General features: G+C 51.0%; 4 protein-coding genes across 7 annotated transcripts in view; all 4 read right to left on the bottom strand.

Moving 5' to 3' along the window:
* Positions 1–15,477: 15,477 nt before the first annotated feature.
* On the bottom strand, positions 15,478–25,677 carry SPP2 (secreted phosphoprotein 2). Of its 4 annotated transcripts, none has more exons than XM_053983072.1 (8): positions 25,568–25,677; positions 25,347–25,471; positions 24,379–24,501; positions 23,129–23,239; positions 21,367–21,421; positions 20,740–20,850; positions 18,682–18,718; positions 15,478–15,767 (listed from the first exon to the last, which is right to left on the bottom strand). In XM_053983072.1, the coding sequence occupies exons 1-6, from the start codon at positions 25,614–25,616 to the stop codon at positions 20,750–20,752; spliced, it is 564 nt and encodes a 187-aa protein (XP_053839047.1). In that variant the 5' UTR covers positions 25,617–25,677; the 3' UTR covers positions 15,478–15,767; positions 18,682–18,718; positions 20,740–20,749. The 4 variants fall into 4 exon arrangements, with proteins under 4 accessions (XP_053839047.1, XP_053839048.1, XP_053839046.1 ...); XM_053983073.1 differs by having other exon boundaries at positions 15,478–15,770; XM_053983071.1 differs by lacking the exon at positions 18,682–18,718.
* A 6,662-nt stretch (positions 25,678–32,339) lies between these two features.
* On the bottom strand, positions 32,340–58,197 carry LOC128809957 (maestro heat-like repeat family member 5). The gene is made up of 15 exons (XM_053982388.1): positions 58,070–58,197; positions 57,668–57,796; positions 57,260–57,324; positions 56,669–57,150; positions 56,284–56,431; positions 55,866–56,053; positions 55,639–55,776; positions 34,964–35,078; positions 34,656–34,793; positions 34,299–34,475; positions 34,013–34,165; positions 33,752–33,853; positions 33,288–33,390; positions 32,958–33,014; positions 32,340–32,667 (listed from the first exon to the last, which is right to left on the bottom strand). Exons 2-15 carry the CDS (start codon positions 57,786–57,788, stop codon positions 32,468–32,470), a joined length of 2,187 nt encoding a protein of 728 aa, XP_053838363.1. The 5' UTR covers positions 57,789–57,796; positions 58,070–58,197; the 3' UTR covers positions 32,340–32,467.
* A 5,983-nt stretch (positions 58,198–64,180) lies between these two features.
* On the bottom strand, positions 64,181–66,051 carry LOC128809838 (maestro heat-like repeat family member 5). The gene is made up of 6 exons (XM_053982201.1): positions 65,968–66,051; positions 65,611–65,787; positions 65,325–65,477; positions 65,064–65,165; positions 64,599–64,701; positions 64,181–64,325 (listed from the first exon to the last, which is right to left on the bottom strand). Exons 1-6 carry the CDS (start codon positions 65,968–65,970, stop codon positions 64,261–64,263), a joined length of 603 nt encoding a protein of 200 aa, XP_053838176.1. The 5' UTR covers positions 65,971–66,051; the 3' UTR covers positions 64,181–64,260.
* A 28-nt stretch (positions 66,052–66,079) lies between these two features.
* The window catches only part of LOC128809958 (uncharacterized), a 5,264-nt gene continuing 2,515 nt past the window's right edge, over positions 66,080–68,828 (bottom strand). Inside the window, exons 2-9 of the mRNA XM_053982389.1 lie at positions 68,693–68,821; positions 68,286–68,350; positions 68,027–68,176; positions 67,695–67,843; positions 67,310–67,457; positions 66,877–67,064; positions 66,650–66,787; positions 66,080–66,392 (exon numbers count right to left, since the gene is read on the bottom strand). Of these exons, the coding sequence (XP_053838364.1) occupies positions 66,080–66,392; positions 66,650–66,787; positions 66,877–67,064; positions 67,310–67,457; positions 67,695–67,843; positions 68,027–68,176; positions 68,286–68,350; positions 68,693–68,813 (1,272 nt within the window). The 5' untranslated portion in view covers positions 68,814–68,821. The remainder of the gene's footprint in view (positions 66,393–66,649; positions 66,788–66,876; positions 67,065–67,309; positions 67,458–67,694; positions 67,844–68,026; positions 68,177–68,285; positions 68,351–68,692; positions 68,822–68,828) is intronic.

Below are 68,828 nucleotides of genomic sequence, written 5' to 3' on the forward strand. Positions count from 1 at the left end.
GGCTTTGCATGCTTTTCTAAGGACACAGCTGATTCATACTACAAAATAAAAATTAATCTTGGGGGGAAAAAGATAATCCTGAAGGTTGCTGAAGGCAGACAACCTGACTACTTGATAGCCCCAGTGGAATTCTGGCATCCAGCCCTACTCTGTCCCAGCTTTTGCTGCAGTCACACCATTTGTGGTTGGATTTCATGATGTCAAGGGTCTTTTCCAACTGAATGATTCCATGATCTACAGCAGCATCACCATCCACCTCCAAAAATCTGAGACACAAACACCCTTTAAACAGACTGTGAATGCTGTGAAGGATCAGCTACTGCAGGAACCTTCTTGGGGGTGCAGGAGGCCAGCCCCAAGATCACCCATTGCTGCCCACATTTGCTGTGAGAGGGCCAGGAATAGGAAAAGCTGTCACTGTGAGGCTGGAGACCAGCACCTGATGCTCTGTGCCATCTGCCACCCTCACCAAGTGGCACTTTCCCAACTACAGGGCTTCAGAACTTCTCCAGAGCCACATCCCACCCCCTCGTGTGACCAAGGTCAGCTGCTCCTGCTGAAAGGTGGAGACCCCCTCCCTCTGCAGGGCCCAGCTCCTGCTGCCAGCACAGCAAAGCCTTTCTCCTCTCACATGTCACACAAGAACTAAATGCTGGAAAATGCGGCTCCCCAGCAGCCCTGGTGGAAGATGCCAACACTCACACTGTGACACTTACAGTCTGTCATCGACGGCTACAGAAGGATGAGGGGGAGAGAGGTTCTTCTTCTCCACTCCTGACTCTGGCAATCAACAAAATTCCCACTTCCATGCAGAGAACATTCAGCTTTTCACCCCGATGAGCACAGGGAAGGTTAAAATACACACGTTTAAGCTCATTCACTTCTCAAGTTTCTGAGCCATGGGGTGAATTTTAGTGTCTGCTGAAGTCATTCTCAGGGTAAGGAAACAGGAGCCCTTTCTGGACGTGCAGGAGTGCCAGCACTGCAGCAGGGTTGTTCCAAATGGGAAAAAGCCGGGCCAAGGATGTGGCCACACTTGGACTTCCACTTTTCCACCCCGTCTTCATATCAAGGTTAGGAACAAAGCTAATTTAAGGAGCCCCCACAGCTCCAGCAGCCCCTCTGCCTCTTCCACGCACAGATCCCACTCTCTAACAGGTTCCTGGTTCAACGAGCTGCAATCTCGTTCTGCCTGAATAATTTAAAATCAGGGAACATAAGCAGCAGTGAACAGGCACAGGCAGGATAGGGCACACACTCCAAGCCCCTCGAATGCAGCAATAGGTTTGTGACTGTGCTCAAAAGCTCAGGGAAGAGGAGCTCCTGAAATACCAGCTCACTTCAATTCCCAGCCCTGCCCCGTGAGCTGCCTGGGATCCACGGCATTCCTGCACGCCCCATTAATTCCAGCATATCATCAGCTCGCTCATTTCCGCTTTTTATCTGGATGCCAGTGATATGGAGTGCTCACATTTACATTTGGCACAACTCTAGGCTGTGACTAAAGGGTATTCTGAGCTTGTTCTTGTTCTCCACAGCTGCTGGCTTCACCTTTCCTTGTCTCGCTCTGCCCTCGCTCTCTGAACTCCGGGAGCCTCCAGGGGCACTGCCAACTCACAGCAGCTGTTCCCATCCTCCTCAACCATTAGCAGGGAGCATTTTCCTACAGAAATCCTAAGAAATCTCCTTCCTCAAAGCTCCTGCCAAGTGGAAGCGCCAATTTCGCACATGACAAAAAGCAAATCCTCCACCCGAAACTTGTAGAGAATTTAATCTGGTATTGGCTCAACAGTGAGATATTCTGAGGTCCAGTATTCAACCAGAGAGTCTCCAAAAATAAAAGCAGCAGTTTAAAAAGAGCTCTCAGAAAGGTTTTACAAAGGTGGGGGAATTATCAGAGAACAAGACTGCAAATGGGCTCTATCAAAGGTGTTTGGCTGCTTCCTAGAAATAAGCCAGGAACTGGAAGAGTTGAAGGAATGTCCCTCATAGAAGAAAAATACCTATATATTAACATTGATAGACCAAATAAAAATGTTTAATGTGGATTTTAGAACAATCTAGATGAGGCCTGATACATCATTAGCAGTGCAGGGTAGGAAGAGATGACAGGGACAAGGGGAAACAGAGCATGATTTACAATTGTAAAGATCCTGGCCAGTTACTCAGGGGCCTGGGGAAGAAGTTCTCCTCTAAGATTCAGAAGCTGGATTACACAGCCCATTTCAGGGCAGCTACAGGTGATAAAATCTATATAACCAGGAGCTCAACATCCATTTCATAATCTTTCAGCAGGCAGAAGCATCTGGAGCTCTGTGAGCTGCTCCTGCCTCATCATTTGGAGTTCAGCTTCTTCTGGAGCCCACCTACTCAGCCCTGGTTACCCCTACTTATGTACGAGTCTCTTGGAAAAGGAACCTCAGCCAGTTCTGGCTGGCATAGCCAAAAAAAACTCCTTATAAACAAAAAGCTGGGTCCACATCCAACACATCGCAGGCTGGGCACTCAAAAGACATTTTCCTGGGAAAAAAGTGATGGCTCACAGGGGAAAACAAAACCAGGAGAAGGGTAGAAAGGTTCTTTCATCCAGATATCCAGCTGAAGTCCTGGCAGCTTCCAGGGATCTGGGGGTTTTGCTCAATGAGGCAACCAGCTCAGCTCTCCATGACGTGACATGGGGACATTTAACAGAGATGATGAGTTGGGCCCAGGTTTCTCTGTTCTGGAAGAAGAGCTCAGCTGCCTGGGCTGAAGAAGCAGCTGTTGCTGCTGGAGTAGCTCCCAGAGAAAAAGAGAAGTGGGAGGACCACAGACTTCAGATGCTCTAGGCTGGCTCAACTGGAAGCTGCCTACTTTTGCCAGAACATTCCTGCCCACCCCACAGGAAAATCAACCCTTGTGATCTTCCCCCAGCCCCGCTTCCCCTTGCTGGGAGAGCCAAGGAGCTTGAATGTCTGTGGTGGCTTGGAGTGAAGTGCCAAAATCATGAATGCACTTATGCAAATGCTGAAATAACACAAACCTGAAGTGACAAGCTATTAAGCAGCCTTTAATGCTCAGCATTGTAAAGGATTTATTAAACACTACACTTGCAAGGCCAGGACAAACAGGGAAGTGGGAATTTGAAATAACTTGGCAATCTCAAGTAGCACAGGCATTAACTGAACCCCAAATATTTCACAAGACAAGGTCAGTGCTGTTTCCTGCACTGGACTTAGAAAGGAAAGCCCAGAGGATAAATCCATTTGCCCACAGGCCAGATTTTGGATGTCTCGGCCCATATCCTCCACTGCTGTAGCTGCTCTCTTGCCTCTGCCCAGTACTTCCCAGGGAAAAGTGGGAAGAAGCAAGAATGGCAGAGGAGAGAAGTTATAGGCTGACTGCAACCATTCCCAGTCCCTCAGGGGTCAGGGACAGAAGAGTTGGGAATGAAGGAGCAAAGCCCACCTTGGGCAAAGAGGGCTGGAGAGAAAGTATTATTTTAATTTTTTTCTTTGTTTTTCACTGTCGAAATCTGTTTTAATCATAGAATCATGTGACTTGGAAGGAACCCACAAGGATCATGGAGTCCAAGCCCTGGCCCTGCACAGACACCCCAACAATCCCAGCCTGTGCATCCCTGAGAGCATTGTTCAAATGTTCCTTGGGCTCTGTCAGCCTGGGGCTGTGCCCATTCCCTGGGGGAGTCTGCTCAGTGCCCCAGCACCATCTGGGAGAAGAACCTTTTCCTAAAATCCCACCTGACCCTGCCCTGACACAGCTCCAGCCACTCCCTCAGGTGCTGTCCCTGTCACAGAGAGCAGAGATTGGAGATGTCGCTCAGGAGGAAGCTGAATTCTGCTCTCAGGTCTCCCTTCAGTCTCCTCCTCTCCAGGCTGCACAAATCTTAGCAATAAATTAAATTAATTTCTCCCAAGGCAAGTCTGTTTTGCTCATGACAGTAACTGATGAATGATGTCCCTGCCTTTGTCTTGATCCAGGAGATTTTCCACGTTATTTTCTCCCTCTGTCCTGCCAAGGAGGAGCAGTGAGAGAGCATCCAGGAGGGCATCTGGCAGCTGCCCAAGGCCAGCCCACCTCATGTGGAGAGAAAGAGACCTCTGGAACAGAAAACTGCTTTCAGAGGCAGACCTAATTTGGCTTGGAGTTCAGTTTTTGGCTGTCCTATCCTCTCCCCACCCCTTGGATCTCATTTCATTAAGGTGAAAGCAATGACAGCTGATTTTTCAAGTCTGGAGACACTCCTCTGACATTTGCACAATGCCTTTACCTGGGAATCTGCCTGCAGCAAACTGGCTGCCACTTGCAGAGGACCATCAAGCACTGCCTTCCACTCACACCAAGAGCAGACAAGGTGCAGCATGAAGACACTTAGAAAAGTGGGCGGTTTTGTGGGGTTTTTGTTTTGTTTTGGGTTTTTTTTTTTTTTTTGCTTGTTTTTGGGGTTCTTGGGGGGGTTGTTTTGTTTTGTTTTTTGGTTTTTTTTTTTTAATAAAAAAGTATGTGGTTACTGTGAGAGCAAGCAGCTGATGAAACCATCCTGTCATTCTCTTTCAACCTTCCATCTTGTTCTGCACCATTTTCTTCTTTTGGCCCATCTTTTTTTTTTTTTTTTTTTTTTTTTTTTTTTTTTTTTTTTTTAAATGATTTGTTTCTTCTCCTCCACTTTACTCAAAGGAACCTCAAATCACAAGAACAGCCTGGCTTCTGAAACAGACTTCAGCAACTGCCAGGATTCCCAACACCCCGAGAGTTGTGTGTCACATCCAGCAGAAGGGAAGGAGGACAGGTGGGAGAAGAGCATGACAAGCAGCTGAGAGTTACCCTCTGTATTCCCAGCATCCCAGGGAGTCTGCAAGATGTGCCCTTGCAGAAGCCAGGGGATGGTTGCAGAGCAGTGTGAGAGCAAAGAATGGGGCTGTGGCATTTCTCCTGAGGCTTTTCAGCTCCCAAGGCTTTACAGGAAAGCAGTGAGACCTCACCTCGAGTGCTGCCTCCAGCTCTGGGGTTCCCAGCACAGGAAGGACATGGAGCTGTTGGAGAGAGTCCACAGGGATGATCTGAGGGATGGAGCCCTCTGCTCTGGAGAGAGACTGGGAGAGCTGGGGCTGTTCATCTGGAGAAGAAAAGTCTCTGGGATGATGAAATTGCAGCCTTCCAGTGCCTGAATGGAACCTGCAAGAAAGACAAAGAGAGACTTTTTATAAGGGCCTGGAGTACCAGGACAAGGAAGAATGGCTTTACACTTACATAAAGGTTTAGATTTGATATTGGGAAGGAATTCTTCCCTGTGAGGGTGGGCAGGCCCTGGCACAGGGTGCCCAGAGAAGCTGTGGCTGCCCCTGGATCCCTGGAAGTGTCCCAGGCCAGGCTGGATAGGGTTTGGAGCCACTCAGAATAGTGGAAGGTGTTCCTGAACTGGATGCTCCTCAAGGTCCTTTTCAACACAAGCCATTTTATGGTTTTATGAAAACAAGAAAACTTAATTCCTTGCACCACAAAGTCTCAACCAGTCCCATCCCAGAAGAGACCAGAGCACCTGGCTCTTATACAGCTCTTTTTTTCTGCATCTCATGAGGATGACACATTTTAGAGATCTTTGGTCTCAAAGGCTTCCCATCCATCCCAGCAGCAATCCAATATTAGGGGCTGCTTTTGCCAGCATGACCCTTGGTAGTGTTCCATGCCCTGGAGGCTTCAGCTGGATGCAAATCTTTGGTTATTTCAGCAGGAGACACCTTTGCAGCCAAGGAAAGTCTGCAAAGTCTGGTTTTCTGGGGTCACACAACTCTGCAGCCTCAAGGAGAGCACGCAGCGATCACACAGAGATCTCATTTACGCTTTCTTGTTTTAATCCCTTCATTTAAAAATTATTTAGATGGCATAGAAAGGAAGAGAAAAAAACACCCCAAAAACCTGAAATTTGGATGCCTGCCTCTTGATGTTCAGCCAAAAAGAGTCACAGCTGCTGTGCCACGCTGGCATTTAACCATCTCAGAGCCCAAGCACGTGGCAAAGCCAAATTATGATGGGTGATGGTTCACAGGAGTCCCAGGAGGAGCCACCCAACAGCCTTGTTGTCAGCAGGAGTGAGGCAAAGGATGGCTCCTGTGATTTCCTGAGATCTCCTTATCTCCTGATGTCAAGGCCTTGCAGAAGGTCAGCCAAACCCACTGCCTCATGACCCTGTGCTCACAGAACTGCCAAGCACCTGAAAGCCACCTCAGCATTTTCAGGGTGGGGGCACCCAGCCCAAGGGCTCCACCCCAGCCTTTGAGAGAGCACACACTCCCCAAAACACGGTTTTAATGTTGCTAAAGAGCAAAGAATGACCAAAGGACAGACACATGGAAATACGTTGGATTTTTTTCCCTCTTAAACCTTTCTCCAAGTCATTCCAGAGCTTGCATCCAGCCTAGCGAGTAACCAACATAGTTACAGGGCTAAATTCAGGACTGCTAAAAAATCCAGCTTTTAGTCCTCTGACAATTAGTTTCATGGCATTTTATTGCCCTTGGGGAAATGAACGACCTTGACACAGAGCTGGTTTTCCCTGCACAGCTCCCTGACTCTATTTAGCAGCAGGGAAAGCAGGAACAGAGCCCAGACTGGTGTTACTCAGAATATCAGCTCAGCTTCCAGGATTCTTGAAGCAGTCACTCAGGGAAAGGGAGAGGTGAAGAAATATGGCATTCCTCTTCTATACATCAACATCCTCCTAATCAACAACAGCTGAAGAACTGCAGAGTGCAGGGGGAGAAGAAAATCCTGTAGATATTGAAGAAACCTTTATATCTATAAATATATATATATATATATCTAAATATATAGATATATACATCCATATTTAGTCTCCAGCCACCCCAGCCAGCTGGCATCAAATAATCAGGAGATGCTGTAAATTTTGGGACAAACAGCATCTCCTGGGTGCAGCTTTTGCTCTAATTGTGTTGGCGTGGTTATTTTTTCCTCACGAACGGGACGGGATTGCTGGGGTACGTTCTTTGAGCTTTATTTGCAGCATCAGCCTCATTGCATGGTTGAGACAATGGCAAGATGGCAAAGCTCAGGTACAGCCAGCAGCAGCCAAAGATTTCTCTGTTACAGAGCATCTTAAAAACTTTTGAGCCACTAGCATATTGCCAAAGCTTACAGATAGTTGTTTTAGCTAATTACTAAAAGTATACATACACCTGCTTCACAGAATGCTTGCTTGTCTTCTTCCTATTAACAATACACAATGCATCATTATTAAGCTTAAAACCTTCTAATATGTTGCTAAGCATATTTTCCTGCAGTTTTAAGGTCTATCTTGAGTAAGCCTAAAATTCAAGCTATTGTTTAATGCCTTTGCTTGCTATACCATTGCAACTTTTTCTGCTTTCAGACTTTGCAGCTGCAGCCAGTTCTCTGTTTCTCTGCTCTTTCTATTTCTAAGGCCTGCTTTTACAGCTTTCTGAAAATCTTCTTACCTTTACTATTTCCCACATTAATCTTGGTGATTTATTTTGCAGGGCATAGCCACTTGTTAGACCACGCCAGCCATGGAAAGCCAACACCTGTGTCTGCATTCTGGAAAGAAAAAGGTTCATCTGATGGGTCCAAAGCGGAAGGTTCTTCAAGCCACCTCCTAATGGACAGGTTGTGTGGCACTGTTGTGTGCTGTAAACATTGGGGTCTGAGCAACAGGGATCACACGGAATCACAAAATGATGCATTTGTCTTCTAAGCTGGCAAAGAGCCCCAAACCCTCGAGGGCATGGTTATGTCATTCCAAAGGCTGACTCTATTAATCTAACAGCAGATGCAATGAGTCCCCACAAGCACTCCCCTGGTTCCAAAATCTTCCAAGGAGTTGGTGGGGGGTGTAAACACAGATCGATCTCTTATTTAGACTCCACTGACACAACTATCAGCATGACAGATTAGCTGCTATTTGAACATCCTGCTTTCCTGAAAGAAATTTCTGCCAGGAAAAAGCAGAATGAGACCTGAACATATACCTCCCACCCCAAGGTTACTACTATCTCCATATAAACAGCCCCTGGAAGCCCAGGAGACCCAAAATTCCTGATACACCAAAAAAACAAAACCAAAAAAACAAACCTGTTCTGCCCAGGTGTTCAGTGTATGGCAGTGAATGTAAGAGAAAAACCAATGTGTAAAATGAGATTCAAATGAAATTCTTTCTATTTGAGCTGCCTAAACAGAGAGAATGAGGGCTGTGCAGATGGCAAATCCTGTACCAAATTATGAATCAACCCTCCAAACAGGGGGGGCATATTTTAGACCCCAGGGGGTGCAATAAAGCCAACATGAGGTTGACCTGAGTGATCTCCTTGTCTTCTGGGAGATGCTGCCCTTGCACTTGTTCCTCTGCATCCCTCACACCCACGCAGCTCCTCTTGGTTTGTGTCTTTGGGACCCAAACAGAAACGCAACCCCGCGCTGGGCTAATCCCACTATTTCATTAATCATTTATCTCATCAATCATTTTCAGCCATTTCCCTTGGGCCACCCAGCCTAGCCTTGCAGCTGCCAAATTTCAGGCTCGTTTCATCTCTAACCTAGTTTCAGAGCTGCCTTGTCTCCCTGCCTTTCATGTTCCCAGCTCGTGTTCCCCTCGCACACTTGAACTGGCTGTCCCTGATCAGCAAAGAGCAGGATGAGGCGGGAGGAACGAGGGGAACACAGACTGTTTGGGATTGCTGTTTGCTAAAATCAGTGTCTTGGAGCCAGATGGTGGCTGACTTGTTTAATTCTCCTCTAAAAGTGGACTCAAAAGAGGAAGTAACCTCAAAGTGGGCAGCATTCCTTGCTAGCAAGTGCCTACAGGTCTGTGATCACATTTGTGTGAACATTTGTGCTCTGTGCCCCCACACAGCAGCATGTCCTGTGGTTACCTTAATTGGGATTAGTGCAAGGGAATCTGGCGTGGAGTTCTGGCCCACGCTGGGCTCAGCCATTCAGAACATCATTTACCAGCTCTGGAACGAAGCTGCTGCCACAATTTTTAACACTTTAGGGGCTGGGGAGGTGTGTTTTCAGGACAGCAGTCACATCACTCTCTGGTCTCCCAGCGGGGAAGAGATGAGACATCCGAGGAAGGACAAGGCAAAGGGCTCACAAGACTTTCAGCTGAGCCTTTCCTGAGCTCTGCCATATATCATGGGCTGGTAAGGAGTGAATTTCCCACTCTTGGCAAATCACACATATGGGCACAAATGCCTCCCCTTAGCTGAGAGCTGAAAAGCATCTCTTCCATGTAAACACGGATCTCTTCTGTTTCTCCTTCTCTCTAGGAGCACAGGGGAGGCACAAGCATGAGAAACTTTTGGCAAACTGGCCCTTGTCTCTGGGAGCTTCGAGGTGAAACCAGCCCAGTTCCTTCCACCAGGGCTGTGCAAAGGGTGGCAGGTCTGGGAATGCTCGGGGATGGAAGGAAAACCATTCACACCAGGTCCCACAGAAGCCTCACCCCTAAATGAACAGCCCTGGCATCAAGTATAGAAAAAGAGAGAGTTTTAAACCCCAGACTTAAGCCTTGCAGTTTCTCTGGTTGCTCAGAGAGGCGGAATCCAAAGATCTCACTCAGCTCCTACAAACCGGGTTCCTGGGTTTTGGAAGGCCAAGAGCCCTATCAGAGTATCAGAGCGTGGCTGTGAATACAAAACACAGGCAGTCTCCTGCACCAGCAGCATTCACATTCAAACCGTGGCAGGCTTCAGCCTCCCAGCACATCCCTGTGGAATTCCAGCCCTCTGCTCCGAGCTGCTCTTCTCCAGCAGAGCCAACACTGCAAATGTCAGTCGATGGCAGGCACGAGCACCATGCTGAGAATCTCTGCTCTTGCTCACCGTGTAATGCTTCCAATAAACAGCAAGTTCTCTTTAAAAGTAGGAATTTTTAGGGGAACTGAATTGCTGGCAGCTTTATGCAGAGTTGTTTCAGCCAGAGAGAAATGCAGAAGTGTCAGGACATGGCCTGTTGCCCAACAGCAGAGAGCAACTACAGAGTCATTTCATGATGAAATAGTCATAATGAACAGTCATTTTAAAGAAAGATACAGTCATACAATTGTGGCAGAAAACCAGGGACTATTATTTCAGCTCGAGGCTTTGGTTCCATCCTCTTTCAGTGAACTGAAATCTTTGACACTCTCCAAAGAGCACCCAACCCCTCCCTTTTGGTCTTTCCTCAGACACCTCCACTTCAATGGGTGTATTTTCAAACTTTGGCACGTAAGCTTTTAGGACAAAAAGCTGTGTTTTGGTTCACTGAACACATTGCAGATGCACAGATCCGCTGCTCCAACCCTTTAAAAGGAGGTGTGTGTCTTTCTTGTTGCATAAGCCTCATGTATTTGAGTCCCTTTCTCTCTGCTAGGAAAGGTGGTGTGGGGCCTGTTCCAGAAAATTCACCAGCAGGACCTGTGAATGCTTTAAAAGAGATCAAGAAGCTGGAAAAAATTGCATGGACAAGTGGTGTTTTTTTCTGTTCTCTCCAAGAGGATAAAAAGCTGGCAATTAATAAAACACCAGCTTAGAAAACCAAACAACTCAAAGGCTTTTGCAATCAGTTCTAGCATTACCTGTAGTCAGAGCTTCTTCCCTTCAAAATACCCTGGAAGACCATTCCACTAAGCAGGAAAGGTATAAAAATATTCCTTAGCAGCCCCTGCATCAGCGACCACCCCAGGGTTTTCTGTTTTGTCTTTTTTATCTGATCTATCAGCTCCCAAAGCCCCTGGCAAGCCTGCTTAATGGAGATTTCTCACCCTTGAACAAGACTGCCTCCAGTATTCAAACACAAAAGGAAATTAAAGACCTTTGAAACTTGCACAGAAAATGTTATTGGGGGTTTGCTGCCCCATCTTTAGGTTGACAATTGAACTTGATGATTTTAAAGGTCTTTTCCAATCTAAAAGTTTCAACAAGTCTATCCCAGTAACCCACACATGTCATGTAGCCCTAGGCTGAAATGTTTCTGGCCCCCATTCTTCTGCATAGGACCTCTTCTTGATGTGATTATGGGGTTTCCTTTACTCTTTAAATCCACAGTCTTCCATTTGGGATGCTGGGGTTTCTTTTCCTCTCCATTATTCATTCTAGATCAGGAGGCTCAGCCAGCAGCATCACCTTCTCACTGCTCAGAAAGAATATTCCACAAGCACATAAGATTCTTTTTAAACTCTCATTAATCAAGGCCTGTAATCCCTGGGATCCTGCCAGGCTTTGTGGCTTTCCTGGTGGTCTCCTCCTTCAAGTCTCACAGATAAATAATGCCCTAAACCAGTTTGGTCTCTGGAGGCCAACACAAAATCCCAATTTCCTTCTTGGGCTACGTTTCTCCCAGCTTAATCTCCCCCTGATTTAATCTACAATGAACATCTAGATAACTTCCAGGAGCTTTATTTCCTTGGAAGAGTTAAGGCCCATGTTTTAAGCTCCCCTTTCCAGGTCTAACACTGGTTTTCCAGCCCAGACTCCTTGTTTGTCACAGGGGACAAGCAGTGCCCACAGACACATCACCACCACCCTCTCAGAAGCCTCCACCTCGTGATGGTTGCCAAGTGTTGGCACACCATTTCCTTCAAAGAATTCCCACTGTGCCATGAAACAGAGGCAACAATTTGTCCTGGGAAAAAAACAGGGGGGAAAACCAGGATTTTAAAGCCAGCAGGAGGTTTGAAGGGAGCAAACACTGTGGCAGCTGTGAATGTCAGAGAGCAGCAGATTTCTTCCTGGTTGTGGAAGTATTAATTAGTTCACCTAATCTTTGAGAGGCATTAGGATGCTCTTGCTAAAGTTAAGCAGCTGCAGTGAATGAGCTGAGCTCCTGAGTAAGAGCTGAGATGGGAGATGGGAACAGGTAGAAGACTTCAACGCTGAAATCAAACCCTCTCCACAAGCAGCATTTATTTCTCTAGCTTTCCTCTTACCAAAGACACTGCACAGCCAAGGCTGGGAAATCTGATTTAAAGTCATTTTATCAAAAAGGATAAGTCTGTCATGCAGGAGAAAGAAAATTCCACTGTCCACGGAGTAAAAAGCAAAACCATCTTCATGCCTGGGGCAGAATTTAAGCTCTGGGCTGCCACAGGCAAAAGAAGCACTCCAGCCTAGCCAGGATTTTTTGTCATTTCTCCTCTGCATCCCCTGTTATCTTCACCATTTAAACACACCGACCCTCCTTGCACAAAGGTCATTTTATCACAGAGCTGGCCAGAAATCAGAACGGGGTAAAAAAGAGGAATAACTTGAGAACGGAGATGCTGCCTCCCCTTGCATTTATTCAATCCTGACATCTAGTGGGCATCAGCACCAGCGGGAAGCAGGAGCAGGAGTGGCCAGGCAGGCTCACTGACAGCCCTGGAATCAGCCACTGATTCTTTGTGCCACAGAGGATGTTTGCCACCCTCAGCACAGCTGTGGCTCCTGAGCACCCTCCCAAGTGTCCGTGCTGAACTCGCACTTGCAGACCTGCTCCAACCCCATGCTCCACGGCAGAGCCCATGGGAAAATGCTCAGGTCCTGCTCCCAACAGTTCCTCAACAACTCTGAATCAGGACACGGGTTTGGCAATTAATGCCTCTCCTTCGTTTCAGAGAGATCATCCAGGGGTCAGGCTGGACGAGCAGCCTGAGCTGAGGTTGCTGACAGCCGAGCGTGCGCCCGGAAATCTCCACATTCCTCCAGGATGAGCAACAGCCTTCTCTCTAACATGGGCTAGGCTCCATCCAGCTGATCATCTCTGCTCTTTGGGAACTTTTTTAGGCTAGTTCCATGTAGGACTGGACCCCTCTTTATTGCTGGTAGCTCTACCCGTTCCCAGCTAGCCCATGTGAGCAGGATTTGACATAGGGCTACCAACTCACCAGTGCCAGTCCCGTCCCGTGGTGGCACAAATCACACCAGCGCCTGGCAGTGATCACAGAATCACAGACTGGCCTGGAAGGGACCTTAAAGACCATCTCAGGGCACCTTCCACTAGACCAGGCTACTCCAAGCACTGTCCAACCTGGCCTTGAACACTTCCAGGGGTGGGGTGTCCATCACGGAGCATCTGTGCCATGATGTGCCAAAAAGAGGGTCTGGCAAATTAGATGCTGTGGCACCCTGGAGCCCAAATTCCACAAGTGCTGACTGAAGGGAGAGAAGGGAACTGAGCCCAGTTTTTCTGCAGTATCACTGCATGGTGTTGTCCTTCATCCATCCCACACCATGGGAATTCCTGCCCAGACACTGTCAGCATAAAAAGTGTCGGGGTGTACAAAAAACCAAACAGAGAAAATGAATATGAAAGGAGTGATTCTGCCATGGATGCAGGTTTTACTGCTTTTCTCAGAGAGCAGGAAGTCAGCAGTTTCCACCCTTCCCTGGGGACAGACTGCAGTGCTGGAGGTCTGGGCAGGGGCCGGGTGTCCTGTCCCATGTGGGCAGCTGCAGTTGCTCCTGTTCATTCCCCAAATCACTACACAGATCCAAACTCTCACTTCTTTCCTCATCATACAACTGCTTTGCATCGGAAGGGTGACAACATTTCACCTTCTGGTAAGGCAGCAAAGATCAAACAGCCACAAAGTCCCTGCATGCAGCGAGGCCCAGTCTCATCCCCCATGGTTTTGCTGTCTCCCTTCCCTTTTTTGCTGCCTCAGAGTTTCTGAACAGCCTCAAAGTCTGCAAGAGGAGAGAATTTCTACTCTGCACATTCCTTCCAGGGCAAGTAGTGCCTCTAAGGGTTTGGGGAAAGCTCCCTCCCTGTCCCTGCTGCTGCATAAATCTCCACTCCCCAAGCAAAATCCAACAACAAAACTCATGGTCTGCTTACACAGACCAAACCCTCAGCCAGGGGAGTTGGAAGGGAGCATCCCTAGCAAGGGTCATTGGTATGTTGGAGCACCGAGTGCTTGAGTCAGCAATTTGGGACCAGGAAAGTAATGTGGACAAAGGAAATATTGCTCCCTGCTGCCAGATAAACATCTGCACAGCAGATGCCACATCAGCTGCTCCTAGGTGTGAAGGCATTTGCATGCGTGCGGCCAGGAGCTTAAAGTACACTGCAATCATTTTGGCTAGTGGGCAAAAAAAAAAAAAAGAAAAAAAGGAAAAAAAGGTGGGGATTTTTTTTTGAGGGGGGAGGGAATGTGTGTGTGTAGAGAAGTGCATGTTTAATTATCACATATTAGCAAAATATAGAGTCAGAGAATATCCTGAGTCGGAGGGGCCCACAAGGACTGTTGAGTCCAGCTCCTGGCCCTGAGAACTGCCTGCTGGGGAACTGAGAAAAGCAAGAGTGAAACAGGGAAGTGTAGAAGCCCAGATGAAGCTGTTTCCTGTGTCAATCCACCTCATCCCTTCCAGGAAACAAAGCCAGGTCTTGGAGAAACAGGCCAGGAAGGTCTTCTGCTCACCTGGGCCAGAAAGACACGTATATATATAAAAAGACCTATGCCACAATCTCTTGAGCTCAGGAGTTTCAGAAAGCACCTAGGCTGTTCCTGTCCAATGAAGAATAATGGTTCTACCTAAAATCAGCACAGATGGGTGAAATCAGCTCTATTGGGAAAGAAGATGCTCAGCAAAAATTTGGAAGAGAGACAGATTGTGGAGGACTCCAGCACTGTGCATTCAGAGCAAAGGAATAATGGAATCTCAGGCTGATTTGGGTTGGAAGGGACCTTAAAGCTCATCTCATCCCACCCCCCTGCCACGGGCACGGACACCTCCCACTATCCCAGGCTGCCCCAAGCCCCATCCAGCCTGGCCTTGAAGGTTCCCAGTCCTGTTCATCCAAGCTAAAGCAAAACAATTGTGGAAAAGGAAAACATCACTTCCTCTGTTAGACCTCTGCACCTTATCAGCACCCTCTGCTTCCTGCTACCGTGGTGGTCATCGAGGGCTCTGACTACATCTTCTCAAGCTTTTGAGGTGGAAATTCCTACAAATCAGGTTACGTCGCTGCAGTCAGGAGGGAAAAATAGGCGAGAGTCAAACTGGGTGGGACAGAGGCTTTAGAGAGAAAAATAAGATGATTTTGACTGATAAATCCTTAAAAAAACCCCAACAAGAACCCCCAAGCTGCACAGCAACCTTCCATTTCCCGAAGAGCCGCAGGGTGGGCTCTGTGCAGGGAATGGAGAGAAGGGGACAAGACTGCTGAGACCCTTCTCAGGTGAGGAACACAGCAGAGGTCTGCCCTAACCTGGCCTTCTTCCAAAAGCCATTAGTACCTGACAATCACCGTCATTAGCAGCCCTCAGCTCTCCACATTAGCGACCAAGTACCCATTAAAGCCAAATTCCTGGTGGGCTACAACTCCAGCCTCTGGATTTGGAGTGAGGCTTCTCTGTCCGCAGCTGCTGCAGCCCGGAGAGAAAGGAATTAAGTGTGGGTGTATGCGTTTGAATAATCAATAATTAGCCGGGAGCATCACAGAAAATTACAAGAAAGCAGAGAGAAACGCAGAACAAACAAATGGAATAATGAGGTTTTAATAGCATCATTATGGGATGGTGGAAATGTCCTGGACACAGTTAAATTGGAGTTCTCCCCGGGAGACCTAACACATCAGAAGGGCTATCGATGGATCAGGGTGTATTTTGCATCTCATGAGCTCCTCTGTTGTTGTCAGAGCAGAAAGTCAGTTTGGGGAAAGACTCTCACTAGACGGAAGAACAGTTTGTTCTCCAAAAAGGAAAGGCCAAGGCATCAGGTTCTTTCTTCCCACGCTGGATCTTTGAATCTTGACTCTTCTCATTGTCCAATCTGCTTTAAAAACAGAGAGCAAGGAGAAATGTCTGAGAATTTGTCTCAGAACCAACCAAACATCCTTGGGAAAAGTGTATTCAGCTTCAACAAGTTACTTATTAATTTGCATCCCACCCTGTGGAATCTGCAAAAAGAAACCTGCATATGCAAAACATTTCATATGTGCACAAATGTCGTGGCAATGGCTAATTAGGGTAAAAAAAAAAAAAAAAGAAAAGGAATAAAAATAAGCAGACTGTTAGAAAAATTAACAATAGTGAAATAAAACCCACGGGACACAAATAAACACGTATTGTCAAGTCTCAAAATCAGAGATGGTTGAGGCTAGAAGCTGATGTGTGGTCTGCTCTGAGATGGATCTGAATTGAGAGTACAATATTCAGAAGAAATGGGAGATGTGCTTTTCCAAGGGAACATGTGACAACTTCCCCAGCACCCTGTAGCCTACACTGTGTCTTCAGCAAGTTGGTCACCATGGCAACTTGAAATTTTTCTGTAAGACAATTTTGTTAGTAAAATTTTAGAGATAGATTCGGGCAAGAAAGGAGAGTCCACACGTGTGGAAGGCATTAAATATAGTGACTCTCTAAGAACAGCTTGTCCAGGAGCCACTGAATCCTGCCTGGAGCCAGGCCCAGGCCCAGGCCTCCAGCCCTGGAGATGGGGGATGCCAGGACCAGCCACTGCAATCAGCCACTTGCTGGGGACCAAGGGACAACAGCAGAAACAGAAATTCCAGCTCAGTTTAAGGACCAAGTCTTCCCCCAAGAGGGTTCCTGTCTGGAGCCCAAAGGGGATGAGTGATCTCTATCCCATGGAATTCCAACCTCAGCTACACAGCCCTGCTTTGAGAGGGCCTTCCCAACTGCATGTTTCTTTGACGAGCTCATTTCTAAAACCCAGCACTGAACAACAGGCAGTTGAGAGTTTCTGTTCTTCCAGGGAAGGAAGTCCTGTTCGTGTTCTCCTGGAATTAGATGAAGGGGCTTGTGAAGTTTAAGGGATCATCCAAACTCCACGTCTTCCCTTAGTAGGAACAATTTCTTCCATGCAGCTGTGGGTCTACTCCTTCAAAACAGATCGAGAAGAGGGGGGACAAAGGGCAAGACAAAAATTGCTGCTGCTCACAGCACCAGGAGGATGTCACAGCGATTCTCCTCTCTGCTCTAACACCTCTGCCCCAGCCCTGCCACGCTCTGACCCCAGCAGCAGCAAAGGTCCTGCCGGGCTTTGTTTCCCTCCGAGTCCTTTGCCTCTGAACAGATGAAAGCATGCTGTCCCCTGCCACAGCGTGTCACAGCTGCCAGGTGACACCGAGGACTCATCACAGCCAGGCTCCGTGGCAGGAGCAATAAAACAGCAGCCTGACATTTCCCCAAGCGCCAAACTGCTCCAGCTCTGGCTCCCAAAGCTCATCCGACACGGAGCTCACGCACCCTGCAACAGATCCCACCCTGCAGGGACTGTCCTTCCCTCTGGTGCTTCGCTTTTCTTTTTTTTCTTTTTTTTTTTTTTCCCACAGAAAGCAATAAGCTGCTCTATGACAACCCGTAGAAAGTGGGTGGGTGAACGGGAGAGGCAAAAACAAAGACATGAGGATATAAAACCGCAACTAAAATCAAGCAGCTTCTTAATGAGGGCACTGGGGATTAAAGCTCAGTTTTCCATACCCCAGGAGAGCTGTGAACCCTGCTCTGCTATTATAGTCATAGGAGACAGATAAACAAGCATCCATTTCACTCTGAAGGTCAGATTCTGGATTTCTTAGGTATGAGAAGAGGCCCAGTGCTGCCTGTTACTCTTCCATTGAAAAAAACCCCACCCTAATATTCAAGGATGCCAGTCTATCCCAGTGCTGCTAATCAGCTCCTCACTGCCACCACCCTCCTGCTGCCAGCAGCAAGCTGTGCCAAGTGGCAGAGTCCTCAGTCAGAGAGCAATCGTAAGGAAAATACAGAAAACTCGAGGACGAAATCACAGCCCCTTGGCATGATGCTGAAGGAAGTTGATTTCCTGTTAAAAAAACACTTTCCTTGTGTGATTAATGAGTAAGACACAATCAGCATTCATCATCTACTTGTATTTTGTAAAGGAGTGCATTTTGCAAAGGAACTTGCTTCTTGATTTTCCTGTTCGAGGGCATTAAGCATTGCTGGGGAGACTCCAGATATAATTCACGGGTCTCCACAAGAAAAAACTACCTTAGGCAGGTGATTTTGGGACAGCAAAGCATCAGGGCCCTTTTGCTCCCTGGAGATTAAGGTGGTCGGCAAGTTTGAGCAATTTTTAGGCTTCTCTTTGCAATTCCATCTCGTTGCAGGCTCAGGTTGTTAACAGGTGATCAGCCCTTGTACAGCAGCTTTTTCCCCCCTCCTGTCACTCCCGGTGTGCCTGAGCTATTTATGGGAAAGACTGGCCCCAGAGCATGCCACGGGAATTTCACAATCTCTCCATTCTGGAGATGGACGAGGAAATAAATCCAGAAAATCTGATTAGGACTTGTCACTGAAGTAAGCTCATTAATCATTGATGGGGTTTTTCATATTCAATTTCTAATTCCTGCAGGCACCAGCAGACTGGTGGGTCTGAAGTCTGCAGACTTGAAAATGTTCTTTATATAACAATGGCACTGATTTCTTTTTTTTTTCCTCCTGAATATTTTAGCACATTCTAATAAATAAAAAGAGCTACAAAGCACCAGTGAGTTCATTTAGACTAGCTTCTTGCACAAAGTCAGGCACAGAATTCTCCTGAAATAATTCCTGAAGCCAAAAAGATAAGAAGGCCTAGCTCAGAAATGTAAAATCCAGCATGAAAAACTGTCAGCCACTTGCCTGAGCAATTTTTGCAGCAGTCAGTTACCCATTCTGGTGTGTAAAAGAAAAAAAAAAAATCACATTTAATTTCTTACCTGGACTTGTCTAGCTTTGCCTGTCAGCACCAGGTTCCTTCAGTAAGAGATGAAAGTCTTCTATTATTAAATTGCTATTTCCCCAGCCTCCCCTAAAATCTTCTCAGCAAAGCTAAGCCAGTCGAGCCTAATGCCATTTCAAAACTCAGCACTCATTTCCCATGCCCCCACCAAACCCTGCACGGCTTGTAATAATGCCAGCCAGGATCACATATATGCCAAAACCCAGGAAAAACAGCAGGGAATAACTTTTCCTGGCCTCAGACACATAAAATCTGTTTAATTTTTGGCTTCAAATGAAATCCTCTAATTCTGGATACCAGCAAAATCAGGAAGATTCCTCTCCAGACTTTGCAACTAATAAGTCAAATTGATAAAAGCAAGAGAAACAAGGGGCTTTGGGGGTAGAGTTGATATTCTCTTTAAATCTCCTGATATATCTGCCTCTGACACGTCCAAAACCCAGGAAACTCATTGGAAAAAGCAGCTCCATAGGTGACACTTGCATGAAATACAGCTCCATAAATGACACTTGCAACCTGCAAGAGCAGGCAGAAAGTATTACATTTCGAACTGCTCTGGCTTTTAAGAACCATAAACTTCTCCCCGCTTGCTTCACCTTCGTTCTATTTTCAGGAAGATTTTACATTTTGCTTTTGGTTTGGAGATTTGTTAGAAGTTAGACACGAGAGCACAAAGCATTTCTGAGTGCTGCTTAAAGGGGATAGGTCTTCTCGAGAGCAAGAGAATTAAAGATACCTAACACTTCCCAAAGGCAAAGAAAAGTTAGAGGTTCCTATAAGAAGGCAGGCAGTGATTAAAAAGGCCTATTGGCTTTAGTGGCTCAGGGATAAACTAAAATAGCATATGGATTTAATGAAATAATTCTTACAAACACAGCAGAGTGCCTGGGTTTTCCTTTGATATCTTGTTTCCAGGAGAGCAGGAGGCTTGTCTCCTTCAGCACATCGAGGTTTACCACGGATATGCTTATGAGTAACATGTGTTGGCTTTTGGTGAGTCACCGGTGCTAAATTCCATCTAAAACTGTCTCGTTTCCAACGCAGCAGGCTGGAGCTGAGCTCCACACACAGGGAGCACTCAGTTCTGGCACTCCACAGGGACAGAGACCTGCTAATGATATGTACCCGAGCGCTCGGAGCCTTTTTAATCACGAAGACAGAGCACTAAGTCATTTCCTCTTCCCAACTACTTTAAACCTGTTTAGCATGCCAAAGAATGAGCTCATTCCGTGTTGCTAAAACTCCTTCAAGCCACTTCCCTTAGATTAACGCCTTAAGACGGCAGGTAAAGCATCGGCAGCAATTAGAGCTGCTCCCACACAGAGCCGCAGAGGCAGGTCAGCAAAGGTGCTTTGTGCGGGATAGGCTCTGCCAGCTCCAATAAATCACGGGTGCCTTTCATTAGCATTCCCATTAACTGGCTTCCAAACATCTCCTTCACAATTTCTCCGAGACAAGTGCTTCTCCCCACCGTGGTTCTCCCAGATCCCTTCAGTTTTTGTTTGAGGAGCTGTGTGGCCCTGGGGCACTTGATTTGGCACAAAGACACGGCCATTCCTCCATATCCCTTCTCTGGATATGCTCCAGCCCCTCACTGTCCTTGTCACGAGGAAAATGGGGGTAAAAAGGCTAGAAGCCTACACTAAACTCAAACTCTGAGTTTACAGAAGGATTTTCCTGCACTTTTTGCACACTACCTGTACCCCCGGACACTGGTGTATGTTGGAGGATACAGGATGGACAACTGAAAAGTGAGGGACAGCCACAAGCTCTGGAGCTGGGATGTCTTCCAAGCAGCTAAAAGTCCTTCATCCTGAGCAGTCACTTCCCCACCTTGCCACAAAACCTGCAGACCCAGGGTGTAAAAAAGCTAACCCTAAGCCTAACCCTAAGTCTACCCTAACCTGAGCCCCATCCAGCACTGGTGGTGCAGATCAGAAAGATGGAGGAGCAGCAAAGTTGGGATGGCAGCCCCAGTGCTCCTGGAGCTGTAGGTTCTTTGACTCTCCCAACTGTAACCCTAACCCACACTCACCCAACCCAGGTTATTCCATCTTGCCAGGGCTGAAGTAGCTGGGTTTGTTCCAGTCTCTGCGGCTGCTGCCTCTTCCCCTTGAAGGGAAGGCTTCAGGAGCAAAAGCATCATCTAAAAAAAAGAACATGGAGACATCTGTAAGCATGAGATGCTTTCAGACTTGTGTTGATTGTTGCCCAGAGAAGCCATGGCTGACCCATCCTTGCAGGTGTCCAGGGCCAGGTTGGATGAGGCTTGGAGCAACCTGGGATAGTGGAAGGTGTCTCTGCCCACAGCGGGGGTGGAACGAGATGATCTTTCAGATCTCTTCCAACCCAAACCACTCTATGACTCTAGAATATAAAATATTCAGCACTGCATTCTGCACACAAGTGCTGGTTATGAGAGCACAAATCTGGCAATCCAAAAAATGTATGAATCTCAGCATGGCCTGGCTTGGCAGGACAGTGCCCTCCATGCACCCTAAACTAGACACCCCTCTTCAAGGGAAAAACCAGTTGCCCATGACCAGGAGCAAACAGCTGATCTTTCACATTGTCTTCTCCCTCAGACAGATGACCTGGAGATGTTCCAAGAGGAAAACACCTCTTGGAACAGGGTATTCCACCATGGCAGAAGCTGGCTTACCTTCCCTGCGAGCGCTGCCTCGCCTGTCAGGGGTCGTTATGGGCACGTGCATCATCTGGAAATGAAAGACATTTCTTTAAAAACCTCACCTGGCAAGAAGTCCCACCTCTCCGTTGCCTCAGGCACGAGGTGGTCACTAAAGTAATTCCAAACCTCATTCTTAATTTGGCTGATAACCAGATTATTGCTGGTGCTCCTGCAATCCAGGGGTTGGACTCCATGATCCCGTCAAACTCAGGATGTTCTGTGATGCCAGCCTCAGTCAGTCACAATTCCTTCTCCCATCCAAATACCACCGCAGGCACACCAACACCACCTCAGCCAAACTGAGATCCCCTGAGCAGAGTTACAGCTCCACAGCAAGAGCTACAGTGCACTTGCTGCAGCCCTCTGCAGAGGGAAACACTTTACTTTTCAAGTGCAGTAATTCCCTTTGGCATTTATTCCTTATTAACATTGCAGGAAATATATTCCCCAGCAGGAATATGGCAACAGCACTGAATTTTAAGTGATGGTTAAGGAAGACTAGGGGGAAGATGTCTGCTTGTAAAAGCAAGTGTTTGTGCTGAGTGCCCTGTTAAACAATGGTTATGTCAACCCACAGGGGACTGACTGAACATCCCAGACTGTTACACATTGCAGTGCTCCACATGCAGTCTTTCTGCTCTGCAGAGCCGGGCTTCCTGGGGTGCACTCACTAGCCAGCTCTGAATGGAGATTTTGAGAAAAAAAGAATAAATGAAGAGCTAATTTGGCAATTCAAGCCAAGGAAAAGTAACAAAGAATCCTATTTGCTTACACGGCGGCTGGAGAGGGACTTTTCACAAGGGCTTGTTGTGACTGGACAAGGAAGACTGGCCTTAAGCTGAAAGAGAGCAGGGTGAGATGGGATAGTGGGGATAAATCCATCCCTGTAAGGGTGGGCAGGCCCTGGTACAGGGTGCCCAGAGTAGCTGTGGCTGCCCCTGGATGCCGGGAGGTGTTCCAGGGCAGGCTGAACAGGGCTTGGAGCAACCTGCGCTAGTGGAAGGTGTCCCTGCCCACAGTAGGGGTGCAACTGGATGGACTTTAAGATCCCTTCCAACCCAAACCATTCTGTGATTCTACAATTCAAATTCTTAATTTAGCTCTCTGAATTCTCAAAAAAAAAATAAAAGCTGTCCATAGCCTTGCTTGTTAAATTGTGTTCCCTCAAGCACAGCACCCACTGTAGAGCTGTAGTCTAAGTGCAGACACACAAGTTCAAGAGTTGCTTCACGGATAAAGTGGACACTGACACAGTTTGGAAATGGTCCGTAGGAATTCCCAGGTTAGGTCAGCATTGAATAACACCTGTAAAACCAAAAAAAGAGCCCAAAAAGGGAACAAAGATCTTAGCAGACCAGATGTCCTTGGGCTGTGCTGTGATGATCTGCTCAGCTGGGAGCTGGGATTGGTAAGAGACCAGAGCCGTAGGGATCTGTGTGTGTCCAAGAAGTGCCAGCCACTGTTCTCCAGGCCCATACTCAATGAAAGAAGTGCTGGAGTTGACAGATCTGCCAGACTGCCACAGAGTCACACTCTCCCAGGCAAGGCCAGAGCCCTCAGATGATGGAAAGGGAAGAGTTACGGCTGACAGATGGATTTCAAAGTATAGCCACTTTCCTGACCCAAACCTTCTCCTGCAACAGGAGCACACACAGACACCTGACTTCTCTTTAAAAGATGGTAAGCAGAATTTTCACTCTTCCAGGCAGCAAAAATGGGTTTTCCCCTTCCTTACCTCCTCGCTGCTCATGGATTCCGAGCTGAATGTGCTGCGATGGCACCGCACGGTGATGTTGGCAATCAGCCCCCCAGAGACTTCCACAACGCTCCTGCAGGAAGCAGTGGGCTGTAACAGAACAAAATAGAGCCAATCTCACAAAGCAAACATCCAATACAAACCCTCAGTGGTGGTGGGAACCTGCAGAAGGATTTAAAAAACAAATTCCAAGAGAAAGAAACCCGAAAACAATTATACAATGATATGTTATTGCTCCCCAGCCATGTGTTTGTTGTACAAACCTCTGAGCCTGCTCGGGGTAGAGAAAACCTCCACATCCTTTTCACAGCTCAGCACAAAGAGAAGGACAGTGCAGGGCTATGCCAACAGCAGCTCCAGCTCTGGAAATTAAACTACCTTTAAAGATTGGGGTTAACCCTTAAAGAAGGGTTAAACTACGCTTAAAAATTTTGTCTCTCCAATTGGACAAAAAACTGCAGCAAAACCTGCACTCAAGTTTGGAAAACACATCCTCACATTACCATATTGCCCTGGGAAGAAAAGGAGGATGGTGTCAATTTAGGATACAGGGATAACACTGTAGCAGCCAACTTTTGTGTTTTTAAAGAAAAATAGCAAAGCAATAACCAACAATTCTGTGTGGTGCCATCTACACACACGCATAAGCTGCTTAGCTCCAGAGCAGAGGTGACTTGGCCTGAGTAACTGTGCACAGAGAAGTCCCAAGTCTGTGCACAGACTCAAAGACAATACATTTCCACCAAAGCTGGTGATTTAAGACTCAGAGGAGAGCAAGAGCTGTATCAAGAGGCTTTTTATTTCAGGCTGAGAGTGAAAAATCCAAAAGAGATCAGCACTGTCAGCACAAAGAGAGGATCTGCATGACATAGGAAGGTAACACTTCACGTGGTGCCCAGACAGATAAAAGCAAGTGAAATATCATATTTTCTACCCTCTTATCTTAGAGAACAAGCCATTCCTTCCAGGATTTGGCCCCAAAAGCACACATACCTTCACTACACACTGCTCCCAGACACAAATCCTCTTTTCAGCTCCCTGCCCTCCCCACTGAGCAGGCAGAAGAGTTTCCCACCACTGACCCTTCCCACCCAACACCCACTCCATGCTGCAGGTTGTATCAAAAGCAGCCAGCCACCCCTCACTTCGCAGCACCAGCAGCACTACAACCCTTCCTGAGAAGATCCTGCATGGAGGGGAGGGTTCCCATTCCCACCAGGGGCACCTACCACGAAAGGGCCAGTTTTGAAGTCACAGGTAAAGGGGTCTCTCCCCGAAGCTTTGGTGCACACGGTCTCGCGGATGCTGAAGTGCAGATCTAACCCGTAAGTATCGCTGTCCCACGTGTCCACCTGGTGAAAGCAGGGTCAGCACAACACAGCATTAGTCCTTTTTGATTATTCTTTTCCCTTTCTCATAGTCCAATCAATGCTTTAGCTCAAGATGGGAGACTTAAAAAAAAAAATTAAAAAGCAATGTCCCCCAAAACCCCCCAACAAATAACAAATTCCCACTACTTTCAAATACTTGGGGGTTTTAATCAAAATTATATAAATCCATATGTCATCTTGACATTCATTCTTGCAGGGACTTGATACAGGACACCTATAGAAACAGAAAGGTTCTGAGGGTGCTCAGGAGCATGAACTTTATAACTTTGAATTAAGAAGTTTTAACTCCTTAACATGGGGAGTATCCAGTATAATTCTGAGCACCACAAATTAAAACAGATAGGGGTTTCTTGCTTGCACCTAGACTGTAGTAGATTTAAACCAGAATTGGTGCATAGAGACAGATTACATTAATAAAGATCAGAGAAAGAATCCTGACTTGTGGAGGCATTAAATCAGCAAGGAGCTTCAGATGAACCAGGCTGCTTGATGCCCAAAGCAAAGCCGTTTGCTGGAGGTATTTAAAAACATCACTTTTGAACAAAATCCTACAAGACAACCCTCAAGGACTTCTACTCTAGGCATGAAAAATCTGAATGCCTAAAGTATTTTAATTACAAACTTACATAAAAAAGATACTTAGGTTACTGAAGTTGTAACTTCAGATAATGGCCCAAACCCACCCTCTTTCAAGCAGCATCAGCCAACTCCAACTAAACCTGGGTTTCTAGGACTGGGTGGAAAAGAGTTTTCCATCCCAGGAAAGCACATTTCAGGTAAAGGATCTGCATTGTCTTTGTACTTACTCCCATGACTCGGCTCCTGACAACACCATACAGGTTTCTGCTCCATGACTGGGAATTGATCCGTGCAAGGGAAGCATTGAGAGCCTCTTCTGTGACAGGGAGGTCATAGTCATATGCTGGAAACCCTGAGAGGGAGGCACAGTTCCATCAGAAGTCCATTGTAGGATTATACTTTTCACCCCCAAAACCACCCTAAAAAGGAGGACAAGGCTCCAACTTACCTGAACATGAGAAAACGCTCAATGTGAGGAGAAAAATTAGGATCCTCATAGTGTGTCTTCCAAAATCCTCTAGTCTTTTTCCTTTCCAAGCAAGGATTCCCAGTGCGTGTCCCTCTGTCTTTATATAAATGCAGCCTTGATCCTACGCCTGACCTCCCCACGTCCAAGCTCTGCTCCAAACATTGCACTTTAAACAAATTGATCCGGGAGTAAATATTTGTTGTCAGCTTTTCTCCATTTAGCAGTAATTCTCTGATAATTGATGGCCTGCAGTGCTTTTTTCCCAGGACTGAATTCCCCTCTGGGGAGCACTGAATTCCTGATATGTTTGTAGCCAAAGGCTACTAAAATCTAGTTATTTTGTTCTCTTTTAGCCATTAGTTTTCCATGGGATGAGTCAGCTCTGTCCTTAGCACTGGACCCAGGACGTTCATGTCTTGGCAGTCCCTGGAACCACTTCCAAGCTGGCATTCCCTGAGGATTCCCCAGCACCAGAGGAGAATTCACCCATGAGGAAGTGCCACCATCACCCTGCACCTATGAGGAGCGTCCTAGACACCAGGCACATGGCAGATCACTGAGACACAAAGTTTCACCCCAGAAGTTAATGGGATTTTTGGAAAATGTTGGAAACTGCTGCCTTCAAGCAAACTCACCTGTTGCTGCCTGTTCACAAGGCAGAGGTGGGTGTAACCATGTCCATTGTGAAGTGAAAATGAGTGAAAATATGAAATATTTTAATAAAACATTGATAAAAATATAGATATAAATTCAAAAAAAAATTTAAATTTAAAAAAATTTAAAATAGAAATAATTTTTAAAATATACATAAATTTTAAAATATATTTATAAAATAGTGAAAATATGAAAATATTCTTCCATATGAGTGAAATTCCTCCATTAACCTTGAAATTGCAGTTCTTGAATTCTGTGGCATGGGTTTATTTTAAGAACTTCCCAAACAGAAGAACTTGCAGGAGGCTCAAATTTGATAAGCATAAAGTTCCTCCCGCTTGTAAGCAAAAAGGAAAAGAGGTGGGCACTTTTTACCAGCCAGCTTGGATTTCAGCATTGGGAATGGGGTCAAATACACTGATTGAAACTTTTCCCAGCGAAAAGCCAGAGCCTCTCTCTACATCCATTCTCCTTATTCTGTGCAGCTAAAGATGTTCTCCCCTAGCTCTTGGACTGTGGGAAATGGATTTGTAGAGAGTTCTCAGGGCCTGACAGGAGCCCCACACAGTCTGCATCCGTATGCAAACTTTGAGATAAGAAATGCTGACTTAGAAATGCCATGGCATAGGACAGACATTGTTGAGAGAGAAATAGAGACTAGAAAAAAGTTTCAAAGGACGGCCTTGCAAATAAGACTGGGTACTTTGGAGAAATAGAACTATGAAAGATGCGTTGTAGTGGGTCGTTTTAGATGATTGGCTTTAAGGCATCTACAGCGTGGTGTGGCTAAAGCTGGTAGGCCAAGAAACGCTTATAGTGTATTGTAATTAAAAAATAGCTTCTGATTGTGATGGGGTGAATTATAACATCTGTATTGTCTCACCCTTCTCATGAGGCTGAAAATGGAATAAAAGTTTTTAAAATGCCTCTCAGTTGCCCCATCTTTGGGTCAGAAAAGGGAATTGTCTGACATTGGACACCCTCACCCATAGCCAGGAATGTTCTGCTATGGCTGTGACCATGTCAGAGCACAATGCAAAGGATTTAAAGTGAGCTGGAGACTCTCAGGAACAGCCTTTTGTGCCGTGCCCAGCTTTCATGCTGCTAGAGCCAAGACCAGACTGCCTCAGATCAAGGGAAAGCCTTCAGGTGAGCTCTTTGACCCGCTTCTGCCATGGTTTCTCTACAATCAGTCCGAGGCAATGTTGAATAAAGTACATACTGTTATAAAGGATACAAAAATGTTGATAAATGGTAATAATTTTCATTCACCAGCCTGCATTTGAGCTGATCCAATGTTCTAATATTTTTCTGTGTTGCAAAGTTTTCTGTGGCTCAAATGTCATTTGGAAGAGGGAGTGGTTGCTATTGAAGATGGGTCATAGAGTTGATTAAAGTATTTTGGTTCCTGAATGTTAATCAAAGAAATGTGTTTTGATTTTAAAAACTCATCCTTCTCTTTTAAAGCAATATCTCAAGTTCTTTTCTTATGAAAGGTTGGGAATTAGAGACAGAGAGCTCCAAACTCAATGCACCTTTTGTCAGAAATAAGTGTGTGCTGAGATTGTAACAGATGAGGGAGAACAGTGTTTTCCTTTCTCCCCACATTCCTTGCCAAAGAGGTGCCTGGGTGGTAGTAGCATTATTTGTTCTGCCTCCCATCTTAGTTCTGGGATGGATGTTTGCACTCCTTTGTGCCCTGCTGTTTCAGAAACGGAGGAAGGCAAGTCTGCCCAGTGGAATGAGACCACTCAAACCATTCAAACAGAAAGCCCTTGGCATTCAGAGTCCCAAGATCCTTGCTGTTTTTCATCTTGCTGCAGTGGTCTGGACAACATTTAGCTTTCCACTTCATCCCTAAAAAGGCAACCATTTGCCTTTTGTATGCTGGGACCAGTTAATACTCCACTAGAAGCTGAATATGTAAAATTCCTTCCCAACCATTGAGGCACAGTGTTGTAGCCAGTGCAAGAGTAATTTTAAATATTGAGCCAACTGCAGAGTTTAAAGATTGTCCTCTTAGAGCAGGTCTTAAGAAATGCTGCCAGAAGGATTGTAGTAATGCTGAGTGGGACTTGGAAATTGTCTAATGAAATCAGAGTTCCTCTGCAGAGCCCTGGCTTTACAGCATCTGGACAACAGAGATGTTTGCTATTCCAGCTTCCTGAATCTCTATTTCAGTATATTTAAGCAGTGGAACCAATTTTACATTTTCAGACTCAAGTTCTGGGTTTCTGGGGAGGTCTGAGGTTTTCTCCACGTTCTCTTCATGCCCAGCTTCCAGCATTGGCCAAAAAGGACTCTGCTAGGAAGCACCAGGTGGAGAGTGGTGCCATGGCACACAGAGAAGTGATGAAAGGTGAGATGGAGAATTGGCAGTTTCAGGACTAAACTTGGACTCTACCACCAGCAATTTCCAGATGACAAGGCAGCTTGGGGCAGAGGGAGGCAGTTGTATCCGATTTAATCTACACACCAAACAGGCGTTAGTTAAGAAATGAGGAAATTAAAGCGCCTGTCTTAGATGACTATTTTCAGACTCCTTTCACTCCCAGCAATCAAGTCAGTTCTGTTTCTAGACAACTGGAACAGCAATTTCTCTTTGTGAGTGAAATTTTGGTAATTACAAGATGTATTTTCCTTTAAAATGTAAATCATCCAGCATCATCACATGCCTGTATGTTGAAAACAGTCTAAACAGCATTCCAGGCACTGAGGAGCTATTCCTGATCTCTTGTTTCCTGAACATTCAGATGACACATGAAAGTTGATGGTGTCCCTTCTGATAAAAGAAAAACCAAGTAAATTCACAGCAGTACATTCCTCTGTTTTTCCATAGCTTTTATGGTGTGCCATTAGCAAAACCAAAAGGTCCCTGAGAAGTTCTTCACCATGGGCATGGCACAACATAACAAGGTGGGGATGGCTTCCCACTGCCAGAGAGCAGGATTAGATGGGATATTGGGAAGAAATTTTTCCCTGTGAGGATGGTGAGGCCCTGGCACACATTGTCCAGAGAAGCTGTGGCTGCTCCATCCTGGGAAGTGTTCCAGGGCAGGTTGGATGGGGCTTAGAGCAACCTGGGAGAGTGGAAGGTGTCTCTGCTCATGGCAGGGGGAATCAGAATGAGATGGGCCTTCAGATCCCTTTCAACCCAAAGTGTTTTATGATTCTCTGAGTAACTTCACCATATCTGCAGAAGACATACATTGACATCAGATGCTATAGGTAGGAGAAAGGCTTCTAAATTTTGCTCAGACTAACAGAAGATTTGAGACCTGATTCATAATTCACAGACATTACAGTCTCAGCCTCGTTTCTCTTCCTAAGTCATCTGTGTGTCCCTTGAGATATTGGCAGAAAATCAGACAGCCCATGCAGGCACTGCCTGTGGGTTGCTGAATATTCTCCAGCCCTTGACCTCCTGGGAGGGAGAAGAAGTCTTTGAGATTCCAATTTCTCTAACTGCTCACACACTGTCCTAAGCAAGTACCCTCTGCCACACATTTAAGTCACATGAGGAGAGGCTGAGGGAGCTGGAAGGGCTCAGCCTGGATAAAAGGAGGCTCAAAGGAACCCTTCTCACTTCTACAACTCCCTGAGAGGAGGGGGCAGCCAGGGGGAGGTCGGGCTCTGCTCCCAGGGAACAGGGACAGGAGGAGAGGAAATGGCCTCAGGCTGGGCCATGGGAAGCTCAGGTTGGACATCAGCAGGAATTTCTCCATGGAAAGTGTGCTCAGGCCTTGGAATGAGCTGCCCAGGGCGGTGTGGAGTCCCCATTCCTGGAGATGCCCAAGGAAAACTTGGACATGGCATGCAGTGCTCCGGGCTGGTGACAAGGTGGGCATCAGGCACAGGTTGGACACAAAGGTCTCGGAGACCTTTCCCAAGAAGAACTAAAATGATTCTATCATTCTATGCAGTGTCTGATCCCTTTGGCACTGCAGGTCCAATGGACACAACCTCACCGTCCACAACTCCTATTGGTGTTGCAGGAGATGGACTTTCAGAGTGAAGCAACAAAAAACACAGGTTAAAGCAAACAAAACCACATTAACACATCCCAGAGAGGTGTTCTGAAACATCACAGCCTGCAACACAATCTCAGAGGCCTCACTTCACTACTTTCAGCCTTTGAAACTTCAAATATTTGAAGTTCCAGAGGCCTTCCTGTGACTGTCAGAAAAAAAAGACCTTACAGGGTCATTGCCACAACATTGTACCTGATACAAGGCAAATATTTCCTCCAGACCCAAAGAGTTGTGCCTGAAAAGTCACAAGGCTATATCTCTTTTTGATTTTTTTTAAAGTTTTCCAGAGCCTGCTGATAATTTTCAAGGTTTTCTCCCACTCTGTAGGTCCGTAGGGCACAGTTTCCATAAGTTCTGCTGTTACCTCCTTTTGCATTTAGTGAAAGTTACCTGCAGTGACCAGTTGATCAAAGTCCTGGGAGAACTTGAACTCCTGGGTGAAGCCGAGCAAAACATGTATCTCCCAGATCTGAAGCCATTAAGTGCCAAGTACTGTCCCAGTGTCATACTCTGTCCCCTGTAAGTGTGCTGATGCCATTTAAAAGGGGTTGCCAATGAAAACAACTTTTAACATTTTTGTAATTTCTGCATTAGCATTCAAATCCTTGACCAGAAAAATCACATGTCAAAATCACATGGGATTCTTAAATACCAAAGCTGTCATTTTCACCCTGCATTTTAGAGTCTCTGAAGAGTCACACAAGGGTTTTGTTTTAAACACTACCGAAAAGGTCCCTGGTGTTTAGCTATAGCTTTACATCAGCATATACTCCTGATTATTCCTTTAGGCAGGAGCAGCAAAGCCAAGAATGAGCCAAGCAGGCGATTCCTGTGTTCTCATGTCCTGCACAGCACTAACTGGGAATTCAAGAGTGGATGCCGGAGCCTCAGGGTGCACAGGAAGCCACAAAGACTTTGGGATGCTGAAATGGACCAGCAGCCTGGTGCCTGTGCCTGGGCTGCACAGGGCTGAGCTCCATCGGGATGATCTAACAAAGGCTGAATGGACATCCCATGGCCACTGGAGACTCCTATTCCAAGTTCTGAGAGCTACAAAATTCAACTGTAACCAGCCGATTTTTTCATGTTAGCTTGAAATCCAGGAGAGGAATGGTAAACATGGAGAAGTGTTCTTCCAACCCTAGTGACAGCTGTGCCTGCACAGCACCTGTGGCCGTGGCAGGGTGGTAGGAACTGGATGATCTTTATGATACTTTGCAAGATAAAGTGCTCTGGCATTCTGTGATCCCCAAGTGGAGAGCAAAACCGAGCCATAGAAGTCCCAGCTTTTCTCCGGCACCTCCTTTGTTCTTTGTTGCAAGCAAGTCCAGGATTCAGTTTCAGAGCTGACGCATGTGTCTTTAAGGTGCCTGCATGGAGGAGAGGGCGGGCAGCTGCAGCGCAGGGCTCGTGCCCCATCAGAGTCTCTCTCTCACCATGGCACCAATGCCTCTGCCTTGGGATGCCCGCCTGTGGAAGGCGAGTCTGCCCTCAAGCATGGCCATGGAAGTCAGTCAGGGGCACAGGCTGCAGCTGAAGCTGTAAGGCTTTGCTGTGAGGCTGGCAAGTCAAGAGAAAGCCATTGTGGTGAAAACTGCTGAAGCCTTTTGCCAAAGCATGGCAATTGTGCCCACGGTCTCCCCGCGTCTGGCATCCTGGCTGGTGCGGGAGCCTCGTTGAGCAGGTGCCGTTGTTCAGGGTGCTGCTGTGCCTGAGAACCTCAGAGCCCTCAGCAATCCAGCCAGCAACACACGGGCAGGAGGACACGGATGGCGCTTCCTGCCTGGGACAGGCTTTGTGGCCATCTCCAGGCACCGCTCTCGCAGGGATCCCCGCGGCTCCGGCCCTGCCCACCCGCTCTGTGGGCAGCACAAAGGCTTCAGCACAACCCCCAAAGGCCAGGGGGCTTCTGGCCATTTTCCCTGTAACACTGCACAACTGGGAAACTTGCTGAGCACAAGCACCATTTTCCCACGCCTCCCCCTATGTCCTGGGCACCCTGGGCAGCAAAAGAAAGATCCTAGGAGTCTGTCTATTATAATACATTCTATATTTACATACTAAAGGAAAAGAAAACAAGATGTTTATTTACATTCAATATTTACATGATAAAGGAAAACAAAATGAAGAAAAGAGCTATTTTGAATAAAATCCCTGCTGGCTCAGGAGGCCCCAGCAAAGACAGCCTGCTGCATCAGCCCTCCACAGAGCCCCAGCAGCCCAGCCAGCCGAGCCGCGACAGACGAGGCCGTGTCTTCCATGCCCTGCGCAGCTGATCTCGCAGCCTCTGGAACTTTGGCATGGGAGCCTGCTCTGCTGCCTTCAGGATGCACAATGATTGAATTGCCAGGCTTCCCACGCTGAGGCTGATGTCATTTACCATTCCTTCAAGGGCTGAAAGAGAGAGGATCAGAGCCACGGTCAGATCCCGACTCAGCGGGGAGCCGAGGAGAGCCCCCTGCCAGGGCCATCCCAGCCAGTTCTTGCCATGGTCAGGAGGGAGTAGGGACCAACAGGATCAGGCCGAAGCTGCGGGCCACGAATCCCCCACGTGTCCCTGAAATCTCTGTGTGCTCTGCCCAGGCCAGCCCTGCTCCGCACAGGGAGCAGAGCCCTCTGCAGCCGGGGCAGGGATGGCAGCTGCCCCCGCCAGCCCCCGCTGTCAGCCCGCTGCCCTCACTCACCCTCAGAGATCAGCTGGAGCTCTCCCTGCTGCCCCCTCAAGCTCCGCCCGGCCATCCCTGTGAACACAGAGCCTGTCACGGCCCAGCGGCACAGCTCCCTGCCAGCGGCGCTGCCAGCCCTGTGGCCACACGGCCTCGTGGCCCGGCAGGGCTCAGCCCGGGCCCTTGCCGCACGCTGCCGCCCAAGGGCACGGCTGCCGGAGGGCGGCAGCAGCGCCCAGGCCAGGCGGGGCTCCACGGCGCCGGGCCCGGATGGCGCTGCCGGGGCAGCAGGCGGGGCTGGGGCCGAGCTGCGGCGGGGCGGGGAGGGAGCCCGGGCTCCTGGCTCACCCATGAACCTGACGGCCGCCTCTCGCAGGGGCTCCTGTGGGCTCTGCAGGTAGGGCAGGGCCCGGCGCAGGTGCTCGGCCGCTCGGCTCCTGTCCTCTGCCAGCTGGAGAGAGCGGCAGCAGGGAAGGGTTGGCGCGGGCTCAGCCCCTGGCCCGGGCGCTCCCTGCGCCCAGCCCCGGCCTCCCCTGCCCGCACAGCCCTGAGGCCCGGCCAGCAGCCGCTGGCGCCGGGCTCTGGAGGGGGCAGAGGGCCGGCTGCTGCCCGGGGAGCCGCGGTGCCGCCCCGCAGCCCCGCCGGGCCGGGGCTCCATCGGCACCCGGCTGGGGCCCACGGGAGCCTGGAGAAGAGCCCGCGCGGCCTCTGGCTGCAGCAGCGGGCAGGGGCACAGCTGCCAGCCCACACACTGAGCACCGCGCTCAGGGCGCTTCTCCAGACTGAGCCTGGGGCTTCCAGGCCGTCCTTACCAGGCAGTTGGCGAAAATCCAGAGTTTCTCCTTTTTCACCAGTTTCTCAAGATCTCTCCTTCTCAGAAACTCGGCCACACAAATCAGCGTTTCCCGAGAAGCCTGGAGAGCAGCAGAGACACGGAGATGGCCCCACAGCCCAGGGACCAGGACCCGCATCCCTGTGCCAAGGCCTGGAGGAGGCTGCAGCCCGCCAGGTGCCAGGGCAGGAGGCAGCCGAGCCCCCTCCCAAGGGGACAGCAGCAGCCCACGAGTGCTCACCTCTGCCACACGCTGATTCTCATCATGGCAGTGGAAGAAGAGTGGCAGCAGGCTCTGGTGCACAGGCCTTTCCAAAGGCTTTTCTCCCTTTTCCAAAAACCCCATCATGTCTTGAAAGAGTTTTATGGAGAGCAGCTGTACCTGGCTATTTTCCTATATGAAGAAAAGGGAAAAATGCCACCGCTTTGGCTCCTCCAGGCCTGCCTGGGCACAGGCCTGGAACTCCACAGGGCACCAAGTTTCCAGGCAGCACCCAGTGACTGTGGCTGGGGGCACAGAGCCTTACATGGTCAAAGAGTGGCAGGAGCGCCTTAGCCAGCTGCAGGGCAATGGGAGTTGAGATCAGAATGGATTTGTGCAAGAATATAAAGCTGAGTGTGATGAGTGTCAGCCCAGCTATCTCTGCATCACTGTCCCACAGTAGGTCCATGAGGCTTTCAGTCAGGCGCCACATCTTTTCAGCCTGTGTGGAACACAAGTTTTTGAAAGACCACCCTGCTGCTGCAGGGCCTGGAGGCCAAAGGCCTGTCCCGAGGCACTGGGGAAGCCGAAACGGGAGAGCTGGGAGCAGCTGCCCCAACGCCTGAAGCCAAGCCCAAGTGACTGCGTTCCCAGCGCAGCTTCAGCCGCTGCCCCCTCTCACCATCGAGGGATCGTCAATGAGCTCGAGAAGGGCCCTGAGCGCCAGGCGACGCCTCTCCCTGCACTCGCTCTGCAGGTACCTGGATGAAACCTCCACAACACTGTCACCACATTCACTTGAATCTAGGCACTCGAGGACCTGAAAGGCACAGGGCAGTGACAGGGGACCGGCCGGCAGGAGCCCAGAAGCGCACAGGGCTGGGCCCAGGCAGCAGCACAGGGCGTGGGCACCGTCCTGGCAGCTGTGGCTACGAGAGGGCAGAGAGCTGGGAGGCAGCTCAGCGAGGCAGCGCTGGCCAACAGGCTCACCTCCACCAGGAAGGCCAGGGCAGGCAGATCCCAGCGTGGCTCCTGTGTGCTGAGCAGCCAGAGGAGGTGGAGTGCAATACTGGAACACAACTCAAGAGAAGCATGGCGCATCTCCCTAGGAGGGCGAAAAAGGGACCAGGACCCTGAAGAAATCTCTCCCAGGACAGGCTCACAGAGGTCTGGTCTTTCACCAAGGGACCTGGGCCACTTAGGAGGTGTCTCCTTCTGTGCTCTCTCCTCTCCCAGCCTTTTCCAGTCTGCTTGGCAGTCCCTCGGTGACGAGGCCCTCTGGCCCACGACCACGGGGACTGTGTGGGGCACCCCAGGCGCAGAGCACAAATGTCAGAGGCAGCAGGGAGAAGGGGGTCTCACCTGGCCAGCAGACCCACGGCATAGTGGTGGGTGTCAGCACAGAGCAGCGTGTCCCAGCCACACCTGCGTTCCATTGACACCACCACATCCTTGTACTGCTTTTGGCACAGCAGGGACTTCAGGGTCCGCACTGCAAATCTGTGTGCAGAGCAAAGCCCAGGTCAGACTGGGAGCATTGGCTCTTGCCCTGGCAATGTGGCAGGGACAGAAGGACTGGGATGGAGCACCTGTTGGGGCTGGTGGCAAGGCCGTGTTGCTCCCGGCATCCCTTCCAGAAGGTAAGGACCTTCGTTGGCATCTGTTCAGTGCTGAAGAACACTTGGAAGAGCAGATGCACAAATAGGCAGGGGAGATGCGCTGTCGCTATACGTGGGACACAGGGCTCCTGGAGGATCTTCCACATCACCACAGTTGCCTGCAAAGAACAAAACCCCCGGAGACAGCGCTCAGTGCCGAGGTGTCCGTGTGACAGGGCCCGAGCGTGGCAGGGAGAGGCCCAGAGAGACACAGGGGGAGCAGCGGGACCGGTGGCCCTGCAGCTGCCCCTAGGCCAGGTTTCAGGGCAGCGCCTGAGGCAGGCAGATGCAGTAGGGGAAGGAGGAAGGAGAGCTGCTGGAGAGGCGGCCTTGGGGCCAGCAAAGGCTACTGGCAGAAACTCACAGCCAGGGCAAAGACACCCGTTTTGTCCCCATCGGAGGTGCACGTGCTGTACTCTGGCCAGCTCCCCAGCACATCCAGGAGAATCAGCTGCACCAGCTCCGCAGTCCTGGGTGAGCACATGATGGTCTTCCACATGGCCATGGCAGCTCTGTGGGGTTAGAGCTCTGTCTCAGGGGGTCTCAGGCACAGCACCGTAGCCTGGGCATGGCCCCTGAGGGGCAGCGAGGGAGCATGGCAGCAGGCTTGGGGGGCTGACATGCCAGGGCTGGGAAAGGGAGCAGCCAGAGGGCCCTGGAAGTCTCTGTTGGTCAGACACCTGGGACAGGCTGTACAGGGCAATGGGCTGGGGGGAGCCCTGAGCCCTCTGGGCAGGTGGGCCCCATACCTGTCACAGGATGGGGTCACACGCAGGAGTGTCATTACTGCGTCATTTGGCTGTCCTTTGGTGAGATGCAGCAGGGTGTTGTCCAGCCTGTGCTCAGCAGAATCATTGGCCGTGAGCCACTGGTGGATGTATCTCACCATGGCAGGCACCTGCAGAAGGCACAGGGCAATTTGGAAAGCTGCCAGAAGGAGCAACGTTCCCAGTGTCCCCAGAGAAGTGCTTCCCTTCCCACCGCAGTGCGATGGCCTCAAAGGCTCACAGGGACCAACACTAGTGGCTTGGGAAGCCATGTGACTCATGAGGGAATTGAAGCCTGGCCACAGGCTGCTTACTTGCTCTGGTCTGAAAACACCCCTCTCCACAAGCAAATCCAGCAGGGCAGCACTGGACTCATGTTTGAGGACCTCTGAGTAATCTCTGAGCCCAGCACCCCTGGAGATGGTCTCTTCCTGCCGAATGCTCTTGATGAATTTGCAAATGAGCTGTAGGAGAAGGGCAAGAAGCCAGGGATGTTGCATGGAGTGCTCCACACACGGTGCTGGGCTGAGCAGTGACAGCAGGCCCAGCCCAGGTGGGGATGGCTGCAGGTACCTGCGCTGCTCTGCGGAAGCGGCCACGGGTGGATTCCTGCTCTTGTTTGTGGTCCAGGGCTGCACCTGGCAAGGAGCGAGCGCAGCCAGAGCTGAGGGGCTGCGGCAGAGGCCGGAGAACACAGCCCAGCCCTGCTCTCCCCAGGCAGGGACAGCCCCGGGATGCCCCAGGGGATGGAGCAAGGCCCTTCTTCCTTCGTCTCCATAGGCACGTCCCCAGGGGATGGGATGGGATGTGATGGGATGGGATGGGATGGGATGGGATGGGATGGGATGGGGTGGGATGGGATGGGATGGGATGGGGCAAAGGTGGCTGCAGGCACCAGCCCTGGGGCCCAGCTCTGCCACTCACCCTCCTGCGGTGGATGGAACGGCACCACCTTTTCGGTCTCCTGTGCTGGGGCAGCTCCAGGGCCTTCTTCCTCCTCCTCCACCCAGGCCAGCTTGGGCACTCTTGGGGGTCTCTTCTCCATGTCAGTGACTGGATTTTTGGGAACTTGCAGGAGAGATCCCTCAGAAAATCTCCACATCAACAAGTCCTGCAGTCGTGTCTGGAAGGCACCTTCCAGAGAGAAGCCTCAGGAAGGCTACAGGACAGCAAGCCCTGCCCTCTGGTCTCAAGGGCTCCTGCCACAAGGACAGGAGACTCCTGCCAGGGATTGTGGTCTGGCCTCGAGGGCACTGGCGGCAGGGCTGAGAGATGCCTCAGAAAAGCTCCAGGGCACCAAGTCCCACACTCTGCCCTCAAGGGCACCTGCAGAACAGAAGCCTCGGGAAGGCCACGGGCCACCAAGTGCTGTGGTGTGGCCTCGAGGTCAGCTGCAGGAACAACGCCTCAGAAAAGCTGCGGGTCGGACACGAACAAGTGAGCTGTGAGGGGGCTCCTCACGGCACTGCTCTGTCCCGTCCTGTCCCGTCGCCTGCTCTGAGCACTCTGGCGTGCTCTTGGCACCACCAGCTGCTGTGTCACCACGTGTCACAAAGGGCCCTTGGACACCCGATTCCATTGCAATTCCACGGTGACCGTGCGGCACCATGTCACAAAGGGCCCTTGGAAACACTGTCACCTGCCCTGGGGCCGCCCCCAGCCCACCCAAAGTGGCCCAGGTTGGAAGGAATCTCTGACCCCAAGGGTCTGAGACAGCGCAACAGGATTTCGGGATGTGCCCCTGGGGACAGCAGCTCAGGGATGCCCTGGGAGGCTTCATTTATGTAGAACACGGGTCCAGAGTTCCCTGCTTCCCCATGCAGATGAACACATATCTGTCATCTGTCAGTTCATGCTTGTCATCTCCCCAAGCTCTAGAAAGTTCCTTGTTCTCAATAACCCCATTGGTTCCCTCCGCAAACCACTCCTCCCCTTCTCCCTCATTGCTTCGGATTATGTCACCCCATCCCTGCTCATCCCTGAAGCCTTTTTCCCATTGGACAGTCTGTACCCTAAGCACTCCCATCCCTCCCCAGTTCTATACCCTGGCCCATCCTTCCCCAGTTGCTCTTGGAGCTGTCTCCCTCTGCGTCTGGTTGTCTCCCTGCTCCTGTTCCTGCTTCCTTCCTCCTTCCACCTGTCCTCAATAAACCCACGTGGATTTCAGCAGCACGAGAGTCCTCCTGTCTTTTGCTGGGGCTACATTTCTCTATCGGGGCACCTGTTGAACAGGCAGCAGCGGGTCACCCTGCAGGACGCGGTCCGGGGCAGCCCGCACAGGATCTTTAGGAACGGCTCAGAGCATCAGCAAAGCCTGCCCTGCTCTGCGGGCTCAGGGCAGCACAAGGAGCCCCCAGGGCTGCCGACGCAGCCGCGCTGGGAAGGGCACGGGGCCTTCCACGGAAGCTGCCACGGCCTCCTTGGGACACGTCCTGGCTGGTGGCCATCCTAAACCCGCGGCTGTGACAGGGACAAGGAACGTGTGGGCCAGGGCACGAATGCTGCTCTGAGCCCTGGGGCCCGGGGAGCGCTGACATCAGCAGGTGTGGCAGAGTCCCCTTTATACCCTTAGCCCTTCCCAAGGTTTTGTCAGTCAATTCTTTCTCTGCTGTCCGTCAGTGAGATTACTTTCTTACATCTTGATTGGAGGTCAGGTGTTGCCATGCCACACCTCCTAGTAACAAGCTCTCCCTCCTCTGAGAGCCCCGACCAGTGGCACCAATTCAGGGGGAAAGGGAAAGAGGACTATGGGGAGAACATGGAAAAATAACAGAACTCTACAAACTTCTCTTCACGTACACATAATAGTCATCTCTGAATTGTGAGAGCCAACTCTTGCCTTAGTCATTTATAACAAATGAAAGATTTTCAAGTTTGCTTCCCATCTCAAAGCAGCAACTCATTTGCCTTAACATCAGCCATTGAGAGTCACTTTAGAAAACATAACACAGAGGCAAAAAAAAAAAAAATGGCCATCCATTGGATTGCAAATCTGAGTCTGGCTCTCAGCAGCCACGGGATGGAGGTTCGCCGATGAGCTGTCCTGCCTGTGGCCGAAGGGCAGACACGCGAGTGGCCGTCCCCAATTCTCGGCCGAGACTGTTGCGGGTGGCGGTGATTGCTGTGGCGTGGGCAGCACAGCAAAGGCACAGGGCACGAGGAAAGAGAGGCAGAGGAATAAGGGAAGGACACTTGTCTGAATCTCCAAGGATTTAATTCCCAAAGGGGGGCAGAGCAAGTGCCAAATCTGAACATGAAAGGACTCCTTTTAAAGGGTAGAAGGAACACGGGGAGTACACAACCTTTGACCAAGAGGAGGGCATCAGGGGAGGGGTGCAGGGTAAGAGCTTCCCAGTAGAAGCCAACATGGGGAGGGAGCAAACCTTCCAATCCAATTCTGCTTTGAGGAAGGGATGAAAGGCAGGGAACACTCCAGAACCAAAGGAGTGTGCTATCTTTGACAGACAGGGGTAAGACAAGGGAACAAGGGAGGCATACAGGGAGACTGACAAGTAGATTGACATACATTTTGGGGGGGAAAACTGTGGTAAACAACTCAGGACTGAACCATTAGGGAGGCCAAACTGGGTACATAGAACCAACCATTACAAACTTAGAACATGGAATATTCAAACATACTACAGAAGAACAAACTGTGAAATAACAGACTACCACACACCTGGAAATTTGATCTCATGTGCCGGCAGTATGCCGGCAGAGGAGAAAGAGAAGCAGGGGGGGAAGGTGCCCAGCCGTGGGAGTTCTGGGCAGCCAAGACTTCAGTCATCCTGGGAGCCCGAGACTTTTAACCCCTTCTTGGATAGAGAAAACTTGGTGAAACATTAATCCTCCTTGCTCTGAAAGAGAAGAGAGACTGCCTGGGATCTGAGATGTTAGAAGAAGAAATCCTAAGTGGGAGGAGATGAAGGAGCAGGCTTGGCTGGACTTCTCTTGTATAGCCATAGACGGAAGCCATTTCTCCTGCAACACAGACTGCATTTTAGGGGGATGTAATGGCTTGAGCCAAGGGAGTGACCGGCTGCAGTGACTGCCAGGGCTGGAGTGTGAGTGACCTGCTGCAGTGATGCCAAGGGAGTGGCAGGAGTGGAGAGGGAGATGAGGAGGGTGTGGTGGTGCCCTCAGTCTTCAGGGAAGAAGAAGATCTCTGTTCTCAAGACCCTTGGCTCCAGGGGAGGAGAAAATGGGGGGCACTGTTGTCCCAAAAAGAGAAACTGTTGTTCTTTGCTCCTTGGCAAAGCGTCCTTCAAAGGAACCCTGTGAGCAGTCTCGGTCCATCATGCACGGTGCTGAGAGCGCTGTACATGGAAGGAGGATGTCACGATGGCAGATTTTCTCCAGGTGGTGCCGTGTGTGACGCGGAAACACAAGAGGTGGCAATTGTGTTTCCTGGGGGAGTCTATGGTAGAAGAGAGACTCCTCTCTCCCTTGATGGACTGAGAATTGATTATCTGAGGGCTGGTAACTTGATCGGGAATGCAAGGTTTTGTCTCACTGTGTTTTGGTGGGAATTGGGTGGGGGGAGGAGGAATGTTTTGGAAGAATTTCCATTCTGAATTCTGTGGGTGTCCTTTATTAGAGTTGTAGGTTAATAAAGTGTTTTTTCTTTATTTCTAAGCTCGAGCCTGCTCTGCTCTGTTTCTAGTCGCATCTCACAGCATTCATTTGCAAAAATACCTTTGCATGGGTGCACTGGCATTGCGCCAGCGTCCAACCATGGCAAAGGGTCAGCAAATATTAAGCAGAAGCCTAAGGAACAAGATGCACTTTAGCCATTTGAAGCTAAGAGAAACGGATGGTTCCTTGTTAAGATCAGAGGAACAGAACATGTTGATACCATTGGAGCAGCCAACAAAGGACTGTGCGTGCTTCAGAAAGAAAGGTGATAAGTGCAGACAGAATGAGACTGTCGGCCTTCATGGCAGTGAGCCCTGTGGAAGACTCGGAGCCTTCCTCAGTGGCACCACCAGAGTACACTGAGTTTTCCATCACGTATGCTAATGATATGAATGACTTCTGAGAAGTAATTTGTATAACCACTCCTAACCAAAGAATGTAATAAATATGCACAAAATGTAACCATATATTGTGCTGTGCAATGTGCTGAGTGTGTGTGTTAGGAGGAGAGTTGGGAAATCCTAGCTCTACAGAGACGGGGCAACTGAGAGGCTTTTTCAAAGATTTTATTCCATTACCAGTCTTGTAGAAGGGTGAGACATAAGAGATGTAAAGCTTAACACCATTCTCTAAGAAGCCACCCTATTTCCTGCTTGCAACACCTTAGAAATGTTTTTCAGCCTATTAGCTTTTGCCACACAATGCTGCTAATACTCCGAACACCAATCACCTATTATTTTACCCTATGTGATCTTGCTACAATGCATCTTTCACAGTTCTAGTTCTCAAAATAGCTGGTCTTTTTGCAAGGCCACCTTCTGAGACTTGTTTCTAGTTCAATCTCTCTCTCAACAATGTCATCTCAATTCCATGGCCTTCCTAAGTCAGCACACCTTATCTCAGAGTTTGCATACAGATGTACAAGACTGTGTCAGCTTTCAGCCAGCTTCTGAAAATCCTTTACAAATACATTTCCCACAGAGGAGCAATCCCCCACGTAGCCAGCGCCGAATAAAGCCAATACCCACCTCTCTGAGTCAGTCTCTGTGGTGACTCCTGGCTCAGTGTTGGAGCCAATCAGTTCTTTTATCAAAATGTTAAAACCAAGTGGTATCTATGAACAAAAACACAGCATCTGGTTCTGGCAAAAAAAAAACAAACAAACAAACAAAAAAAAAACCAGAAAATAAAACCAAAAAAAAACCAAACAAAACAAAACAAAAACAAAAAAAAAAAAAAAAAAAAAAAAAAAAAAAAAAAAAACCACAAAAACAACAACAAAAAAACCACATTGCTTTTCCTTCCTTCAACCTGTGTATTTCTGGACAAGTTTGTTTTCATGATTGCTGGATTAGGCACCACACTCTTACATCCACTGCAATTATTGACACAAACCCAATCCCAGTTAGTGCCAGTATCACAACTGCAGGATGTAGCTTAGGTTGGAAAAGCCTGTGGCACATGGGGACCATCCAAGCAAGTTTTCCTGCCCGTGATTCTCTCCATCCCTCTTCATTTCTTCTAGGACATGACGTGCCTTTTCTGTATTCTGATGGACACTGATCAGTGTCTTCTGACTTTTCTTCTTCTGCTGTTGTAGCACTTTGCACAGGCCAGAATGTTCCAACAGTTTTTGGAGCATGGTAATGTTCGTTTCAATTGCTGTTGGAGACAAGTTGACGTGTAGGCTCTGAAACACAGCTTCTGGTAGGTAATAGTTGAAATCACATCCTGTTAGTAAAGTTACAAATACCTACTTTTGAGTGCTTGGCAAGCCGGACCTTTAATCTGCTGTTATGGTGTCACAGGGGGTTCTGAAACCCAGACATCCTTGCCTTATATCCATACCAGGATGGATTCAGGATCATTGCTGGAGTATATTTCAATGTGACAGACCCTTTGTTCTGGGCTTTCAGAGGGTTACTTGCGCCTTGTCTTGGGGGGTGGTTCATGGTGATGGGGATATCTCGTGGTCATTTGTGCCAGGAAATGTCCCTGTTTCCTACCCTGGGCCTTCCACGGCTTGGGGGATATCAGGAGAGGTGTCAGCTCCACCTGGGATCCCACAGAGGGTGGGGCTGGCTCTGCCTCTTCCCTTCCAGTGGGGGAATGGGAGGAGCGGCCCTGGGGATGTTGGGCTGTGCATGTTTATCTAGCCGGGGGTATTGATACGCTCTAACTTGGCACTAGAATTGGATCTGCCTGTGAATCCTGATTTTAAAGGGTTAAGATTTCAGCTGATGGTTAGAACCAATTCATATTGAAGTTAGATACACCAGCGATAGGTTAATGATGATTAGATGCTTAAGCTAAAGCTAATTGTTCTATTACAAGCTCATTTGTAGAAGGAAGTGGAGAAAGTGAACAGGAACCTCTTGAAACCAGTAGAACAATGCCCAGCACCTGGCCCCTATGTCAGTCCATCACGAAGCAGGGGGCCTTGGATCATGCCAGAGGGTCACAGAGACCTGATGAAGACCTTCCTGACTTCCTCCCTGGCACCACTGGCCCAATTTGAGACCACCGACCCAATTCAAGAGAAGAACTGCGCACGCATGAAGGACTAATAACCTCATTTGAATACAAAGCAGGGATGGGAGGTGCTGCGGTTGCACATATGTATTATTTTGGGAAATAAACAGAAGGCAGAAACCCTTCTGTGACGCAGTCACGCATTTCGGGGACAATCCCCACGGTGCTGCCTGCCAGCGTAACAAACATACCACTTTCTAACTTTGACCAGTTTGAGGGTTTTTGTCTGTGATTTTTGGTTTTAATGATTCAGTTGGCGAGCCAGCCAGGAGGAGCCTCTGCTCTGCTGTGAGACCAGCCCAGGTTGTGGACCCCCTTGGGGCGACCCCAGGGCATTCCTGGAAGAGTGGGCTCCGCTGCCCAGACTGTTCATCCAGGAGCAGACAAGGACCCCTGACTACTAAAACTCCGGTAGGTTTAAAAATTAAAACAGTTTTAAATAGTGACCTGTATAGCGGATGCATGGTCAGGAAAGGCCGTTTGATACGTTGTGGGAGATGTTATAAGAGGCCGTCTGAAGCCCCTCGTTCTCCATTCTGCCTTCCGATTGCCACGAGAAAGAATCCCTTCCCCCACTGCAGTTTCCGGCTTAGAACAGGACACAGTGCAGGTGCAACCACTGAACCGTCATGCTCGCTGTTCTGAACAAGGCCTGACAAGAACTTGGCAAGGAGTTGGCAAGGACTTGGCAAAGACCTGACATGGAGCCAGCACGGGACAGCCTGATGCGCGGCCTGCTTCTGATCTCCGTTCCTTAAGCCGAATGAGCTTTTGGGGTGACTCCCGTGGTCCTTCATTGAAGACACCTCATCTGCCTCGTTACCACCGTGACAAAGAAAGAATGAGAACTCTCCTCCCAAGGACTGAGACTGAGACCCCTACTATAGGCAGGAGGGGAAATTGGTGGTCTGACCACTAATGACATGACCTGTTTCCCATCAGTATTTTCAATGGATTTATTCTTCATTGTATTCGTCTTGCTTTGGTGGTTTCTGTGGACTCACCCGTTCCCTCGTGGCGATTACAATGGACTTTCACTGTTCCACTTGTTCCCCCCTCTTTCCTATGTGGACTATAACTGGACCCCCGAGTCCACCAGAACTTGGAAGACTTCCCCGACACGACAGACGGATCCCCATCGTCCGGACCACTGAGCATCTCGCCTGTGTTGGTAGCTATTCCCATACCCCTCTTCTCTCTCTCTCTCTATCCTTTTATCTCCTTTCTGATCCCCACTATCGCATTTACTGGTTTGGCCCCTAATAAAGGTGCATTTGTTGTGATTAACTGATAGTCCCTTGTTGTTTGCCTTTTTTGCACTTTTGGGATGGGTGAAAAGAACCATCACGACACCCCGCAATAAGCGGATCGTGAGGTTAAAATTGGTGTCACAGACAGGATTTCTGTCTAGACAGAAGGGTTGCAGGTGAAAAGGTACCCACAGTGTCTTTGGAAATTCACAAAGGATCCCTTAGTGCAAAAGGCGGGACACTGTTGTTTTGTTGTTGTTGTGTATGTCTGGTCTGGGAAGGAAGGGACAACTTGCAGAAACTAAGCAGAGCCTCCCAGGCAGATTATTGTCCTTTCACCCACCCAGGGAAGCGAAGGGCGACACAGCGAGGGCTGTGTAGTTTTGTGGAACTTAAGTTTGTACCTCCCTGTTGTGGTTTTGGTCCCTTCACAAAATGAGTGATAATCTTATTGTTGAAATTAAAGCTGAATTTTATGCACTACTAGCCAAACACAATGCCAAACCTTCTACGGAAGGAGAAAAATGGGCACAGAGTAATTGGTTTAACTTAGAAAATGCTATTGATAGAGTGTGTTCATTACGACATGAAACAAAATTCAAACTGAGCAAAAATAAAACTATCTTATGCTCAGTTTTGGGAGCTTGTCTCATGGCAGCTACAGAAAATCGCTTCGAGTGAAGAAGTGAGGAGCATGCTATAATAGACTCCCTTCAAAATCTAGTTGAAATTTTGCAAAAACAGTTCTATGAAGCAAAAAATGTGATCTATGCATTGCGAGCTGCCTTAACAGAGGAACATGTTAAGAAATCACATCATGCTGATTCCTCTACAGAGCTTGAGGAGAAGGAAACTCCTCACATTAACCAAATCTATCCTCGTCAAGAACTTGAAGCAGCAAGTAATTGTGGGGAACATTGCTGCCATCACTTGAGACCCTTGATTAAAAGAGAGAATAACTATCTCAGTGATGATGATCTCGACCCTCACATCACAACCAAACACATACCACCACAACTAAACACTGCCACTGAGCTAGCTAAGCTTAAAAGGGAATACGGACACCTTCCACATGAATAGAAACAGAATATGTTTTCCGGGTGTCCCTCACTGGTGGTGATCAAATTAAATTAACTGAACAGGAAGCCAGTGGGGATTGGGGACATGGTGTCTTCTCAACAACAGGAGATAAACGATTTTAAAGTTGGTGTCTTCAAAGTCACTCTTGGTACTTGAAGATTGGATTGTGCAGGAAAAAACTAGGAAACGATTGTAAAATTTTGTCAAACAAAGTTTAGGTAGAGTGAGTAAAAATAAGTAACTGAAATGTCCTATAAAATTACAAATCAGAGGAGACCGAATTTGGTAGAGGTTGCTTGTTCAAAGGGCTCCCCTTGTGAACCCTGGGTTTGTTTTCTCTGTATTCAGTGTAAAAAGTTGTGGTATACACAGACATTTAAGTAGAGAAGGCTGAGAGAGGCACCTTGTCATTTTAAAGAAACAAAGGCTGCTCAGAGAGCTATAAGGATTTTAGTAGCAACTGATCATGAGGAGCAATGAAATAACAAGTTATTTGAGAAAAATGGAAACCAAAAAAAAAAAAAAGGATTTTTAGTAGACATGGGGGCAATTAACTTAGTGTGAAATAAAGCCTTAATGTCAATAACACATGATTATGTCATGGTAAGGGGAGCTACTTGGCCAATCTGAAAGAGCATATTTTTGCAAACTATCAAAATATCAACTTGGAAAACAAGTGGGCATTTATAGGTTTGTCTAGCAGTTGAAAACAAAAGATAGGGAGATTATTTGGGAAGTAAAGGAAAATAATGGATCAGGTATCTCCTGAGGTGTGGCCTTCTAATATACCAGGGAGAGCAAAGAATGCACCCCCAGTGCAAGTTAAGCTTAAAAAGGGGGAAAGAACCAGTTAAAAAGTTAAACAATATCCCTTAAAGAAGGAAGACCGAGAAAAGATTAGCCAAGTAATGAAAATGTTTTTACGGACAGAGCTATGAAAAGAGTGTCAGTTTGAGTTCAATACTCCTTTTTTACCTGTTCAAAGGCCTGATGGATCATACTGAACAGTACAAGATTTAAGAGCTGTTCATAAAACAACTGAGGATTTATAGCCAGTGGTTGCCAAGCTCTGCACTTTGTTAACCTGTTTAACACCTGAATTAACCTAGTTTACTGTTTCGATCTGAAGGGTGCCTTCTTTTGCCTCCCTCTCCATGAAGCCAGCCAGAAAATGTTTGTCTTCCAATGAGAGAATCCCAAGAGTGGGCGGAAGACTCAGCTCACATCAATGGTATTAAGAACAGCCCCAGGATATTCGGAGAGCAGCCTACAAGAGATCGAGAGTGCTGGGAAGCTCCATCAGAGGAAGGACAGCTGCTGCAGTGTGTATGGCCTCCGGGTAACTACCTGATCCCAAGAGGCGTGTGTGGACTAGGCGGTGAGCCTCTAGAAGGCAAAAATCCTTGTGTGGCACAGTCACGCATTTCGGGGACTGTGTAATAAACATACCACTTTCTAACTTGGACTAGTTAGAGAGTCTTTGTCCTTGAGTTTTGTTTTATATGGTTCACCACCAAAAGGAAAGCGGCTCCAGTTTCCCGTAGCTGAACTGCCAGGTATGATGATGATGATGATGATGATGACATGTCTGATCCCCATGAAGGAACCTCCAAGACATGTGCCCAAAGGAAGAAGGATAACCAGGCTTAGAGGGGCCCTGCTTCTAGCCAGGTAGAGGCAAGGGAAAACCATGTTTTGTGGACTGTGTGGATTCCTTGGCCTGGCACATCTGAAGCACAAGAATATAAAGCTTTGGTCGATACTGGTGTGCAATGCACATTAGTCCCATCGAGACATGCGGGGGCAGAATCTGTCTCTACTGCTGGCGTGACAGGGGGATCACAGGATTTTCCTTTAGTGGAAGCTGATGTGAGCCTGACTGGAAATGAGTGGAAGAAACACCCTATTGTGACTGACCCAGAGGCCCCAAGTCTTTTGGGCATAGATTGCCTCCAAAGTGGGTATTTCAAAGCTCCAAAAGGACTCAGGTGGGCATTTGGGATAGCAGCTGCAGTGACAGAGGGCGTCCAGCAATTGAACACCTTGCCTGGACTGTCCCAGAATCCATCTACAGGAGGACTTCTGAAGGGAGAAGAGACACAGGTACCAATTGCCACCTCAACAGTGCATCACCGACAGTACAGAACAACTCGAGATGCTGTGGTTCCCATCCATAAGATGATCCCAGAGCTGCAGAGCCAAGGGGTGGTCAGCAAAACCCACTCACCCTTCAACAGCCCCATTTGGCCTGTGTGTAAATCTGAAGGAGAATGGAGATTGACAGTGGACTACTGTGCATGGAATGAAGTGACACCACGGCTGAGCACTGCTGTGCCAGACATGTTAGAGCTCCAGTAGAAGCTGCAGTCCAAGGCTATCGATGTTGCCAATGCCTTTTTCTCCGTTCCTCTGGCAGCAGAATGCAGGCCTCAGTTTGCCTTCACGTGGAGGGCAGTGCAGTATACCTGGAACCGACTGCCCCAGGGCTGGAAGCACAGCCCCACCATCTGCCATGGACTGATCCAGACTGCACTGGAAAAGGCTGAGGCTGCAGAACACCTGCAGTATATTGATGACATCATTGTCTGGGGGAACACAGCCGCAGAAATGTTTGAGAAAGGAGAGAAAATCATCCGCATCCTGCTGGAAGCTGGTTTTGCCATCAAAAAGAGCAAAGTTAAGGGACCAGCTTGTGAGATCCAGTTCCTGGGAGTAAAGTGGAAAGATGGACGGCATCAGATTCCTCCGGATGTCATCAACAAGATTACAGCAATGTCTCCTCCAACCAACAAGAGGGAAACACAAGCTTTCCTAGGCTCCATAGGTTTCTGGAGAATGTATATTCCTCAGTACAGTCAGATCCGGAGGCCTCTTTACCTGGTCACCCACAAGAAGAAAGATTTCCACTGGGGCCCTGAGCAGCAACAAGCTTTTGCCCAGATTAAGCAGGAGATCACTCATGTAGTCGTCCTTGGCCCAGTCAGGACAGGACCAGAGGTGAGGAATGTGCTCTACTCTGCAGCCGGGAGCCATGGTTTGTCCTGGAGCCTTTGGCAGAAGGTGCCTTGGGAGACTCAATGCCCACCACTAGGATTTTGGAGTCGAAGCTACAGAGCATCTGAAGCCAACTCCACCCCAAGAGAGAAGGAAATCTTGGCTGCCTACGAAGGAGTCCAAGCCGCCTCAGAGGTGATTGGTACAGAAGTACAAGTCCTCCTGGCACCCTCACTACCGGTGCTGGGGTGGATGTTCAGAGGAAAGGTTCCCTCCACCCACCATGCCACCAGTGCTACATGGAGCAAGTGGATTGCTCTCATCACGCAGCATGCTCATATTGGTAAACTGAATCGCCCTGGGATTTTGGAAGCCATTACAAATTGGCCCGAAGGTGAAAATTTTGGTGTCACAGATGAAGAACAAGTGACAAGGGCTGAAGAAGCTGCACCATACAAGCAACTGCCAGCAGAAGAAACACGCTACGTTCTTTTCACTGACCGTTCCTGTCGCATCGTAGGGATGAATTGGAAGTGGAAAGCAGCTGTATGGAGCCCCACACGACAGGTCACCGAGGCCACTGAAGGAGAAGGGGGATCAAGCCAACTTGCGGAACTCAAAGCCCTTCTACTGGCCCTGGACAATGCCGAAAGAGAGAAGGGGCCAAAGCTCTAGCTCTACACTGACTCGTGGATGGTAGCCAATGCTTTGTGGGGAGGGCTGGAGAGGTGGAAAGAGGCTAACTGGCAGCACAGAGGAAAATCAGTTTGGGCTGCTGAAGAGTGGGAAGACATCGCTACCAGGGTAGGGAAGCTACCTGTGAAAGTTGGCCACGTGGATGCCCATGTTCCCAAGAGTAGAGCTGATGAGGAGCACCAAAACAATCAGCAGGTAGACCAGGCATGTTACTCCTGGGAGGATTGAGTCAGACAATGGGACTCAATTCAAGAACAGCCTGATCAACACCTGGGGCAGGGAACATGGCACTGAGTGGATGTACCGTATCCCCTATCAGGCACGAGCTGCACGCAAAGTGGAGAGCTACAATGCACTGTTCAAAACCCATGAAAGCATTGGGTGGGGGATCTTTCAAAAATTGGGAGCAGCATTTAGCAAAGGCCACCTGGTTAGATAACACCCGAGGTTCCACCAACCGAGCAGGTCCTGCCCGCTCTGAGTCCCTGAATGTAGGAGACAAAGTCCCAGTGGTACATGTCAGAGGTTTGTTAGGGAAGACAGCGTGGATCAATTCTGCCTCGAGTACAGACAAACTCATTCATGGCGTTGTCTCTGCCCAGGGACCAGATTGCACGTGGTGGATAATGCAGAGAGATGGAACAACACGATGTGTACCTCAGGGAGATCTGATTGTGGGGTGAGACTCAGATGCAAATATCACTGTTTGCGGGATGTTACTGCCACCGTCTGTACCTTAAACCACACGGACATGAGATAGAAGGAAATGCGTGAGTGTTGAAGGTCTGAGCAAGTGAAAGATGGAGTTGGAGTGAGTAAAAAGAAAGTGGGGAATCCTGCAGCTCTGAAGTCTGGGGCCTGGATGCAGTGGTCTGGTGTGGGGACGTGACGGGGGCATGATGGGTGTTGCTTGTAATTTTTTGGGTGGGACAGATGGAAGTTTTTACGTGAATAAAATGCATGATGTTTGGTAGTAAGTTGAGGATATAAGTTGACGGGGATAAGGGGTGGAATGCCCTAGGGTGACGTTATGATGCTTGTATCCCCAGTCGTGTGTTCTCTTTATGCTGGATGTTATATTCTGTGCCTTCAAGACTGGCTCTGAGAGCGAAGGCGGGGAGAAGAAGAAGCACGGAGTTTTGTTATCAGCCTGCACTCACTGCTTCACATTCTGCTGGAACACAGAACTGTTGTGTTGTCTGGGCACGGATGGGGCAGAACAGGGCCCTCCTTTGCTTTTTAGTCAGTTTAGCTAGCTGAGGCAGAGAAGTTTTCCCTGGACTGTTTTTTTCCTTTCCTTTTTCTCGGAACTGTTTGAACCTGCTCCGGACTGGGACCCGGGGAAACACCGAGAGCTCGCACTTTGTGGCCTACTCGGGGCAGCAGCCTTTCCCAGGGCCAGAGGGACTGAGAACAGAGCAACCACCCACCGGAGAGATTTTCTGAATTTGTCATCCCATCAGAGCGGCAAATTAGTTTTGTCATCTGGTATTGTTCTCTTTTTTGTGCTGGGGAGTGTTTTGCCTCTTTAAATTAACAGGTTTTTTTCCACTTCTCTCCAGAAGGAGATTTTTTTCACAAACCACTTGGAGGGAGGGGCCGTGTGGGTTGGTTTTCTGGAGGGACCCCTTTTGGAGGTTTTCTCCCAAATCTGCCCTAAACCAGGACACTCGGTCAGATCCAGCAGTGGTCCTGTTCAGCCTGAGCTCAGCAGACTGATTGGACAGGAGCCACTGGTGCATGTCCCCTCAGTGAACCTCATGTCCCTCAGTGACCCAGGTCCCCTCAGCAGCGCTTGGGACACCCACCTTTCACTCAGCGACCCTCACAGCCTGTCAGCGAACCGAGGGGCAGCAGCCACCCACCCCCTCAGTGACTCAGCCCCAGGAGAGTGGGTCATGCTGGCCAGGGTCCTGCAGCAGGCAGAAAGCCACTGGGGCACGAAAAAGGCTCTGCTCTGCTCACAGCGTGGGCTGAGGGCTGGCAGAGCTCCATTTCCCCCTTGAGATGTCAGAGACAGGGCCTTTCAGCCTCCTGCTAGGGCTGCCCCTCTCTGCAGGCAGCCAAAGGAGCACAAGGGCAAAAGGCCAACGACAGCAAAGCAAAGACCCAGCCCTGCACACAGGGAGGTGGCCCAAAGCAAAGCAAAGCCAGCGTGGCACCATGAAGGTGCCCGCTGCGCTCTCGTGTGTTCCCTGCCCTGGGAATGCCAGCAATGCCCTTTGCCCAGAGGGCCTTTCTGTGGCCCCTCTTGGGCTCAAAGCTGCTGCTCTTCTCGCTCAATAATGTCTAAACCCACAGAGCTTGGCATCCTCCACGGCAACAGCAGCAAGACTCAGCAAGCAGGCAGTCAAGCTCGGTGCCTAAGGCTGAGGGGCCAGGGACTCCAGTCTCAGCACAGCGAGGGCACACGCCCAGCCCCACAACTGCTGGCCTCACAGCCCTGAAAGGCCGGCACCAGGGTTCCACGCCTGATTCCAGGGGGTCCCTCCAACCGCCCACTGAGGAAGCGCCAGAGCAGCCGGGTGCCAGGAACAAGGCGGCTGCCTGGGGGCTGCTTGTGGCCTCTGACACCCAATTGCTCAGGGCTGCCCACTGCCCCAGCCCCTCCGGGTCTCCCCCAGCCCGGCCAACCTGCCCGGCAGCAGCGCCGCAGCCCCACAGCAGCTCCAGGGGAGCCGCATCAAGAGGCACCTCAGAGCCCTCAGCAATCCAGCCAGCAACACACGGGCAGGAGGACACGGATGGCGCTTCCTGCCTGGGACAGGCCTTGTGGCCATCTCCAGGCACCGCTCTCGCAGGGATCCCTGCGGCTCCGGCCCTGCCCTCCCGCTCTGTGGGCAGCACAAAGGCTTCAGCACAACCCCCAAAGGCCAGGGGGCTTCTGGCCATTTTCCCTGCAACACTGCACGATGGGGAAGCTTGCTGAGCACAAGCACCCTTTTCCCCCTCCTCCCCTATGCCCTGCAGATCCAGGGTAGCAAAAGAAAGATCCTGGGAGTCTGTCTTTTATAACACATACTATATTTACATACTAAAGGAAAACAAAACAAGATATTTATTTACATTCAATATCTACATACTAAAGGAAAACAAAATGAAGAAAAAAGCTATTTTGAATAAAATCTCTGCTGGCTCAGGAGGCCCCAGCAAAGACAGCCTGCTGCATCAGCCCTCGACAGAGCCCCAGCAGCCCAGCCAGCCGAGCCGCGACAGACGAGGCCGTGTCTTCCATGCCCTGCGCAGCTGATCTCGCAGCCTCTGGAACTTTGGCATGGGAGCCTGCTCTGCTGCCTTCAGGATGCACAATGACTGAATTGCCAGGCTTCCCACGCTGAGGCTGATGTCATTTACCATTCCTTCAAGGGCTGAAAGAGAGAGGATCAGAGCCATGGCCAGATCCTGGATCTGCGGGGAGCCGAGGAGAGCCCCCTGCCAGGGCCATCCCAGCCAGTTCTTGCCATGGCCAGGAGGGAGTAGGGACCAACAGGATCAGGCCGAAGCTGCGGGCCACGAATCCCCCATGTGTCCCTGAAATCTCTGTGTGCTCTGCCCAGGCCAGCCCTGCTCCGCACAGGGAGCAGAGCCCTCTGCATCCGGGGCAGGGATGGCAGCTGCCCCCGCCAGCCCCCGCTGTCAGCCCGCTGCCCTCACTCACCCTCAGAGATCAGCTGGAGCTCTCCCTGCTGCCCCCTCAAGCTCCGCCCGGCCATCCCTGTGAACACAGAGCCTGTCACGGCCCAGCGGCACAGCTCCCTGCCAGCGGCGCTGCCAGCCCTGTGGCCACAGGGCCTCGTGGCCCGGCAGGGCTCAGCCCGGGCCCTTGCCGCACGCTGCCGCCCAAGGGCACGGCTGCCGGAGGGCGGCAGCAGCGCCCAGGCCAGGCGGGGCTCCACGGCGCCGGGCCCGGATGGCGCTGCCGGGGCAGCAGGCGGGGCTGGGGCCGAGCTGCGGCGGGGCGGGGAGGGAGCCCGGGCTCCTGGCTCACCCATGAACCTGACGGCCGCCTCTCGCAGGGGCTCCTGTGGGCTCTGCAGGTAGGGCAGGGCCCGGCGCAGGTGCTCGGCCGCTCGGCTCCTGTCCTCTGCCAGCTGGAGAGAGCGGCAGCAGGGAAGGGTTGGCGCGGGCTCAGCCCCTGGCCCGGGCGCTCCCTGCGCCCGGCCCCGGCCTCCCCTGCCCGCACAGCCCTGAGGCCCGGCCAGCAGCCGCTGGCGCCGGGCTCTGGAGGGGGCAGAGGGCCGGCTGCTGCCCGGGGAGCCGCGGTGCCGCCCCGCAGCCCCGCCGGGCCGGGGCTCCATCGGCACCCGGCTGGGGCCCACGGGAGCCTGGAGAAGAGCCCGCGCGGCCTCTGGCTGCAGCAGCGGGCAGGGGCACAGCTGCCAGCCCACACACTGAGCACCGCGCCCAGGGGGCTTCTCCAGGCTGAGCCTGGGGCTTCCAGGCCGTCCTTACCAGGCAGTTGGCGAAAATCCAGAGTTTCTCCTTCTTGACTAGTTTCTCAAGATCTCTCCTGTTCAGGAACTCGGCCACACGAATCAGCATTTCCCGAGAAGCCTGGAGAGCAGCAGAGACACGGAGATGGCCCCACAGCCCAGGGACCAGGACCCGCATCCCTGTGCCAAGGCCTGGAGGAGGCTGCAGCCTGCCAGGCGCCAGGGCAGGAGGCAGCCGAGCCCCCTCCCAAGGGGACAGCAGCAGCCCACAAGTGCTCACCTCTGCCACACGCTGATTCTCATCATGGCAGTGGAAGAAGAGTGGCAGCAGGCTGTGGCACACTTGTGACTTCAGAGTGTTTCTCTCCTTTTCCAATGGAAGAGTCAGCAGTGTTCGGAAGATCAGCATGGAGAGCAGCTGTACCTGGCTATTGTCCTGTATTAAGAGACAAAAAGAAGACCTCAGCATGGGCTGCGAGGGGCTCAGCTGGGTGCATGCCTGCAAATCCACAGGGCACCAAGTGTCCGGGCAGTACCCAGGGGCCGTGGCTGGGGGCACAGAGCCTTACGAGGTCAAAGAGTAGCACGACTGCCTGAGCCAGCTGCAGGGCGAAGGAGCTGGGTATTGGCGTGTCCTTGTCCAAGATTATAAAGCTGAGAACCATGAGTGTTATCTTAACAATCTCTCCATCTGCATCCCGCAGGAGCTCCACAAGACTTTCAGTCAGGCTCCACATTTTTTCGGTCTGTGTAGAACACAAGTTTGTGAAAGGCCACCCTTCTGCCACAGGATCTAGAGGCCAAAGCACTCGGGCAGCTGAAGCGGGAGGCAGGAGAGCTGGGAGGAGCTGCCCCAGCACCCCAAGCACAGCCAAGCCCAAGAAACTGCGTTCCCCAGCCCCACGCTGCCTGCACGGCTTCAGCCACTGCCCCCTTCTCACCATCAAGGGATTGTCAGTGAGCTTGAGAAGGCCCTTGAGTGCCAGGTGACGCCTCTCCCTGCACTCACTCTGCAGGTGCCTTGAGAAGATTTGCAGGACTCTGTCAGCATGGCGTTCACTCAAGTCCAGGTGCTCGAGGACCTGAAAGGCACAGGGCAGTGACAGGGGACCGGCTGGCAGGAGCCCAGAACCGCACAGGGCGTGGGCACCGTCCCAAGCAGCTGCGGCTACGAGAGGGCAGAGAGCTGGGAGGCAGCTCAGCGAGGCAGCGCTGGCCAACGGGCTCACCTCCACCAGGAAGGCCAGGGCAGGCAGATCCCAGCATAGCTCCTGTGTGCTGAGCAGCCGGAGCAGATAGCGAAAGATCCGGAAACACGAGCGTATGGAGATGCAGGACATCTCCCTGTCAGGAGTAAAAGTCCATAAGACTGTGAGCCAGTGGAACAAACTTCTCCCAGGATTGACTCACAGAGTTCTGGTCTTTCCCCAGCATCCTGCAAGGGGACCTGGGCCATTTGGGAGGTGGCTCTTTGTGGGCACCCTCCTCTCCCAGCCTTTTCCAGTCTGCTTGGCAGTCCCTCGGTGACGAGGCCCTCTGGCCCACGACCACGGGGACTGTGTGGGGCACCCCAGGCGCAGAGCACAAATGTCAGAGGCAGCGGGGAGAAGGGGGTCTCACCTGGCCAGCAGACCCACGGCATAGTGGTGGGTGTCGGCACAGAGCAGCGTGTCCCAGCCACACCTGCGTTCCATTGCCATCACCACATCCTTGTACTGCTTTTGGTACAGCAGGGACTTCAGGGTCCACACTGCAAACCTGTGTGCAGAGCAAAGCCCAGGTCACACTTGCAGTGCTGGCTCCGGCCCTGGCAATGTGGCAGGGACAGAAGGACTGGGATGGAGCACCTGTTGGGGCTGGTGGCAAGGCCGTGTTGCTCCTGGCATCCCTTCCAGAAGGTAAGGACCTTCTTTGGCATCTGTTCAGTGCTGAAGAACACTTGGAAGAGCAGATGCACAAATAGGTGGGGGAAATGCAGCTTCACGTTGTGTGGGACACAAGGCTCCTGGAGGATCTTCCACATCACCACAGTTGCCTGCAAAGAACAAAGCTCAGTGCCGAGGTGCCCGTGTGACAGGGCCCGAGCGTGGCAGGGAGAGGCCCAGAGAGACACAGGGGGAGCAGCGGGACCGGTGGCCCTGCAGCTGCCCCTAGGCCAGGTTTCAGGGCAGCGCCTGAGGCAGGCAGATGCAGTAGGGGAAGGAGGAAGGAGAGCTGCTGGAGAGGCGGCCTTGGGGCCAGCAAAGGCCACTGGCAGAAACTCACAGCCAGGGCAAAGACACCCGTTTTGTCCCCATCGGAGGTGCACGTGCTGTACTCTGGCCAGCTCCCCAGCACATCCAGGAGAATCAGCTGCACCAGCTCCGCAGTCCTGGGTGAGCACATGATGGTCTTCCACATGGCCATGGCAGCTCTGTGGGGTTAGAGCTCTGTCTCAGGGGGTCTCAGGCACAGCACCGTAGCCTGGGCATGGCCCCTGAGGGGCAGCGAGGGAGCATGGCAGCAGGCTTGGGGGGCTGACATGCCAGGGCTGGGAAAGGGAGCAGCCAGAGGGCCCTGGAAGTCTCTGTTGGTCAGACACCTGGGACAGGCTGTACAGGGTGATGGGCTGGGGGGAGCCCTGAGCCCTCTGGGCAGGTGGGCCCCATACCTGTCACAGGATGGGGCCACACGCAGGAGTGTCATTACTGCGTCATTTGGCTGCGCTTTGGTGAGATGCAGCAGGGTGTTGTCCAGCCTGTGCTCAGCAGAATCATTGGCCGTGAGCCACTGGTGGATGTATCTCACCATGGCGGGCACCTGGAGAAGGCACAGGGCAATTTGGAAAACTGCCAGAAGGAGCAACGTTCCCAGTGTCCCCAGAGAAGTGCTTCCCTTCCCACCACACTGCAATGGCCTCAAAGGCTCACAGGGACCAACACTAGTGGCTTGGGAAGCCATGTGACTCATGAGGGAATTGAAGCCTGGCCACAGGCTGCTTACTTGCTCTGGTCTGAAAACACCCCTCTCCACAAGCAAATCCACCAGGGCAGCACTGGACTCATGTTTGAGGACCTCTGAGTATTCTCTGAGCCCAGCACCCCTGGAGATGGTCTCTTCCTGCCGAATGCTCTTGATGAATTTGCAAACGAGCTGTAGGAGAAGGGCAAGAAGCCAGGGATGTTGCATGGAGTGCTCCACACACGGTGCTGGGCTGAGCAGTGACAGCAGGCCCAGCCCAGGTGGGGATGGCTGCAGGTACCTGCGCTGCTCTGCGGAAGCGGCCACGGGTGGATTCCTGCTCTTGTTTGTGGTCCAGGGCTGCACCTGGCAAGGAGTGAGCACAGCCAGAGCTGAGGGGCTGCGGCAGAGGCCGGAGAACACAGCCCAGCCCTGCTCTCCCCAGGCAGGGACAGCCCCGGGATGCCCCAGGGGGATGGAGCACGGCCACTGAGGTGTGTCTGCCAGGACCCCTTCCATCGTGTCCCCAGGCTGGTCCCCAGAGGCTGGGATGGGTTGGGAAGGGATGGGATCGGATAGGATGCAATGGGATGCAAAGGTATGTGATGAAATCCAATGGGAGAGGATGGAAGAGGATGCAGTTGGATCCGATAGGATGGGATAAAGCTCGTTGCAGGCACCAGCCCTGGGGCCCAGCTCTGCCACTCACCCTCCTGCGGTGGATGGAACGGCACCACCTTTTCAGTCTCCTGTGCTGGGGCAGCTCCAGGGCCTTCTTCCTCCTCCTCCACCCAGGCCAGCTTGGGCACTCTTGGGGGTCTCTTCTCCATGTCAGTCACTGGATTTTTGGGAAATTGCAGGAGAGATCCCTCAGAAAATCTCCATGTCAGCAAGTCCTGCAGTCGTGTCTGGGAGGAACCTTCCAGAGAAAAGCCTCAGGAAGGCTACAGGACAGCAAGCCCTGCCCTCTGGTCTCAAGGGCTCCTGCCACAAGGACAGGAGACTCCTGTCAGGGATTGTGGTCTGGCCTTGAGGGCACTGGCGGCAGGGCTGGGAGATGCCTCAGAAAAGCTCCAGGGCACCAAGTCCCACACTCTGCCCTCAAGGGCACCTGCAGAACAGAAGCCTCAGGAAGGCCACGGGTCACCAAGTGCTGTGCTGTGGCCTCGAGGTCAGCTGCAGGAACGACGCCTCAGAAAAGCTGCGGGTCGGACACGAACAAGTGAGCTGTGAGGGGGCTCCTCATGGCACTGCTCTGTCCTGTCCTGTCCCTTTGCCTGCTCTGAGCACTGTGGCGTGCTCTTGGCAGCACCAGCTGCTGTGTCACCACGTGTCACAAAGGGCCCTTGGACACCCGATTCCATTGCAATTCCACGGTGACCGTGCGGCACCATGTCACAAAGGGCTCTTGGAAACACTGTCGCCTGCCCTGGGGCTCATCCCTGAAGCCTTTTTCCCATTGGACAGTGTGTACCCTAAGCACTCCCATCCCTCCCCAGTTCTATACCCTGGCCCATCCTTCCCCAGTTGCTCTTGGAGCTGTCTCCCTGCTCCTGTTCCTGCTTCCTTCCTCCTTCCACCTGTCCTCAATAAACCCACGTGGATTTCAGCAGCACGAGAGTCCTCCTGTCTTTTGGTGGGGCTACATTTCTCTATCGGGGCACCTGTTGATCAGGCAGCAGCGGGTCACCCTGCAGGACGCGGTCCGGGGCAGCCCGCACAGGATCTTTAGGAACGGCTCAGAGCATCAGCAAAGCCTGCCCTGCTCTGCGGGCTCAGGGCAGCACAAGGAGCCCCCAGGGCTGCCGACGCAGCCGCGCTAGGAACAACTGGAGCAACTTCTGGCAACAGGTGGTATTTGTCAGGAGCTCTTACTCCATGCTGGAATTATTTTCTCATTGAAGTCATTTCCTGCAGCACAAAAACTTCTTTACCATGAAGACAAAAAAGAATCTGGCATTAAAGAATCCTCAATTAAGGAATGCCTTAGTTTCCAATGCTCAACTCAAGTAGTTCCAATAAGTTGCAAACTTCCCAAATTAATTGGAATTGCCTAAGAATGTTTTGAGAAATGACACTCACTTTTAAAATTTCTAAGGTTTATTAAACCTGAACAAAAATACAACAAACAACTGAATAAGGAAAGGGCTGGGAGTCTCCATGACCAGTACTCATCTGCAAAATGGATACTCTGCCTTTTATACCCTTAGTCCTTCCCAAAATTTTGTCAGTCAACTCTTTCTCTGCTGTCCATCAGTGAGATTACTTTCTTACATCTTGATTAGAGGTCAGGTGTTGCCATGCCACACCTCCTAGTAACAAGCTCTCCCTCCTCTGAGAGCCCCGACCAGTGACACCAATTCAGGGGGGAAGGGAAAGAGGACTATGGGGAGAACATGGAAAAATAACAGAACTCTACATACTTCTCTTCACGTACACATAATATTCATCTCTGAATTGTGAGAGCCAACTCTTGCCTTAGTCATTTTTAACAAATGAAAGATTTTCAAGTTTGCTTCCCTTCTCAAAGCAGCAACTCATTTGCCTTAACGTCAGCCATTGAGAGTCACTTTAGAAAACATAACACGGAGGCAAAAAAAATAAAAGCCATCCATTGGTTTTCAAATCTGAGTCTGGCTCTCAGCGGCCACGGGATGGAGGTTCGCCGACGAGCTGTCCCGCCTGTGGCCGAAGGGCAGACACGCGAGTGGCCGTCCCCAATTCTCTGCCGAGACTGTTGCGGGTGGCAGTGATTGCTGTGGCGTGGGCAGCACAGCAAAGGCACAGGGCACGAGGAAAGAGAGGCAGAGGAATAAGGGAAGGACACTTGTCTGAATCTCCAAGGATTTAATTCCCAAAGGGGGGCAGAGCAAGTGCCAAATCTGAACATGAAAGGACTCCTTTTAAAGGGTAGAGGGAACACGGGGAGTACACAACCTTTGACCAAGAGGAGGGCATTAGGAGAGGGGTGCAGGGTAAGAGCTCCCCAGCAGAAGCCAACACGGGGAGGGAGCAAACCTTACAATCAAATTGTGCTTCGAGAAAGGGATGAATGACAGGGAACACTCCAGAACCAAAGGAGTGTGCTATCTTTGCCAGACAGGGGTAAGACAAGGCAACAAGGGAGGCACACAGGGAGAATGACAAGTAGATTGACATACATTTTGGTGGGGAAAACTGGTAAACAACTCAGGACTGAACCATTAGGGAGGCCAAACTGGGTACATAGAATGAACCATTACAAACTTAGAAGAAGGAATATTCAAACATACTACAGAAGAACAAACTGTGAAATAACAGACTACCACACACCTGGAAATTTGATCTCATGTGCCGGCAGTACGCCGGCAGAGGAGAAAGAGAAGCGGAGGGGGGAAGGTGCCCAGCCGTGGGAGTTCTGGGCAGGCAAGACTTCAGTCGTCCTGGGAGCCCGAGACTTTTAACCCCTTCTTGGATAGAGAAAACTTGGTGAAACATTAATCCTCCTTGCTCTGAAAGACAATAGAGACTGCCTGGGATCTGAGATGTTAGAAGAAGAAATCCTAGGTGGGAGGAGATAATGGAGCGGCCTTGGCTGGACTTTTCTTGTATAGCCATAGACAGAAGCAATTTCTCCTGCAACACAGACTGCATTTTAGGGGGATGTAATGGCTTGAGCCAAGGGAGTGACCAGCTGCAGTGACTGCCAGGGCTGGAGTGTGAGTGACCTGCTGCAGTGATGCCAAGGGAGTGGCAGGAGTGGAGAGGAAGATGAGGAGGGTGTGCTGGTGCCCTCAGTCTTCAGGGAAGAAGATCTCTCTTCTCGAGACCCTTGGCCCCAGGGGAGGAGAAAATGGGGGGCACTGTTGTCCCAAAAAGAGAAACTGTTGTTCTTTGCTCCTTGGCAAAGCGTCCTTCAAAGGAACCCTGTGAGTAGTCTCGGTCCATCATGCACGGTGCTGAGAGCGCTGTACATGGAAGGAGGATGTCATGATGGCAGATTTTCTCCAGGTGGTGCCGTGTGTGACGCGGAAACACAAGAGGTGGCAATTGTGTTTCCTGGGGGAGTCTATGGTACAAGAGAGACTCCTCTCTCCCTTGATGGGCTGAGAATTGATTATCTGAGGGCTGGTAACTTGATCGGGAATCCAAGGTTTTGTCTCACTGTGTTTTGGTGGGAATTGGGTGGGGGGAGGAGGAATGTTTTGGAAGGATTTCATTCTGAATTCTGTGGGTGTCCTTTATTATAGTTGTAGGTTAATAAAGCTTTTTTTTCTTTATTTCCAAGCTCCAGCCTGCTCTGCTCTGTTTCTAGTCGCATCTCACAGCATTCATTTGCAAAAATACCTTTGCATGGGTGCACTGGCATTGCGCCAGCGTCCAACCATGGCAAAGGGTCAGCAAATATTAAGCAGAAGCCTAAGGAACAAGATGCACTTTAGCCATTTGAAGCTAAGAGAAACGGAAGGTTCCATGTTAAGATCAGAGGAACAGAACATGTTGATACCATTGGAGCAGCCAACAAAGGACTGTGCATGCTTCAGAAAGAAAGGTGATAAGTGCAGACAGAATGAGACTGTCGGCCTTCATGGCAGTGAGCCCTGTGGAAGACTCGGAGCCTTCCTCAGTGGGACCACCAGAGTACACTGAATTTTCCATCACGTATGCTAATGATATGAATGACTTCTGAGAATTAATTTGTATAACCACTCCTAACCAAGGAATGTAATAAATATGCACAAAATGTAACCATGTATTGTGCTGTGCAATGTGCTGAGTGTGTGTGTTAGGAGGAGCGTTGGGAAATCCTAGCTCTACAGAGACGGGGCAACTGAGAGGCTTTTTCAAAGATTTTATTCCATTACCAGTCTTGTAGAAGGGTGAGACATATGAGATGTAAAGCTTAACGCCATTCTATAAGAAGCCACCCTATTTCCTGCTTGCAATACCTTAGAAATGTTCTTCAGCCTATTAGCTTTTGCCACACAATGCTGCTAATACTCCTAACACCAATCACCTATTATTTTACCCCATGTGATCTTGCTACAATGCATCTTTCACAGTTCTAGTTCTCAAAATAGCTGGTCTTTTTGCAAGGCCACCTTCTGAAACTTGTTTCTAGTTCAATCTCTCTCTCAACAATGTCATCTCGATTCCATGGCCTCCCTAAGTCAGCACACCTTATCTCAGAGTTTGCATATAGATGTACAAGACTGTGTGAGCTTTCAGCCAGCTTCTGAAAATCCTTTACAAATCCATTTCTCACAGACGAGCAATCCCCCACGTAGCCAGCGTCGCATAAAGCCAATACCCACCTCTCTGAGTCAGTCTCTGTGGTGGCTCTTGGCTCAGTGTTGGAGCCAATCAGTTCTTTTATCAAAATGTTAAAACCAAGTGGTATCTATGAACAAAAACACAGCATCTGGTCCTGGCAGAAAAAGAAAAAAACACATTGCTTTTCCTTCCTTCAACCTTCGTATATCTTGTGAAGTTTGTTTTCATGATTGCTGGATTAGGTACCACACTCTTACATCCACTGCAATTATTGACACAAACCCAATCCCAGTTAGTGCCAGTATCACAACTGCAGGATGTAGCTTAGGTTGGAAAAGCCTGTGGCACATGGGGACCATCCAAGCAAGTTTTCCTGCCCGTGATTCTCTCCATCCCTCTTCATTTCTTCTAGGACATGACGTGCCTTTTCTGTATTCTGATGGACACTGATCAGTGTCTTCTGACTTGTCTTCTTCTGCTGTTGTAGCACTTTGTGCAGGCCAGGATGTTCCAACAGTTTTTGGACCATGGTTGTTAAAAACAGGCGAATCAGAGCCAGAAGTAGGTTAAAAAGCCTGGGCCTGTTTATTAAAATCACAGAAAAGCGAGGGCGAGGTCCCAAGATAAGCCCAGGACCTCAGCGGCAAGTCAGAGAGTAACAAAACGCAACAAGTAACTGTGCACAGGCACAGGGTGTTTCCGTGGATACAAACTCCGCAGAAAGACCCCGGGTGGCCAGCACCCGGGGTTGTTAAAGTCTCTGGAAGCTGCTGATTGGTGCGTTCTTGATCCCTTTGTTGAATGGCCCTCTTTCTGGTCTTTGGTTGGTTTATAAGATGGTGCATTCCTGGCCAATCATTCTTGAACTACGAGGCACCATTGGTTGGTCGATCCCTCCAATCGCAGGCTGAACTGATGATATCACTCTCCGATGCACCTGGCCTCCTCCCCCTGATTGGCAACTGTGCACACCCACTTAACTAACAGTACATATTTAACTTTGTGACAACTATGCACACCCACTTAACTCATAGTACATATTTAACTTGGTAAGTCACAACTATTCACTACATTAACAATTCATTACATTAATTGGTAATTACTTTTAACTCATGAGACACAATTTACACATTATTACCCCCGCCTACTAAAAGAAGTTTATTTATAACAGGCAGGAGGACACGGATGGCGCTTCCTGCCTGGGACAGGCCTTGTGGCCATCTCCAGGCACCGCTCTCGCAGGGATCCCCGCGGCTCCGGCCCTGCCCACCCGCTCTGTGGGCAGCACAAAGGCTTCAGCACAACCCCCAAAGGCCAGGGGGCTTCTGGCCATTTTCCCTGCAACACTGCACGCCTGGGAAAATTGCTGAGCACAAGCACCATTTTCCCACTCTTCCCCTATGTCCTGGACACCCTGGGCAGCAAAAGAAAGATCCTGGGAGTCTGTCTATTATAACAAATCCTATATTTACATACTAAAGGAAAACAAAACAAACAAAAGAGCAATTTTGAAGAAAAAAAAAATCCCTGCTGGCTCAGGAGGCCCCAGCAAAGACAGCCTGCTGCATCATCCCTCCACAGAGCCCCAGCAGCCCAGCCAGCCGAGCCGCGACAGACGAGGCCGTGTTTTCCATGCCCTGCGCAGCTGATCTCGCAGCCTCTGGAACATTGGGATGGGAGCCTGGTCTTCTGCCTTCAGGATGCACAATGATTGAATTGCCAGGCTTCCCACGCTGATGCTGATGTCATTAGCCATTCCTTCCAGGGCTGAAAGAGAGAGGATCAGAGCCACGGTCAGATCCTGGATCTGCGGGGAGCCGAGGAGAGCCCCCTGCCAGGGCCATCCCAGACAGTTCTTGCCATGGCCAGGAGGGAGTAGGGACCAACAGGATCAGGCCCAAGCTGCGGGCCACGAATCCCCCATGTCTCCCTGAAATCTCTGTGTACTCTGCTCAGGCCAGCCCTGCTCCGCACAGGGAGCAGAGCCCTCTGCAGCCGGGGCAGGGATGGCAGCTGCCCCCGCCAGCCCCCGCTGTCAGCCCGCTGCCCTCACTCACCCTCAGAGATCAGCTGGAGCTCTCCCTGCTGCCCCCTCAAGCTCCGCCCGGCCATCCCTGCGAACACAGAGCCTGTCACGGCCCAGCGGCACAGCTCCCTGCCAGCGGCGCTGCCAGCCCTGTGGCCACACGGCCTCGTGGCCCGGCAGGGCTCAGCCCGGGCCCTTGCCGCACGCTGCCGCCCAAGGGCACGGCTGCCGGAGGGCGGCAGCAGCGCCCAGGCCAGGCGGGGCTCCACGGCGCCGGGCCCGGATGGCGCTGCCGGGGCAGCAGGCGGGGCTGGGGCCGAGCTGCGGCGGGGCGGGGAGGGAGCCCGGGCTCCTGGCTCACCCATGAACCTGACGGCCGCCTCTCGCAGGGGCTCCTGTGGGCTCTGCAGGTAGGGCAGTGCCCGGCGCAGGTGCTCGGCCGCTCGGCTCCTGTCCTCTGCCAGCTGGAGAGAGCGGCAGCAGGGAAGGGTTGGCGCGGGCTCAGCCCCTGGCCCGGGCGCTCCCTGCGCCCAGCCCCGGCCTCCCCTGCCCGCACAGCCCTGAGGCCCGGCCAGCAGCCGCTGGCGCCGGGCTCTGGAGGGGGCAGAGGGCCGGCTGCTGCCCGGGGAGCCGCGGTGCCGCCCCGCAGCCCCGCCGGGCCGGGGCTCCATCGGCACCCGGCTGGGGCCCACGGGAGCCTGGAGAAGAGCCCGCGCGGCCTCTGGCTGCAGCAGCGGGCAGGGGCACAGCTGCCAGCCCACACACTGAGCACCGCGCCCAGGGGCGCTTCTCCAGGCTGAGCCTGGGGCTTCCAGGCCGTCCTTACCAGGCAGTTGGCGAAAATCCAGAGTTTCTCCTTTTTCACCAGTTTCTCGAGATCTCTCCTTCTCAGAAACTCGGCCACACAAATCAGCGTTTCCCGAGAAGCCTGGAGAGCAGCAGAGACACGGAGATGGCCCCACAGCCCAGGGACCAGGACCCGCGTCCCTGTGCCAAGGCCTGGAGGAGGCTGCAGCCCGCCAGGCGCCAGGGCAGGAGGCAGCCGAGCCCCCTCCCAAGGGGACAGCAGCAGCCCAGGAGTCCTCACCTCTGCCACACGCTGATTCTCATCATGGCAGTGGAAGAAGAGTGGCAGCAGGCTCTGGTGCACAGGCCTTTCCAAGGGCTTTTCTCCCTTTTCCAAAAACCCCATCATGTCTTGAAAGAGTTTTATGGAGAGCAGCTGTACCTGGCTATTTTCCTATATGAAGAAAAGGGAAAAATACCTCCGCTTTGGCTCCTCCAGGCCTGCCTGGGCACAGGCCTGGAACTCCACAGGGCACCAAGTTTCCAGGCAGCACCCAGTGACTGTGGCTGGGGGCACAGAGCCTTACATGGTCAAAGAGTGGCAGGAGCGCCTTAGCCAGCTGCAGGGCAATGGGAGTTGAGATCAGAATGGATTTGTGCAAGAATATAAAGCTGAGTGTGATGAGTGTCAGCCCAGCTATCTCTGCATCACTGTCCCACAGTAGGTCCATGAGGCTTTCAGTCAGGCGCCACATCTTTTCAGCCTGTGTGGAACACAAGTTTTTGAAACACCACCCTGCTGCTGCAGGGCCTGGAGGCCAAAGGCCTGTCCCGAGGCACTGGGGAAGCCGAAACGGGAGAGCTGGGAGCAGCTGCCCCAGCGCCTGAAGCCAAGCCCAAGTGACTGCGTTCCCAGCGCAGCTTCAGCCGCTGCCCCCTCTCACCATCGAGGGATCGTCAATGAGCTCGAGAAGGGCCCTGAGCGCCAGGCGACGCCTCTCCCTGCACTCGCTCTGCAGGTACCTTGATGAAACCTCCACAACACTGTCACCACATTCACTTGAATCTAGGCACTCGAGGACCTGAAAGGCACAGGGCAGTGACAGGGGACCCGGCCGGCAGGAGCCCAGAAGCGCACAGGGCTGGGCCCAGGCAGCAGCACAGGGCGTGGGCACCGTCCCAAGCAGCTGCGGCTACGAGAGGGCAGAGAGCTGGGAGGCAGCTCAGCGAGGCAGCACTGGCCAACAGGCTCACCTCCACCAGGAAGGCCAGGGCAGGCAGATCCCAGCGTGGCTTCTGTGTGCTGAGCAGCCAGAGGAGGTGGAGTGCAATACTGGAACACAACTCAAGAGAAGCATGGCGCATCTCCCTAGGAGGGCGAAAAAGGGACCAGGACCCTGAAGAAATCTCTCCCAGGACAGGCTCACAGAGGTCTGGTCTTCCACCAAGGGACCTGGGCCACTTAGGAGGTGTCTCGTTCTGTGCTCTCTCCTCTCCCAGCCTTTTCCAGTCTGCTTGGCGGTCCCTCGGTGACGAGGCCCTCTGGCCCACGACCACGGGGACTGTGTGGGGCACCCCAGGCGCAGAGCACAAATGTCAGAGGCAGCGGGGAGAAGGGGGTCTCACCTGGCCAGCAGACCCACGGCATAGTGGTGGGTGTCAGCACAGAGCAGCGTGTCCCAGCCACACCTGCGTTCCATTGACACCACCACATCCTTGTACTGCTTTTGGCACAGCAGGGACTTCAGGGTCCTCACTGCAAATCTGTGTGCAGAGCAAAGCCCAGGTCAGACTGGGAGCACTGGGTCTTGCCCTGGCAATGTGGCAGGGACAGAAGGACTGGGAGGAAGCACCTGTTGGGGCTGGTGGCAAGGCCGTGTTGCTCCTGGCATCCCTTCCAGAAGGTAAGGACCTTCTTTGGCATCTCTTCAGTGCTGAAGAACACTTGGAAGAGCAGATGCACAAATAGGCGGGGGAGATACGCTGTCGCTATACGTGGGACACAGGGCTCCTGGAGGATCTTCCACATCACCACAGTTGCCTGCAAAGAACAAAGCCCCCTGAGACAGCGCTCAGTGCCAAGGTGTCCGTGTGACAGGGCCCGAGCGTGGCAGGGAGAGGCCCAGAGAGACACAGGGGGAGCAGCGGGACCGGTGGCCCTGCAGCTGCCCCTAGGCCAGGTTTCAGGGCAGCGCCTGAGGCAGGCAGATGCAGTGGGGGAAGGAGGAAGGAGAGCTGCTGGAGAGGCGGCCTTGGGGCCAGCAAAGGCCACTGGCAGAAACTCACAGCCAGGGCAAAGACACCCGTTTTGTCCCCATCGGAGGTGCACGTGCTGTGCTCTGGCCAGCTCCCCAGCACATCCAGGAGAATCCTCTGCACCGCCTTCGCAGTCCTGGGTGAGCACATGATGGTCTTCCACATGGCTGTGGCAGCTCTGTGGGGTTAGAGCTCTGTCTCAGGGGGTCTCAGGCACAGCACCGTGGCCTGGGCATGGCCCCTGAGGGGCAGCGAGGGAGCATGGCAGCAGGCTTGGGGGGCTGACATGCCAGGGCTGGGAAAGGGAGCAGCCAGAGGGCCCTGGAAGTCTCTGTTGGTCAGACACCTGGGACAGGCTGTACAGGGCAATGGGCTGGGGGGAGCCCTGAGCCCTCTGGGCAGGTGGGCCCCATACCTGTCACAGGATGGGGCCACACGCAGGAGTGTCATTACTGTGTCATTTGGCTGTCCTTTGGTTAGATGCAGCAGGGTGTTGTCCAGCCTGTGCTCAGCAGAATCATTGGCCGTGAGCCACTGGTGGATGTATCTCACCATGGCAGGCACCTGGAGAAGGCACAGGGCAATTTGGAAAGCTGCCAGAAGGAGCAACGTTCCCAGTGTCCCCAGAGAAGTGCTTCCCTTCCCACCGCACTGCAATGGCCTCAAAGGCTCACAGGGACCAACACTAGTGGCTTGGGAAGCCATGTGACTCATGAGGGAATTGAAGCCTGGCCACAGGCTGCTTACTTGCTCTGGTCTGAAAACACCCCTCTCCACAAGCAAATCCAGCAGGGCAGCACTGGTCTCATGTTTGAGGACCTCTGAATATTCTCTGAGCCCAGTACCCATGGCGCTGGTCTCTTCCTGCCGAATGCTCCTGATGAATTTGCAGACAAGCTGTAGGAGAAGGGCAAGAAGCCAGGGATGTTGCATGGAGTGCTCCACACACGGTGCTGGGCTGAGCAGTGACAGCAGGCCCAGCCCAGGTGGGGATGGCTGCAGGTACCTGCGCTGCTCTGCGGAAGCGGCCACGGGTGGATTCCTGCTCTTGTTTGTGGTCCAGGGCTGCACCTGGCAAGGAGTGAGCACAGCCAGAGCTGAGGGGCTGCGGGAGAGGCCGGAGAACACAGCCCAGCCCTGCTCTCCCCAGGCAGGGACAGCCCCGGGATGCCCCAGGGGATGGAGCATGGCCACTGAGGTGTGTCTGCCAGGACCCCTTCCATCGTGTCCCCAGGCTGGTCCCCAGAGGCTGGGATGGGTTGGGAAGGGATGGGATCGGATAGGATGCAATGGGATGCAAAGGTATGTGATGAAATCCAATGGGAGAGGATGGAAGAGGATGCAGTTGGATCCGATAGGATGGGATAAAGCTCGTTGCAGGCACCAGCCCTGGGGCCCAGCTCTGCCACTCACCCTCCTGCGGTGGATGGAACGGCACCACCTTTTCAGTCTCCTGTGCTGGGGCAGCTCCAGGGCCTTCTTCCTCCTCCTCCACCCAGGCCAGCTTGGGCACTCTTGGGGGTCTCTTCTCCATGTCAGTCACTGGATT

The sequence above is a fragment of the Vidua macroura genome, chromosome 7 (genome assembly GCF_024509145.1).
Source record: "Vidua macroura isolate BioBank_ID:100142 chromosome 7, ASM2450914v1, whole genome shotgun sequence".
Classification (NCBI taxonomy): Eukaryota; Metazoa; Chordata; class Aves; order Passeriformes; family Viduidae; genus Vidua; species Vidua macroura.

Bases quoted from the DNA above. Each gene is read 5' to 3' on its own strand.
- LOC128809838 (XM_053982201.1), bottom strand. The intron at 65,478-65,610 runs GTAAGGCTCTGT...TTCTTCATATAG, and splicing joins TCCTGCCACTCTTTGACCAT to GAAAATAGCCAGGTACAGCT. The intron at 64,326-64,598 runs GTGAGCCAGGAG...CTGTGTTCGCAG, and splicing joins GGCGGCCGTCAGGTTCATGG to GGATGGCCGGGCGGAGCTTG.
- LOC128809957 (XM_053982388.1), bottom strand. From the start codon at position 57,788: ATGGAGAAGAGACCCCCAAGAGTGCCCAAGCTGGCCTGGGTGGAGGAG. The intron at 34,476-34,655 runs GTGAGAGGGGGC...TGTTCCACACAG, and splicing joins TCATTGACGATCCCTCGATG to GCTGAAAAGATGTGGCGCCT. The intron at 32,668-32,957 runs GTGAGTGAGGGC...TCTCTCTTTCAG, and splicing joins GCTCCAGCTGATCTCTGAGG to CCCTTGAAGGAATGGTAAAT.
- SPP2 (XM_053983071.1), bottom strand. From the start codon at position 25,616: ATGAGGATCCTAATTTTTCTCCTCACATTGAGCGTTTTCTCATGTTCA. The intron at 23,240-24,378 runs GTAGGTGCCCCT...GTTCTGTTACAG, and splicing joins TCAAAACTGGCCCTTTCGTG to CCCACTGCTTCCTGCAGGAG. The intron at 21,422-23,128 runs GTAAGGAAGGGG...TTTCATTTCCAG, and splicing joins AATCCATGAGCAGCGAGGAG to ATGATGCACGTGCCCATAAC.